A 72,089-nucleotide genomic window follows, 5' to 3' on the forward strand; every position below is an offset into this window, starting at 1 on the left:
CATCGAATGCCTCAACTATACATTCAAAGTGCTTATCATCAGGGGGGGGGTCCGGTCCCCAGTTCAAATGTGATTATTTTTGGGAGGTCACGGGGCTGAAAAGGTTGAGAACCACTGATATAGTATAGCCTCTACTTGCCTTGGACGCATGTGTGGGTTGGATGCTCAGGCTCAGGGCGCATGGAGGAGAGCGCTGGAGCTGCGGCTCGCTCTCCATATCATTGTTCTCTGTCATCATCACCGGCTCCCTCCGAAGTAGAAAGTCGATTGAAAGAAACACGAAGCAACTTCTTAATCCCTTAATTGCTGGCTTGTGGTTTGGGAAAATCCGGCTTTTGTCGGTTTGTCCGTATAATTTTGAAAGAGTGTGACAATTAACTACATTACAGGGATTTACGCGCTCAGTAAACGGTGGATGGCCATTTGTTCTCTCCGCGCCAGCTGTAGTAGTAGTGGCCTATTATCCGATTTATACACACCGTTGGTTTCAATGTTTCAGGGGTAATGTCAGGACAAGCATTCAGGGAAGCTTTAATCTGAGCGGGTATAGGCTACTTGCTCCAATTAAGTGCCAGTCCCATTGTTGCGCGGCGTATCACAAAGTTCCAGTAAATCCTAATCCCACCATCCTGCGGTCAGAGGGTTGAATCAGCAACGGAAACACCAACATAAAAAACACCATAACATGAATATAACCAAATCCAGAGAACGGGAGAGACTCGCCAGAGAGACCTAGGCTGACGCTCCACCACCACCACACTCCAGTTGGACGACAGCATGCACCGCCGATGTGAGATTCAATTTAACCGCAAACGGAGGCACGCCTTCCCGTGCGTCTGAGGCGCATGATTGGAGCACTTTTACAACCACGCTAAAATTGATTATTTTCGACATATTGCAGGATTCGTGGGCCGTGGGTGCGGCTTGCGATACGTCTAAATATAGGATAACTCCCCGATGGTTACTATAAATTACACACGCGGACTCGCGGAGCTGATGCAGCATAAGGTCAGCGTTATTAAATATGACGTCCCAGTTGCTGCTCGGTCTTGCTGCCATGAGCTCCTGTTTAATGGCTTTTATTTCCACTGTCTGTAGCCTATATATCGGTACAAAAATTTCACAGACTTGTCATATGAGGTCTGAGACTTTTTGATCAGAAACAGCACTGGTTTCCTTTCCAGTGAGTAGAGCCAGCGTTGATTGTCCTGAATAGAAATATGGCCCACATATGGGATGATGAGTTGGACTAGTTTAGAAGTGATAGAGAAACCACATTTCTAAGTATTCTACACATTTACCCAACTGTTATCTTCGTGTGTAGGCTATGTGTATTCATGTTATTATCTCTGGCTAGTAAAAAGGTTCTCCACCTAAATAAAACGCAGAAGCCTACAGCTCCCAGAGCCTTAGGCCTAATTGGTGGCCAAGGGGACAGCCCTGAATCAAGCTCAGCAACACTTCTGTCAATTTTCATGGACAATCTTCACACTGCAATTATAATTGCCATGTGCCTAAGGACTAAAGGTACCCAATAGAGGCACTGCTGACTGTATAACACTTATTCCCCGCCCGGCTTTATATGTGGTGTGTGGATTTGTATTGATTGTCCCTTGCTTTTCACATTCTTAGACTGCACTACAGACAGACTAGAAAAGAATAATACATACTGCAGGCCTATGTGGTCACAGAGTGCAGGTGAATGTGAAGTGACAGCTCTGTATGTGTTAATACTCAGGCTTCAGGAACAGCCATACTTTCTCCCCACTGAAAGCCATAATGCAGATGTATTTCACCAAAGCCCTATATCAAAGTTGGTTCCACGCTCTCAGAAGCCTTTTATAGTGGAATAAAGTTGGGGCATAGAGATACTGCAATGTGTGAGGGGGTCTCTGTCACACAGTAAAGAGTTCATTTTTCTCAGAGAGTGTAGAAATGGACCGACAATGGTTTGGAAAAGATGAGAGGAACATTCATGAATATCATATTCATAATTATTCCTCTCTGATTTTCCATTGTCTTAGCAGTGCCAAGGCATAGCAGATTATAACGGATGAATTTCTGGAACATTCTCCAGAATCTTGAATTTAAGTAGCTGCATTCTTGCGTGGATATGCAGTAAAAGAAAAAAAGAAAAAAAATGTATCCATTTGTAACTCTAAGAGTGCACAAACGTAACCAAATTGGTTACATTTGTACACTCTAATCATAGCGCATGTACACTCTGATGAGCGGGCCTTACTGCGTACAGGTACTACAGTACACAAAACAAAACATAGTTTACAGAACTACACAAGGAGAACTACACAGTTGCCCTTTCAACCTTTGGCAGATTTTAAAACCCCTGTTGCCACTCACTCTCTAGTCTAGACTATATGCTCAGGTGACTGCAAGCCTGTTAAAAACAAACAGCAAAACAACCTAGAGGAACAACATCTTCAAGTACAAAACAAAATCTGTAGCTGCAGGGGGATGAGGGAAAAACGATTCCCATGCGTGTCCAGAAAGACCAATCACATCCCAGCCTAGACGGCTAAGATGTGTTTGGGCTGGGGTGTGTTTGGGCTCTCTCCAAATAGCACCGAGATTTATTGTTCCAGTTTGTTTTGGTGTTTATTTTTAACCGACTTGAACCCTATAGCATCCTTAGTCTGAGGCAAAACTTTTGGCGAAAATAACCGATCTACAAGCTCACGACACATTGCAACGTGACAGGTTGTGAGCTTGTAGATCGGTTATTTTCTAATTTAGTTCAGAGTGAAAACAGGAGCGTCCCTATTATAGAGCCCTGGGGGACTCCGGTCAACTAAGTATAGGATTTAAAGTGGGTAATCAACTTGCAGTCACCATCAGCTGGAGGGTTTGCTGGAGAGTGAGTGGCATTTTGGAGGAGTTTTAAGATCTATCAAAGGTTGAAAAACAAGTGTGCTTCTCTCCTTGTGTATTTCTGTAAACTGTGCGTTGTTTCCAGGTCAATATATTCATGCATCACATCAAGGTGCTGTAACAGAACGAGCCCTGCTGCAATTACAGTATTCACACAGTGGACATAGTCCTATTCATTCATGTGTGCTTCCTTCCAGCCTTCCATTATACTCACACAAAATATAGCACAGCACTACAAAATCACATACAGTACTGAGTACTTAGATGCAAACAAGCTCAGACTTAACTTTTGTTTTTAATATATTACCCTCTTGCAGGGTTAAATTACTGAACGGGCCTACTCGGCCCAGTAGCTAAGCCAGAGAGTCTGCTTGAAGTTGCTGTTATTTAACAATTCTTGTTGCATAGTCAAAGGGCTTAGTCATTCATATCAATAACAGAGCCCCAAACATCCTAGGGAAAAACTGAGGGAATACAGTATAGCCTAAATATTCACTTTGAAGATGTCAAAGAAACCATCATGATATAGCCTATTTTTGAAGTGAGTTTATCCCTTCCGTTTATCTATGAGACTGTTGAGGGGCTGAGCACTCCATGCATTATGGGCCCTTCAACTGTGTGAGGAGAAATCCAGCAAAAAGTTCAAAATAACAGCTTTAGAAGATGTCTATGCCGACCCCCCCCCTTTCCTTTCATCTTATCCATCCCGATCTGTCTGAATGGGGCTCCTTGTCCTCAATAATATTACATAATATATAACACTTGACTGTATGCGCTTTTAAAAGTTTTAGTGTCAGGGACAAGTGCGATTCCTTTCAAGAACATAGCAAACTACAGATTATAGGGGGCCCACCTCTTGCAAAAATCAGGGGATGTTCTTTTTATTGCAGATAATATATCATTATCGTCATTTTTCAATAAATTCCCATTAGATTATCATGAGTATAGAAACTGGTCGATTGAGGGCACTTTTAAAGTTTATAAACTGGAGACATCACATCACTCATGGTCACAATAAGGTCAATCTGTGCGTGATCTTGACAACTATGTAAAATAGAGCACCATCAGACACAAGTAGCATTTTCACCATCACATTACTCCTATCACACCTATCACAGAGAGGTGTCATATGCTGTAAGCGCACCCCATTTGGACAAAATATTTTTTTTCCAGTAATGGGAAGTAAACCACTTGCAATAAGGGACATATCTAAGCACATAGCTCCCCTTACACACCTAACTCAATATTTACAAACTGGCACATGACACTTTGCATAAGTGGCACTATGTAACTTTCTTTAATGAATACAATTAAATTTATCCAATCTGTATAGTAGAGTATGTTATTATAATATAACTTATACAATTTGGGTGGTTGTATTTTGTCTCCCTGCTCTTTTATTGAGACATTTAGATCGTGTCAAAGGTCATGTCTCACCTGGACACAGGATCTGACACAGTTTTTGACCTGATGGTCAAGATTCAATTTATCCTCTGAGCAAGCAGGCAGGCTCTATTAGCTCAATGGTGAAAATGTCAGCACTTGTTCAGGAAAATAAATATATGTGTGTGTATCGGTCTATGGTTTGTATACATACACACAGTAGTAGATCTGCTATTTTTGCTACTTTTGTGTGACACTGCAGTAAAAGTAAGTGGCATAGGACATTACTTTACGAAAAGCATAACAAGTATGGAGATAAGAGGTTTATGTCCGACAGCAACGATATAAATAATAATAATAAAAATAGTAGATAAGAGTATAAGGCTTGGGACAGAGGGAGGATTTTCTATAGAAGGGGGTGGGCTGGCATGGGGTATCAACTGAGAGAGCCGCAATATGCTGTCGATATCAATTGTGTGCATGTGTGCTGTAAGTCCTGTTGAGGTATAGGTGCATTTAGCAATGTACCTGCCCAGATGGGGGTCTTTTATATGTCTCATAATCCATCTATGCCCATTGGCCTGTTCTGTGTTAATGAATCAATTAGGTACTGTATGTAGTTTGTTCTTTATGAATCCTAGATCCTGTGCTGTGAGGCTGTGACCACCTGAGGACCACACGTTCAAGAATGAACAGGCCACCTCAAGTGGCCTGTTGCTGCCCTCTAGTGTTTACAGTTAGGTAAGTAAAACATCACGCACAATTACACTAGACTACTGGAGGGACAGCAAGTACATTTTGGCCTCTTCAGGCAACAACCACACTCAGTATCACAGACAGTATCACAGATGAGTAACAGACCGATCTTAATAATATAGGTATATATTTATTCATACGTACATATTCATTTATATCGGTTAATTGTAAAAAAGAAAAAAAAAGAAAAAAAAAAAAAAAAAGGAAAAGATTTACAGTCATTGTCAAAGTTGTATTTGTAATTCCTCAGGCATCAAACTACCAAGAACACATTGTAGATTCACCTCTTGCCCTCTGCCCCCAATTCTAAACCTTACTCCAGTGTTTGGGACCACAAGTGTGCATGAAATGAACTGACCAGAGTATGTTGAGTAATCCTCCATGCAAACTAGTGGAAGGTCACAGAGGACGCAAAGGAGTTATTGTTTTATACCATATACTATGTACTGAGACCAAAAAGACAACCCAGTGTATAACTGTGTAGTGTATATATTATATGTCACTGAAGACACTGCTCAGAGGTGTCTCTTGTTTTTTTTGCAAAGCCAATAGAAGCTTTAGGAGCTATGTGTGTGATGCTGTAGGTCTGACAGATTTTTTTTAGATCCTCTCAGTGCCAAGAGCCAAAAAGTAGTTAAAATTGTGTATACCATCTGTGTGCGTTAGTGGCACCAATGGCTTAAACCAAAAATAACGGATTTGCGGCCAGAGATGCGGTTGTATGACAAAGTTTAAACAGGCTCTTTCACTGAGTCCAGTCTTTTCCCTTTCCCTTAACCACATTAATCTTGGCGTCGCTATTTTGGGCATGTTGTCATAGGTGAAAATCTTCCAAAACCTTTGCCATTTGTCGTATGACGCAGTAGGGCTTAAGTGGTCAAATTCACCTTCTAACCCCAGAGCAGTTTCTAAAGCATTATAGCAGTTATGTCTGCTCTTCTCGGCAGGCAAAACCATCATACAACCAAGTTCATAAATCAGGCTTTATACAGAAGGCGACACATCTTCACCACTTGGCTCCTGGATGTTCGCTAATCTGCCATATACTCCTGTTCAAACAAAACATGATCAGACTGGATTACACTGGATTCATCTACACTTGCCCTCCTGTCAAGATCATAAACTGAATAGAATCATGATTCAAAGTTTTACCTGTTGGCTTGCTTCCTGAAATAGGAAGAGGGAAAGAGGCATATTAGAGAAGGGTAAACTTTCCAAATTTGACATATTCTTTTTTTGTTTTGTTTTATGAAATGTGCAGGGCACCTTGACATACACAGAAAAATCTGGAGTGTTAATTTAACTATGTACCTAAGAGTGTAAAAATGTACCATTTACTGGTACATATTGACACTCAGAGTTAAATTAACACTTTTGGGATTTTTGCTACTGTATGTGCAGTTTAGGTTTATCTGAAAAGTGTAGTAAGTTAACCACATGAACCCTAGCACCCCCATTCTGCGCATGTCTTAATAGGCGAACATTCGGCAGAAAAAGCAGATCTACAAGCTCACAATGCGTTGCTTTGAGCTTGTAGATAGGCTATTTTCAGCTAAGAGATTTGGTGTAGAGGGGAAAAAGGAGGGGACCAAGCATAGAGCCCTGGGGGACACTGGTCAACGAAGTATAAAGGGTTGAAGTGGTTAAAGGACAGCACACAAGGGGAGGAATCTGGTTCTGCGATAGCGGCACACCAAAAAGCCCATCTGAGGACAAGTCCTTGATGGAAACACATTCAACAAGTATAACCTCCATTATACATACAAGCCATCACCACTCATCCTTAACTCACAGTCAATGTCAACCTATCATTTAACACTTATTACAATTGCACTGGCTCAAACCCTTCCCCTGCACAAAGGCTACACTCAAACATTTAGTAACAATAACTCATAATAAACAAACTGCATAAGACTGGAACAGGGCTTAAAATCAACCGGGAGACACTGAACTCATGACTTCAAACACAAAAAACAGGCCCACCCCAAACCACACCAAAAACACAAATGCAAAAGAGGGAGAGTGGAGCTCTAGATGACACCGTGATGAACAGAAAAGCGAAAGGAGACAGAATCATAAAAATGACAGACAAAACAGGAGACACGGAAGTAGCAGGTGCATGTGCAGGAGAAGATCATCCATAATAAAGGCTTCAATACTTCATCGTGAGGGGGGCTTAAGTCCATAGCCCTCCATTGCAACATATCATTCCAACACATCCGTCAGCAGGCCAGAATTGTGCGCTTGCTTCAGCTCAAGATTCAGTCGACTTCCTCTCGTAGCGACTCCTCTTGTCTGAATCTACTCCCAAGTCACTGGTCCGAGACGGACAGAGGAGGTCACAGGTGGCAGGGTCCAACCCGCCATCACTCTGTCCAGTGCTAGGCCTCATGGGAACCGAGGGGATGTCGATGCTACAGAGTGTGTTCCACTTAGACGTTGCACGTCAACTCTCAACTCTGCGCGTGGCTCACCAGTTCGCCATGATCAAAACGGTCACTGACGCAAAAAAAAACAAAGAGCAACTAAATGAAACTGAACTCAAAATAGAGATGCTTTTGATTGTTTTCAGTTGGCTTTTTCTTTCCAATGTCCTGGTCTGACAGCACAAACTCTTAATGTTATGTCCAACATTTTTGTTTTCTATTTTACCAAATAGAGTGTCTACTCTACTATATTTTTTATGTTGTTGACATTTATGATCAGATGCCAGCTTCAGTTTTCCAATGAAAATCCAGATGTTGTACTGGCACAATGTTCAAACTTGAGTCTAACTTAACTGCGCATCAGTGTTGCGAACCGAAAATAGCAGATCTACTGTACAAGCTCACAGCTTGTAGAGCTTGTAGATCATGTATTCTAGGTGTGCGACACCCACGCGCAGCCAAGTATAACTCATTGCTTTATTCTCCAACAGTGGTTCACCGTCGTCCCCAGTGTGAGGCTCGCTGACAACAGTCCCTCCTTCACACCATTATTTGCGGTGTATTTTAGCTGGCTTCGGTGCTTGGATTCCCACGGTCCTTACATATGTACAATTAGATTTTAAAAAACTAGAGTTGTTACATGCAACATTTGGCATCTTCTCGAATCCCCACTTGTAAGTCTCAATTGGTGTCCATTTTAGAAAAATATTAAAGTTTGTCTCTTTTTTCTTAAGTACAATGAAGCTTCTGATTGTAACAGAGAGAGAGAGAGGCAGGGGGTGTAGTGATGAGTGTGATGTGCAGTTATACATAGGTTTGCGTGTGCCTTTGTGTGTGTGTGTGTGTGTGCGTGTATGTATGCGTGTTTGTGTGTGGTGTCAGTAAAATACCATTCAAATGTCATTCTGAGGCAGTCGTTAAAATTCTCCTCATAAAAATCATCATTTCTTACTGTCAGTGCAAAGGACTGTGGGTTAACAATTTGTGATCGCACAGCAGTTCTTATTATCGACACTTATATGCACAAGTCTTTCTGAGTGTGTCTGTGTATCGTGTGCGTGTGTGTGTGTGTGTATGTGCTCGCACGTGCTAAGGGGCAGTTAGGCAGTTCATGGCTGTGAAAGACACTATGACTTTTCATAATGACATAAATCTACTTGGAGAGGGCAGTCAGCACAGAGCTAACAAAGCACTGCTCCAGATCATGTGCAGTTCTGTCTGGAGGTGGCTTGTAACCGACCTCTTGTTCACAAACACCCTCGGATAGTCTTTGATGTGGATATACTATATATATATATATTCATAAGAAAAATGAAATTCTACTGCAACTGCTAATTTAGCTTTAATCTGTTAACAGATTCTTGTATTCAGATTCTTCTGTATTTAATTAAGAGTAATGCCTTAGGAATGGTGATAACATTTGTTTGTTATGAAACCCTACGTGATACTGGTGTGTCTAGTATAGAACGTATGCCTAGGGACAGCAAGGAATGTACAGACATTCTTCTGTGGTGGTCTATGTATATATACTATATGTATTGTATGTGTATATGTATACTCTGTGTGTGTGTGTGTGTGTGTGTGTGTGTGTGTGTGTGTGTGTGTGTGTGTGTGTGTGTGTGTGTGTGTGTGTGTGTGTGTGTGTGTGTGTGTGTGTGTGTGTGTGTGTGTGTGTGTGTGTGTGTGTGTGTGTGTGTGTGTCTGCATGTCAGCTTGTGTAAAAGGCTGTTTTTGGGAACTTGGGAATGTTGTTGGGAAGGTTGTGTGAGACCCTATGGCGTCGTTTGGCTCTAGTCTCTCCCTCTCTCTGCAGCTCCGAAGGGGAACCACACACCAGCATGTACTCGGTAAATGGGGACGAGGGGGCTGAAGGGGGGGCAGCAGGTCAGGGTTGGCAGGGATCAGACGACGGGACCGTGGGGAGGGGAGGGGTGTTGTCTTTACATCATAGCAGGACGCAGCAGCGACAGAACCTCTGGCGACTTCCCCCGACAGAGGGAGGCGGAGTGACAGGGGCGAAGTACGCGTGCACTTTGATGTTAGGCAGATGGGTCTGAAGTAGGGAAATGAGAGAAACAAAACAGAGTTGTAAGAATATCAATATGTATCGGTCAATCCTTCCTTCGTTCTAGAAAGAAAGTGTAGAAAGTTGACCCACTGGATCAAAGCACACATTTATAGTATGCAGTACTCTGCGCTGTGTTTAAATCAGTGCTTAGCCACTGCATCTCCTGCGTAACTCACCCTTAGTCTCTTGATGCCGGCACGGGTGATCTGCTGGCAGTCGTAGAGCTCGATGCGGTCCAGGCTGTGGCAGTTCTTCAGGTGCTCCAGGGAGGCATCAGTGATCAGGGGGCAGTTGTCTAGCTCGATCACCTCCAGACGGTCGTGAGCACAGGGACCACTGCCCAGGTGCCTGATGCCATCGTCAGTGATCAGCTCACAGTGAGACAGACTCTAATGGGACAGAAAGGCAGCGAGACAGGAGCTCCATCACTCAGCTGTGACAACAGAGCCAGCCACTGAACTGCAGATACAATAAAGTAAGGGCCAAAAGGGGAGTACTTGGCCTACTCAGGGACCGTGAGACGGGAGCGATGCAAGTCGGGAATGCATGCCCCACCCAGTTATGTACCCGGTGTACCCATTGTCAGGGTACCTGTTGTACCCGTGAGTCTGTCTGTGTCCACGCCAGAATAGTCTCCATATATGGGCATGTTACGTTTGTGACACCCACAATTTTTGCCAGACCCAAGGGGTCGGGCTTACATGAGGCTTTGTATCTGTTTTCTCCATACATGGTATGTCACTTTGTCCCCCGGCCCCAGCCCAAAAGTCCCTCTTTCGTCATAGAAGGGACATAGAAGGGACACACGTCATGCGAAGCCCGGCCATTCAGATTTCAACCACTAGGGGTCTGGCAGTACCAGGTCTCCTGGTTCTTGTTATAATCGATGTTATGGGGGGGAAAAACACCAAATGGGAGAACATGTGGTCGCAGCTAGCACTCACCAGGACTTGCAGACGAGGGCAGTGGATAGACAACTGGATAAGCGTGCCATCTGTGATCTATAAGACAGAAAGGTCATAACAATAAACTGCCTCGATACAATAGGCAACAGTATGTTGTATGAATATGCAACTTAACCTACCTGCACACATTCCTCTAAGTCCATCTTCTCAAGTTCATGACAATTCTGTAGGAGAGCAAGAGTGACATTATTAGTTGAACTGCTTGGAGTGAGTAATGAGGCTGTTTGTGTATGTTACGTTATGTAGGAAAGCCAAGCACATTTACCAGCAGACACACGCTGACACGATTGGCGATTAGTGCTCGATTGGATGTGTCGGAGGCAGGTGGAGCGCTCTAACCTATTTCACTCTCAACTGAATTAAGAATGGTTTTAAGGAGCTTGCACACTGCTCCCTATTTTTCGCCCAAAATGCGTTACACAAAAAAAAAAAAAAAAAAAGTAAAAATGTCTGCGTTTTTTGCATCATCTTGTCTGTATATTTGAGGCTGTAGCCTACAGCCTGTGGATTGAGGAAAGGCTCATAGCATGCACTTTTCCGATGGGACGATAGCCTACTCTTCAAGTGTGTGTGTGGGTGTGTTTGTGTGTGTTTCTACTGTCAGCCGCTATTTAGGATTGCACGGTCTTCTTTTTAATGTGACTGCAGTATAGCAAAGCATCAAACTGGGCCAATGAAATAAACATGATCAGTGGGTAAAACTCTCCTTGCTCATAGCGATCTCAGAATGGACCCGATATTTCCTTTTTATTTTCAACAAGTGAGAGGACCACACAATCACCCTCGCTGCTTGATGACTATTTTGTTAAGTTCTAAATGTATAGAATATACGCATCGAAGTCAGTGTGAAAGGTGGGTGTGCATAAAGATTTACTGATTAAATAAACGCATACAAAAATACGTTCAGTGGGCAAGATCCTTTACATAACTTTTTTTTTTAAAGGCAGGCACGCCAGCAGCAAGGCCATGACGCCTGTGAAGCACACCGGAGGAGCTGCCAGGCGCCCAAGTGCCCAACCAGCCGACGTCCTCGCATGTAGACAAGTGTGCCGTCCAAGTTGGCAAGCCATGGTGGATGCAATACTGTAGGTTGTCACGTGTTTTGAAATTATGCGTTGCGTTAAGTGAAATAAAACAAGCCCCCCCCCCCCCCTCATCCCCGACGACCATTAAATATTTCAATCTTCTTGCCTGGGTCAGTTATGTGTGAAATGGTTCTACTATTGCATACAAGGACGTATGAGCTGCAACACTCACCCTGGCTAATGTAGTGAAGCCTACGTCGGTGAGCTGAGAGCAGCGAGCCACTTCTAATATTCTGAAAGGACAGAAAGAGGAACAGAGAGTTGCGCTGTGACAGGATCACTTATAATCATTCACCCACTGGCCCCACTGGTTCTTTACATGGAGATACTGGTACGGTATTTTAATACAACTGAAAGCAATGCAAATTTAAAAACATGTTAAGTACCAGATAACTGTATCATTGCTTTTGCATATGCCCTTTTCTCTGCCGGTATTTACACCATTCTGCTTGAACAAGGTTTTAATCATCTGTTTACTGTAAGTAGTTTTAGCACAGTGTTGGCCCCTCTCTGCAGAGGTGGACGAAGTACTCGACCCCAGTACTTGAGTAAGAGTACAGATACTCCTTGGTCAAATTCACTCCACTATAAGTAAAAGTAGCTCAGTCAAAATGTTACTCAAGTAAGAGTAAAATAGTAATTGTTTTTAAATATACTTAAGTATTCCAAAGTACATGCTTTGAAAAATACTTAAAGTACAAGTAAAAGTAAAAGTAGAAGTACATTTCTTAATTTTGATATCAATGAATTGCTGTAATGTTTTCACAATGAATTTATAGGACCTTGTAACTCTTGTTTCAGAGAAGTACTGTAACTCTCTGAAACCACCTGCACTGCATGCACTGATGTGCTTGCTTGTAGATGTTATACAAAGCCTTCAGAAACACTTATAAAAACATAGAAATGACTGAGGAACCAGAACTAAATACTTTTACTCCTATACACCCATACAAGATGTAACAAAGAGCAGGGGCGTCACTACCGTCACGCAGACAACACGGTTGCGTTGGGGCCCATGACGTTAGGGGCACCTCCCCATCCAAAAATAATAATAATGATAATTATATATTAAAAAATAATATATGAATTAAAAAATAAACCTGGGTGTGCCCCTTAACACATACAGTGCCAAGATCCCGTCTACACGTTCTTTCAAATCCATCGCTTGAGTGCCAGGATTCCTAAGAACGAGTTGACACGTTCTTTTGAATTTTCATTGTTTAATCTGTGATCGCACGGCTTTGTTTATTTCTCATCAACACTTTCGTTTTCCACTTACGTCACACTCACCCGGAGCCGGATGTAAAAAAAAAAAATCATTTCCGGGTCACGCTGTTTTTCTCCGGTGATTTTCGGCCAGAATAAGGAAAAACACTGTTTTTCACACGGTATAAAAGACAAACGGACAGCTCAACTTCTATTTTCTTTGGTCCGGGTGACTAACAGTGATCGTCGTAGTGTATCACGTCGTTTTCAGGCTGATCAGCGGAACGGGAATTGTCGAAAACGTCACATCCTTTGAATTACCGGATATGACGTGGGCCTGTTTGGGAGGGGGTGAGCGAGGTGATCAATGTTTGGATGTGCTGCTCTCTACTGGTGGAACAATCGTAGGTGCTTGACAACACAATCAGAGAATGTATTTGAATGAAAAATTACAAAACAAAAAAATTAAAAAACACGCAAATTGCTGGCACAGGGGTGAGTACATTATGAATAAACTCTGGCAGTCAATGTGTTAACATTGTTACAAAACCGTTGTTTATGTACTGGGGTAATGGTTGCAAGTAGTTGCAAGTAGTTGCATGTTGCAACTCCTTGCAACTGCCATTGGGGTTAATGGTTGCAAGTAGTTGCAAGTAGTTGCATGTTGCAACTCCTTGCAACTGCCATTGGGGTAATGGTTGCAAGTAGTTGCAAGTAGTTGCATGTTGCAACTCCTTGCAACTGCCATTGGGGTAATGGTTGCAAGTAGTTGCAAGTAGTTGCATGTTGCAACTCCTTGCAACTGCCATTGGGGTTAATGGTTGCAATAGTTGCAAGTAGTTGCATGTTGCAACTCCTTGCAACATGCATAGCGAAACATTGTTGTGGCTGTGGAGTGGGCTTAAAAGTACTCAGTACTTTATAGCCTTCCTAGAAATATACCCGAGTAAAAGTAGAATATTTGTCTTGGAAATGTACTCAAGTAAGAGTAATACGTATCAAAAAAATCTAATACTCAAGTAAAGTACAGATCCTCAGAATCTGTACTCAAGTACAGTACTCAAGTACATTTACTCCGTTACTGTCCACCACTGTCTCTAAGTCATCCTTGGACGAGACCTCCAGTCATTTCGATCCTCCGTACATCTGGCTAGCTCTCCAGTACTTTCTGCCCCTGCATCTTTCTTTTGTATGTCCACGTAGGTACAGAAGTTGTTGGATGCCCTTCCTCGTGATTAATGCCCATGTGCTGGTTCCCACAGCACAGTTTTGCTGGCTGGGAACTCCTGGTGTCTGTGGCAGTGACAAGCCAGTTTCATTCTCCTCCTGGCTGCTATCTTCTGACTCACACTTGATAAACAGGAAGTTGATGATGGCTGAAATCTGAGAATGGCACAGCTGAGGTGTGGGTGTGGTGGGGACGTACCTGAGGCGGGGACAGTTCTGCCCCAGGGCGTGGAGGATGGCGTCTGTGATGTTGGCACAGCCAGACACACATAGGGACTGGAGACGGTGGCAACCCCGGCAGATTGTGATGAGACCCTCATCTGTGATCTGCTGCTCAAAAAGAAGAGACCAGGAAGATTACTCAGATTGTATCCCAACACAAAAAAACATACGCAACAAAAAACAAATATTTCTTCTTTTTTTTTACGTTTCGGAAATATGTGTTGTGACCAGACTATAAAGGAGCCTTTAGGCGCGGCATCACCGGCATGCCTAATTACTTAGGGGGTTTGCTAGTATGACCACCACAGGGTTCTGGTCAGAGAGCAGGACTCGTTTGGCGTTTATATTTTTTATATAGAATCAGGATGGTTGCACAACATACTTTGTATGTACATGTGGTTTTGTCAAGAGCACATTTATGTATGTATAAGTGTCCATAGTAGCGCATTAAACATACACACATAGACAAGGGGTCCTTAGAAACTAGAGAGTGGCCAAATATAAGCCTATACTAAAGTGGGTCCTCAGGAAACTAGCCTGTACTAAATAAAGTAAAATAAACATGGGGAATTTAGTCCACTGACAGCGTGGCCAGAACAAGTAAGAGAGGAGAGAGTGGAAAGAAAAGGCAGTTGAAAGGGTAACAAATAAGTGGAGTGACTGTCACAAGATGAGATTCTGAGGCGCAAGATGATGAAAAAAACAAACAAACAAAGCAAATTGAGGAAGGAGAGGGTGAAGGTACAGTATGAGAGAAGTGGTTGGGCGATGATGAAGGAGGGTAATTTCTTTAGACAGATGCAGCCAGAGAAATAAATGTTGTCTGGGAGCAACTTTCACCCGATATTAGCTATGTGGGCTATATCAGTGGTTCTCAACCTTTTCAAGCCGCGACTCCCCAAAATAATCATATTTGAACTGGGGACCCCCCAAAATAATCATATTTGAAATGGGGACCCCCCAAAATAATCATATTTGAAATGGGGACCCCCCAAAATAATCATATTTGAAATGGGGACCCCCCAAAATAATCATATTTGAACCCCCCACCCTGACAAGCACATGGAATTGTAGGAGTTGTGGCATTTCATTTAGTTTGACTCGGTTCCACAGATAACGCCTCGCAACGCCTCGCAACCTTTTTCTTATATTATTTGACAATTTGGCCAATATTTGACCAGTATTTATAGTATAGTTTGTTGATTACTTTTGATGCAGTAATGGTATTTTAAAAAAAGGTTTTAACGGTCCTTAAATTCTCACTTTACTGTCATCTGGGGACCCCCTAAAAAAATCATGTGGGGAGGACCCCCCTGGCGGTCCCGACCCACAGGTTGAAAACCAATGGGCTAGATTGCTACACCCCAGCCCACAACAGGTTCCCTTCCTCAGGAGCAGGATGCACAACGAGCAGACTTCATGCCCACTGGCCTTTTTCCTAGCATTCCCCACACCAGCAGAGAACAGCAATGACAGAGGAGCATGACCCACTTTACGTTAACCCGTTCAATTCGGGAACGCATCTGTGTAACCACTTGAACCATTATGTTATACTTTGGGCTATTCAAAAATAGCAGATCTATTACTACTACTATTAGATTATGTTGCTACTGTATAATATCAGAGGTTCCCACATTTTTCATGTCAAGGACCACCCATAATGATATGTATTTGGCCCCCCAACCACTCGGTGCCACGCTATGAGCTTGTATATCTGTATATCAACATAATTGACATTTTTGTGACTTAACATACAGTATATTAAACAACTACATAGCAACCAAACCTAACCTAATCTATTCTCGTATGACAGTGTGCTGTGGAGAAAATAGCTGCTCTACAAGCTCACGTTGTGGTTGTGAGTTTGTAGATCGGCTATTTTTGGCGCATGACCTTGCTGTTGTACGAGTATAGTATATAAATCAGGCTTTACAATCATGGGTATTGTACTTACCGAGCATGTCTGCAAGTTGAGCGTCACCAGTTCCGGACAGTGCGCCCCGATGTGCTTCAGAGCTTCATCTTCTAGCTATAAGAGAGGTAGGCCGCACACAGGGAAAAGGGCGTTTAGAGTGTCGTTTGGAAATCCAATTATGCCAGGACACCTGCGGATCTGTGAATTCTTTATTCCTCACTCCAGCTCATCGGGTATGGACTGCCTCGCAGCAAACCTTTACGCTCTTTCCACCCAAAACATCATCCACAGTCTACATATTATGTATAGTAGCTCAGCCACGCAGCCCTCATTACAGAGTGCTATTCAAATTCCAATTACTCCAGTATGCCTGGGGGTCTGTGACCCCCCCCCCCCGCCCAATACTCCCTCTCATAGGGTACACACTGCTTAGCAGCAGACCATAAAAAGCAGCATCAGCCCTGATCTGCATATCGTAATCCTAACAGCAATGACAGAATAATATATGGTTTGTCACACAGCGTCTTCACACTGCAATGTTAGCTTTGCTCATTTCGGAGAGTGAAGCCGTCGTGTGACAAAGACTCATTTGGCTAGAGAGCCCTTCCCCGTACCTGTGTGCAGCCCTTGAGGAAAAGGCCTTTAAGTCCCGGACAACATCGCACCAGGGCCTGGACACCATCCTTGGTGACCTGATCACACCAGGAGATGTTGAGCTGTTCTAGCAGAGGGCATCCCTCACTGAGACAGGAGGAGAGCAGAGGGAAAAGGTGAGGAAAAAAGAGCAATATCTACCACTACCGTTCATCTGCAGTGAGATCATATCCTTAACCCTCATTTGACCTGCCCACTATACATTTGCACCAACAGTCAGATAATGATCAGTCAAATAAGACTGATAGGGAAAGAACAAAAGGACAGAGAGAAGAAGTAGGCATCATGTCTAAACAGTACAAACCTGAGAGCTTTGAGTGACAGGTTGGTGATCGAGGTACAGGAGGCAAGGTCCAGGTGTTTCAGCTTTGGGCAGAACTTACTGAGACTATTACACGTGCTGCAGGTAACAACAATAGGATAGGACACTATATTAATTCCAAAATAGATTTTAGGACACATGCCCGCCCCACATGTCTCTCTCAGTAACGTACTAACCTGTCAGAGATCTTGGTGCAGCCATTCAGACTAAGCAGTTCAATGTTCCGGCAGTTCTGGGAGAAAGTCCTATACATAGGAAAGAACAAGCACAGTTTGTGTTCGCTCACAGTGCATCTTGTGCTTTTAAAGGATAGAAGAGTGAAAGAAAGTCCCAAGAGACTTACCTTAGGGCACTGTCTCCAACCCCCAGGCACCCCCGTAGACTCAGCTTCCTCAAGAACCCCCCACATCGCTTTGAGATGTTCTCCACAACCCGGCCCTGCAACAAACACAAGACAGTCACGCTTGCTGCCTGCATTTTACGACTAGGGACAATGTAGTGACTGGTTGTGACAGGGTCAAATAGGGCTGGGTGATATGGGGGAAGAAAACCAAATATCACAATGTATTTGACCAAATACCTCTATATCGATATGGTGATGATAATATTGTATTGTGACGATGAGATACATTTTTATAATACAGTATCTAGTCTCATATCATGATATCGATATAATATTGATATATTGCCCAACCCTATGGTAAAAAGAGGAAATGTGGTGAGTATAGGGGGGGGGGACAGAAGTTACTGGTAGGAGGAAGGAAGATGTAAGGTTGAGCCAGACTTCCCCTCACCTCAATGTCCGTCTGAAAGTCGAACAAGTCAATTCGTTGCCAGTTGCTGCCATCCAAGGCCAGAACGTTCCAGGACTGGGAGGGGAGGGAGAAACGTAGTTGAAGACCAAGATATCACTCAGAAATGTCCATGCACTTGAAGTGAGCGTGTGCACTGCACACACAGTATTAAATACATCATGAAAAACAGACTCACCCGTGACACCTGGGCACAGCGACAAAGTGTCACCACATCCAAAAAGGAGAAGATTCTAGAAGACAGACAGGTACCATTAAGAATACTCAACACAAGGACGCGAGTGACTCTGCTGCTTTCATGTTTGACTGCTAGCAGGACAGATATGTTTACCCTGTTAGATGGATGTGTTTACTCAAATCAGTGTCATGATGGGGATATGCTCCAGTTGTAAAGAATCAATATCTGGTAAACCTAGCCTGTGTGAGAAACTGTCACATACTACGATGCAGTAAAACCTGCATCACACAGTTGATACAGAGATGCCTTGAGTAAACCCTTGTCTCTCTAAATCAGTTCTATGCACCTGGACAGACACTGCACAGTCAGCAGCAACAGCCCAGGCAGCATGGTTGGCAAGGCCAAGGCTTGAGTTATGGCCTCCATTTTCTGTTTGTTCAGGGGGCTCTATACTTTTTATTTTTTTCTTCTTAAATCGATTTGAATGTTTTATAACTGCGAGCATCTGTTTTTAATTACAGTTTTAGCATGGGGGAGGGGAGAGCGGGGTGTGGGGCAAGAGGGGAAAGCTGCAGATGGTGGTTGATTGGCTGGCTAGTTGGTTTGGTTGACTAAACTTGCTCAACAGAAGTGACTGCCTTCAAGTCGTTGAGTGTTTTGTTCACCTCTTAACACCGATCACAGCAATTAAGTATAAGTGATCAAGAAAAGCTTGTGGTTGGCTGCCTGGCTGGATGGAAGAGGGGGCAGGTGCAAGGACTTTTGTGCTTTTGTGAATGCTTGTGTGTGTTTCCATTGGATTTGTGTGTGGTGATCAAGAGGGGAGATAGGTTGGTTGTGACTGGTGAGTATGAAACTTGCCTCTTTCATGAGCAACACTCATGACTTTGGCTTAAGACTAATTTATACTTCCTCGTAAAATGGTGTCGTTCGCCAAAAATAATATTTTTCAAGTGAAAAGATATATGCATCATGTGTTTAGATATTTCACTCACCTTAGCAACAGCTCCTTAGGCAGCTTCTTATTGATAACTGCCTCGTCGCTGTTTGAGAACATCTGGAAGAAGCAGAGAACAACGTTAGGCCTGCCTGACAGGCTCAGCATGGATGGAGATGCCTCCACCCATGCCCTTCCTCCCCCCAGGACAGTTCCAATACATAACCAAGGATAAATGTTCACAATCTGATTAGCTGAGGCTCAATGTCGCACTTTGAAAAACACAGCAGAGTTTGGTGGTGGATGATACAGAAGAGGAAGTATTGTATGTCTTCTAAAACAAATGGTATAATGGAGTATTGCTGACTGACCCAAGTAGTTGTGATATATTCAGTTTGTCAGTATATGTGCCCGTTTCTTCCTTGTTCAGTGCTGTATTTACACTGTTGTAAATTCATTGTCTAGTGTTCACATTAATGTATGCCAACTTGTATAGTAGTTAAAAGAACATTTTGTATTTTATGATCCTTGAGACTATGTTTGTTTATGTGAAAGCTAATGGCATTACAAACAAATAATTGTATGGTTTTTGAACAGGAAAAAAAATAGCCTACGTTACACATAAGCTCCAGTCCATTCACAGACATTTATCAAACCCCAACCACTTTGCATAATAGAAGGTATACGTGACATGCATACACGATCATGGCCATGCCTGTGCACATTATAAAGATGAAGTCATGTAAAACTGTGTTCCCTCTTTCAGGGTTTCCACAGTTTGCATGCCATTTTATATTAGCAGATCCAAGAGGGTGGGATGATGACATTCTCCATGTTAATCTATGAGTATCACATTAGTCACAATATGGCAAATGATGCAACATCTGGTTCAATCCATTTTAGTCTATAGACATTATAATAGAAAATAACATCAGCAAATTGAGGGGAGATAATCTTTGTTGTGTGAATACAAAGTGCAGGATGGAACATGACATGCACTAGCCTGACAAGAAGCATTGGTGACAAGTTCAACAAAGAAATAACTATTGCTTCTTTGACCAATATTCAATATATAATAATAATAATAAATTATAAATATATAGATTTATTTGGCAACTATTATATACGCCCAGTTAGGTGTTGAGTGTATCATTTGAACACTGTTTACGTTAAGATATTAACACATATTTGGAGAAACATATACACTTTACTAAACCCACCAATCAGTAACACTGTCAACAAACTGGCAAGCCTACCATTTGAAATTCATTTCTGGACCTTTAAAATCCAGTGAGCCCTAGTCTAGGTCAAAGGCTCTCCTGCCTCTCACACACACACACACTTTCCATTTGGTTTTTGGGGTGGATTTAGTCATTATACTCTTGACAGCTTGACTTTCAGAACACCACTGAACTGGTCAAATAAACCCACTAACATTTCTAAAAGAAACAGATGAGCAAGGTCAACAACAACCCCCTGTAGAACCTTAAATATAGGCTACTAAACAGATATTAAGTAGGCCCACATAATATTTCCTCCACTGGGTAAAGGGTTGAAACATGGTATGATATATTAAATGATCACAGGACAATCTGTCAGCAATACATTTAGATTGTTTTGTTGCCTGTAGCTTAGTCTTAAGTTACAGGCTCAGAAAAAAAGCTACAGTAGCCTCCTGATCATAATAGACTAGGGTGGTGACGTGACTGACGTCAATCAGAAAATAGCAACAATCATTATTATTGACGACTTTCATTAAATGAACCAAGAACATGCTGTGACGTAACTGCGTTCCACTTCCCAGACTGTGTGTTGTAGCCCATTGTTATTGGCTAATAAACTACAGATCACGTATCATTCTACCGCAGCTGTCAGGCCAGAAGGTACGACGGCCTGGATCTCCTGAGTCTTCAGCTGTTGCACCGTTAAAAATAAATGAAACCACACAAATCCCACGCTAGCTAGGGATTAAACAACACCAAGAGCCCGTGCTATATGGACCTAATGTCATGCAGCGAATATATAGCATTTGCTTTCAATGTTTGTTTTTTTCGTCGTTTATTTTTCACAATACTTGGCTGCACGTTGGTTTACTGCTGCGACGTAAAGTTTATTTGTGAATGCCGTCAGCAACACTATCCAATTAAGGCATCTGTGTCATTTTAGATTTATTTGGCTATTCAAAAATAGCAGATATACAAGCTATGAGCTTGTAGATCTGCTATTTTTGAAAACTCGTTTAAATGTGTGCAAATCTTTGACTATATATATTTCTTTAAAGCGAACAATTTTACTTCTTGTGGGGGGGGTCCCTGGAACAAAATATTTTGAGATGGGGGGGGTCCGCGGCCAATTGCATATCATTTTGGGGGTCCTTGACATGAAAATGTTTTGGGAACCACTGATATAGCAACACAAGTTTTTTTCAAAAAACTGTTTGAAACGGATTTAGAAGACATTTTTTTTAGAATCGGCCACAGGTCTTAATGGGTTGATTCATATAAGTTTACTCTATATGAAACGTTATGGCTGGTTATTTGTAAATAAGCTATTCGAGCCATGGCGGTCCATGTAGAAGTCTCAGCCCGAGGCCCCCACAGCCGCAGCAGCCACACAGACAGACTATCTATCCGCTAAAGCCAAGGGGAAGCTCGAAAAATGATGAAAGAACCCAGATCCATTGATATACTCGGTTATCAAACGCCAACTGAACATCACTCAAGGAAAGCCAAGAAATATATCACAGCGATTTAAATGACACGGAGTATCAAAACTGTCTTTATGTGCTATGGTGCCTCATTGTCTTTGTTTTGACGGCACAAAGAGAAGCGAGGACACATTTTAGGCCCTTTAAAATCCCCAAATAGAACAATCAACAGCATGACAGGTGTCAATGGACATATCGGCCCGTGTCCTCCGTGGAAAAAAATGCGTTAAATGCTGTTGTTAGGACAAAACAACAGTATTTTACCTAATCCAAACATTGACTGCGGAAGCTGCCTGCCTGCCTCCCCATAAGCGCCGTTTTACAATAAATACAGCGACAGTCGCAGGCCTATATCCTAACGTTAACAACAGGATCACTGAATGGACGTCAACAACTAACAGTTATTACAGATAAGATAGAAAACTCACCTCAAACCGGCTCCGCGAAACGCCATTTACTTCCTTCCCCATGTCGGACGGTGGTTTACCGACTCAATCGGGGGGGATAATGCCGTCAGTGGAAGCGCAGTATAGCGTGGAGATGTCGGCCCTGTTCTTGTTTATTACTCTCCTCCTCTGTAACTCTCATGCTACCGTCCTTTCGGGTGCTCGAACAGCTAATTTCATTGTTTTTTCAGTCCTGTTAACACGAACGCAAGAGAGCTGTCTTCTGATCAAACGCACTGACCAGCAGCGAGCCCGTGTTGCTGTATCTATCTGCTCACTTCATCACTCACCTCCCCCCACTAACCCAACACAATAGTCCAATAGAATCTATAGCAGCCTAAAATGAAGTTGACACAAGGCCCTGCTGCATCACTTTAACATTATTATCAATGGTTCTGTGACCCGTTACCTAACCACAACTCGTTGTTAGTAACCCTTAATGTTTGTCTACATAGCCTATTGGTTCAGTATATTCACAAAAGCTCACACTGCAGGCATTTGTGGTGGATTAAAAGCAAAGATGATTATCAAGTGATGCCAAAAAGAGCTGCCTGTGTGCTGTATGTACATGAGGGCAAAAGGGAGAAGGGTAAATAAGTTTAATATTTCATGAAGTCTTGCAATAGACAATGATAAATCTCTGAGCACACCTTGGTTTGTAAGCCAAAATCTTCATAATTTAGCTCCAACAGACAGTGGGTGCTGCTGTTCATTATTTAACCATTTAATTCACTCTATGTAACATACTAGAAGTAGACTTCCTTTGATGTGGTCGTACACATGGCATGTTTCATTGTTACTGATCAGTCGAAATGGTGTGTTTATCCCGTAACATTGTTTCCTTAAACATACATTGTAACTTTGTAGGGACTGAACTGCTACTTTGTAAAACAGTAAGAAACGCCACTTCCTGTTTGTCAATGACCCCGCCTCCAGCATGGGAAAGTAACCAATCAACGTACACGTACATTTCTCATCAGAATGCGTCACCATAGCGGGAAACCATGGGAAACACAATCGTGCATGCTTGTCGACAAGATGACAATGAACACATCTTTGTGTCTTAGTGCTTTTTATTTATTTTTGTTGCACAAATAAAGGTATCTTTGATAAACTTGATAAACATAAGCCCCTAACTATCTCAATGTATCTATTACATTGTATATTCTAGGCTAGCTGAGAGGATGTGTGTGTGTCCTTCATTTTTCGTAATGTTAATTAGATTCAGCACTGGCAGCCTTTTTTTTTAACTAAAAAATAATCATATTATAGCCTGGCTGCGTTGCAGGTGCGTAAATGTAAACTTTACACATTGGTCTATTGATTGATTGAATACTTTATTAACAATTTCCCCCCAAAAAAGGCACGGTGGCACAGATTTTTTTTTACAAAAGAATACTAAAAGGATAACACAATAAGCCCAGGGTTTGTTTCCATTGAGGTTTGTATTAAATTCATTGAGACATTTAAAGACAAACAATAATAATATACAGTAATATGCTAAACATCATATATAAGAGTGGGGGGGGGGGTCATTTCCGATATGGAATCAATGTAATTAATTCCAAACGTGTTGCAAACACAGACAATCTGTTTAAATTACTTGAATAAATAGCACACATTACTAGATTTGTCAGCTGGTACAAGCATAGTGCGTGGACAGCGAATCGTTGATTAGAACAGAAGGCGGGTTAAAGCTCTTGATAGGATGTTGCTAGGATACACGGAGGATTGACAGCCCACTGAATTTCCGGTCCTTGCTGCTGTACTGAAAACCTGCTAGTCACACAGGGAGCCACAATGGCGTTTGTAGTCTCCTTCAGACAGGGCCGTGGATGTTCTTAAATCCACTAGCATCGCCCTAAATACAGGCCTGGTTGATTCCCAGAGCCATTGATAATAAACTGGAACATTTATTGCACACGAGTATACTATAATTTCTGATCAATATTGAGTTTATAGTAGATAAAATTGACATTAAAGGGAACATGTAAAATGTACCAACCGGGTCAAGTTTTCATTTTGTTCGAGAAACAAGAGCTGCTTTTAATGACGGCCTTTGCTTGTTTCTGAACTCTAAAAACCGTATTTCTATGGAATAAATACACCTTTACAAAACTTGACACCGGACAACGACAGCTTTTACTAAAGGGACCTTTTTCTTTTCACGAGTCAGCACGCTAGCTACTCTGCATTAGCTAGCAGGCTAGCTAGATAGAAACGGAGACGAGACCACAATGCTCCGGTGTTCTGTGTGGATCTATATCATTTATTAACTCAAAGCAGAGTTTTTAGTACGGGCCAGGGCAACAACCGTGGCGTGTTTTGTTTCTACGTTGGCAAACTATGTTGGCGACGTCAATGGAATGAATTGACAAGGACTGAACGTGAGCGGCCTGGTCTTGTTTGTTTCCCCCTCCCTTGTATGCTTGTTTGTACACTTGCATTTTGGAAATACTGTTCTCTCGTGAATGAATTGCCTGGGTTATCGAGCCCCGTTTGCAGGAGAGGTACCGTCGCCGACGTGAGGAATGCCTGGGTCGGACCGACATCATGGGACCAAGAGGAAGCTGGAATCTAGCGCTAGCCCTGCTGCACGAGCAGCCCTGCTGCAGGCGAGTGGCAACAGCGGTGGGCAACAACAACAGACCCAGGTCCCGCCTCATTCCTCTGCAGGGAGCTTGACGAGTAAAGACGGCAAGATTCAATCCAAACCGTCTACGTCTGCATCCTCTACTGCAAGACGCAAACGGCATAAATCAAGCAAACATGGTCGCGGTGAGCCTTCGGCCGCACAGGGCCCTGGAGTTTCTACCCTCGTCGAGACGGCGCCTCCTGCCGGCAACACGGTGAAGCCTCTCGTGGAGTATGATGATATAAGCTCAGACTCGGACACTTTTTCGGACCCACCTTCTTCAAAGCCATCGGAGAGTGGGGCCAAAGAACGATTAGAACCCCCCGCGGAGTTTGACAGGGCTGATGGTGGCGGCACTGCAGGAGACGGTGAGAGCAAAGTGCATAGACACTCTCGCAAAAAGTCCAAGGACCCCAGCAAAGTTAGGGACCCCAGCAAAGTTAGAGACCCCAGCAAAGTTAGAGACCCTAGCAAAGTTAGAGACCCTAGCAAAGTTAGAGACCCTGGGGATGTGGATCAGGGGAACAAGAAAAAAAGTACTAGGGACCGTGAGAAAGGCAAGACTGTAGGTCTGCAGCCTGGAGGTCTCGAGAAAGGGGACTCTGGAAAGATCAAGAACAGAGTTGCCCCTGTGGCACCGTCAGCCAGCTCCACATCTCGGCGCCAGGATCATCAGTCAGAGGACTCAGTGTCAAAGCGTGGGGAGGTAATGCCCACTCCCCAACAACCACCTGCTGCTAGTGTTGGTAGCACCACTTCTTCCACCTCGTCATCTCGCAGCAAGGAGAGCAGTCGCTCAGGGAAGTCTCGCAAGGACAGACAACAGCGGAGAGAGGGCCATGGGGAAGGCACCAGCCGCACATCTTCCCAGAGGGCACGTACAGACAGGAGTCACCGAAAGTCTTCAAAGAGCCACAAGGCGAGCCCCAAGGGCAAGCCATCAAGCAGGGGCAGCCCACGTCGTAAAGGTACAAGTTCTGCTCTGTCCCCCAGCCCGAGAAGGGGGGCTGGCAGTGACAGCCCGCTGAGCGGTGGGTATGCTCAACAGGGGGATGACAGCTACCACAGGCGCAGGCAGGCTCCGCAGAGCCCCAGCCCCTACCGGGAGATGTCTCGCCGCAGCAGGCAGAGGTCAGAAAGCCCCTATGGCAGCAGACACAGGTCATCCAGCTATGAGAGGGACAGTAGTCCTTACTCAAGGAGACGCTCCATTAGCCCCTACGCTAACCGCAGGTCCTCCAGCACAAGCCCCATGTCGCGGTGAGTATCACAGTTCACTTGACACCATATTTGTATCCCACTGCACTCACAAGTATTCTGTATCAAAGTGAGTTATGCGGCATGGAGACACAAACATGAGGAGGTAGATGATAATAAAGGGTTAATTTACATTAGAAAGGGGAATCCTATCCTATTAGTTATGAACCCATATTCATACTAGATTCGTGGAATATGTTTTTGATCCAAGACCTGAGTCATGTCACTTACCATCCTAGATCACATGTGACTTACCATCCTAGATCAGAGATCACTCTTAACATTATTTAATTTTACTATAAAACGGTGAACATAAATAACATTCAGTGTAAACTAATGTCATACCGATATATCTTACTGCAGCTCTTCTCTCCAGAAAATCATTTGCTGTAGCTGTTTGCCATGATTGTAGGAAGTTTATTAAATCAGAAAAGCAGATAGTTGTCCAAAATAACTGCACTGTTTGCATTCAGCCATTTTATTTTTCCTTTGATAGTGTAAACTTAGTCAAACTGAGCCACTCCACTTTCAATAGTATCCCACCAAGGCAAATCTCACGTCTACTCAAATCTGAGGATTTTCTATTTTAAGAAGTTGAAAAAGCTAGTAAAGGCCATATTAGGGTGACATCCCAAGTTAACTCACTGTATGGGATTAGAGCTATCTTTTGGATTCAAGAGTTTTTACGTGGGCCTGCTAAAATCTTGTTATGTTGTTCCTTGTGTACCGTTGGCTTTGCATTATTATTGTGATCTATGCAAATTTGTCTAATGCTAGAAGAGGTGACAACCACCAACCTCTAAATATTTATTATATTTGATTTTAAACTTAATGTAAAACTTATTTTCCATTGACTGTATTTTCAAGAAGTTGTATCAGGAAATTTAAAGTTTTTCTCTAAATTTTCTATTTATATATTTATATTTGTTCTACTAGACGTTCTGGGCGCTCCAGGAGTCGCACCCCTCTGCTGTATTCCTCTTCCCGTCGGTCCTCATCGCGCTCTCGCAACAAGAAGCACTCATCATCTGGAGGAACTGGATGTGGGAACCACAGCACCCGGCCAGCCAGCCGCTCTCCTACCACGTCACGTCTGCCACTGAATTCCAGCTTGGGAGCGGAGCTTAGCCGGCGGAAGAAGGAGCGTCAGGCTGCTGTGGCAGCTGCCCGTGGCAATGCCACTTCTACCCCTCTTCCTTCGGCACGGGGTAAGACCACAGGCCCCTCGTCGCGGGCCTCTAAAGCTGCGGCGATACACCCAGAGAAAGACTCTGCAGCAGTGGTTGAAGCGCAGCCTGTGGCCTCTGCGCCTCTGCCCCCGGACAATCCCCCTGATGAAGACCAGGGCACTGCACCTCCAACATCATCCGCATCTCCTGCACCTCATCTGCACCAGCCCTCTCCCCCCATGCCGCCTGGCCCAGTCACTCAGGCCCCGCCACCGCCACCACCACCGCCACCCCCGCCACCACCTCTGTCAGAAACCACTCTCCAACCCCCCACAGCCGTCTCCCAGCCCAAATCCCCGCCTCCAGTTCCCGCACGCAGCCCTGTCCGCCAGACCCCTCTCCTCAAGACCTCCACGCTGCCCCCACTCCCTTTGCCACCCATGCTGCTGGGAGACTCTCAGGACAGGTGAGAGACCAGATAACATGTATAACCCCACACACACACACACACACACACAAACTTGCCAGTCCTGGTCTTATTTCTTAAGATATTGTCTCTGTCTCAGTCCAAAGAGGTCCACCCCTCCCCAAAGGCCGCCCAGGAAGGAGAAGGAAGCGCGCAGTCGGCCGTCACTGATCGACCTGCCCCTACCCCCCACCCTGCCTGGAGGTGACCACTCACCTCCACAGTCCCCCCCTCTCCGCCAGGCTCCCCTGCTACCCCCGACTGCCCTTAAAAAGAGACCAAAGTGAGTTTCGAGTGCTTTTCTCGGCTCATTAAAAGATCTGCCCTTCCCCCAATTCCTTGGTAAGATTTTCTTATTGGTTATCTTTCTGTGTTTTCCCCAGGTTTTGCTGCCCCCGCTATGGCGAGCGCAAACAGACCCAGAGCGACTGGGGAAAACGCTGTGTAGATAAATTTGATATTATTGGTATCATAGGGGAAGGAACCTATGGGCAGGTGTACAAAGCAAAGGACAAAGACACTGGTAAGAATATGGGATGAACTCAGTCACTTTACTGCCAATTGGTGTTTTAGATACTCTTGAGCAGATTATCAAATTAAATTTGTACTGGTCTGGATTGCTTTGAGCTTTTCTGAATGCTCTGTTCACCCTTCCCAGGTGAGTTGGTGGCGCTGAAGAAGGTGCGCTTGGACAATGAGAAGGAGGGCTTCCCAATCACGGCGATCAGAGAGATTAAAATCCTGCGACAGCTCAACCACCGCAGTGTGGTCAACATGAAGGAGATTGTCACTGACAAACAGGATGCACTCGACTTCAAAAAAGACAAAGGTAATCAGTGTTTTCCCTAGGTTGAAGTTGTAACAGCGGTGCTGAATAATTGTCTTTGATGTCTTTGACATTGACAGCTGTCGCAGAGTCACGGTGGCCAGGCAAAACACTAACTATGGGCAATGCAGAGGCTTCTTTTTGTATGCAAGATCATTATTAAGATGAATCTTCAAATGTTTATTTATATCTTCAATATGTTTACTTTCACTGATGTTCCGCACATTACAACCAAATAGTTGTAATGTTAAGCTTAAGTTATACCCCATGCGCAACGGTGTTGCTTCTTGACAAAACGAACAAATCTACAAGGTATCCACACACCTTGCATTTCGACGCGATGATGATTTGCAAATCTATTCTTTTTGGGAGGCGATATAGTCAGCAGTCTATGTAATGGAGTGAAGTTGCAGGACTTTTTGTTGTCTAAAGCAAATGATAATCCTACTGATCAACGTTGGTTTGCTTCAATGTTGACAACTTGTTGTAACTTGATTTAATATGGCGAGATGATCCAGTAATCGCAAAGTTAATTGACCTGAATGTGAAGCAGTACCATTTTCTGGAAATGGACGGACCCCAAGCCGTCCCATAGACTTCCGTTGTATACAGAGAATATTCACTTAATATTCAAACATTTATTGCCAAAACCAACTTGTAGTTGATTTGGAATTCATTTGTGTGTGCTCAGAGGTAGCAACAGGAACAAGAAAAATGCTGAAGTAACGTTAAAACGTGTTGGAAGCTAAGCTGTAGCAAGATTAAAGAGTGTCTTGTAACTTTAATGGGTCTAGACTCTGAAGTCAGGTCCTCTCCTCCCCTCCCTCGCTCTCTCGCTCATTCTCCTCCCCTTAAGTATGCAACAAGACATGAATTGTCTGTAGGCCTACTGATAGCTCAAAATAATAAAACTTTACTCTATAAAGGTTTAAGACGGAGCCGTCTTCCATCGTTAAAAATAATAAGTAATAATAATAATAAAAAATTAAGGAGCAGCGGCATCAAATCAAGCGTATATATGCACGCTGTTACGTGCATATAGGGGAAACACTAATATTGGGCATATATGTGCATCGGCAGACATGTGTTAAATGGTATAGCACCTTTATCTAGTACTTTACAGTCTGCATTACATTCTCCCATTTTCACACACATTTACACACCGATGGCGGAGGAAACTGTTAGTGCTCCGATCAGGTTTTTTGGTGCCGATCATCTGAAGTCTGATCGGCCGATACGATCACAGATGTGATCATGTGGGAGGGCAATATTTCTATTAAAAAAAATCCTTTACTGTGTAGAAGCATGCGTACAGGTGTGTTTCAGGCATTAAGTGTTTCAGGCATTGTGCGACCATAAAAAAAATAAAAAAATACCGGCCAATACCGATCACCGGAGCACCAGTAGAAACCATACAAGAGACCAACCTGCTCATCGGGAGCAGTTACGAGTTCACATCAGCGTTTTTCCTCAAAGACACTTCAACACTAACCCAGAGAGTGTCGGGATCTAACCAGGAACCTTCTTATTCCCTCGCTCCCGATCCACTGCCGCCCTGTGCTCTTAAATCATTGTAATATGGCAGAAATACTATGAATGTGTTGGAAATGTTTGTGTCCACTGGGTGTAATTAAGTATACTTTGTGTGTGGGAATAATGTTGTACTTTAGCTTCCAAAACTAACACCTTCCTCTCATTTCAGGTGCATTCTATCTTGTGTTTGAGTATATGGACCATGATCTGATGGGCCTGCTTGAGTCTGGTCTGGTCCAGTTCTCTCAAGAACACATCCGTAGCTTCATGCGCCAGCTGATGGAAGGCCTGGACTACTGCCACAAGAAAAACTTCTTGCACAGAGACATCAAATGTTCCAATATACTACTCAACAACAGGTAATGGCTTAAACATGATGTCGGCGAACACAGCACACACATCCGTAATGACCCCCCCCCCCCAATACAAAAAAGAAGATAAAACAATATAAATGAGTGTGTGGGTATAGCATGTGTCTCTCGCCAACCTCACGTGGCACGTCATGGGTGATTGGTTGACTGATGTCTGTTGACTGTGTCTGTCATAGCCATATGCATACAATCTACAAGCTCGTCTACCACGCATCGTGGATACAGCGAGTCTTGAGCTTATAGATCGACTATCTTCGGTCAATTTGTAACCGTCGTATTACAGAGTGTGAATTGCGCAGAAGAACCCATTGATTGCATCATGACACGTTATTTTATAGATCTGTCAGCTGTTGTTAGCTGGTTGGCTGTTAACGTGAGAAAGAATGCACGGGAGCAACTCGGACTATTCAAATGCCTTTTTATTAACAAGGTGGGAAGCACCTACAGATCTGTTCTTTTCAGAAAGCAACACCGTCGTGTGACGGAGCTGAGTGCCGTCTTACTCTTTATTGTAGAAGTCATGAACCCACACTTAAGCCCTGAACGCTGCCAGCTTAAGTGCTTGTGCGCAACCTGCACAAATGTCTTGATTTGATGCAGTAAATAATCACTTTACAAGTCTGCAATTGATTGAGCATTGTTCTGCCTTAAGAGGTCATTGGACACTGACAAGTATGAATAAAATGGAGTATATTTGTGTTATGCAAGAAGAGGATTTCTACTCTGGTTATAGTGGAAATTCCAAGAGTCTAATCATTAATGCCTTGAATTAAATTTAGTTTGAAGGATAGATGAGATGTCTGCATAGTTCATTTTATTACTATTATCTTATTAGTGTTGACTCGGCATGGCTTCCCATGCTCCATACCATAAGACTGACTCCTTATCTCTCAGGTGTTCTCACTACTTTGTTTTCTTTGTGCAGTGGTCAGATCAAACTGGCTGACTTCGGTTTGGCCCGGCTCTACAATTCAGAAGAGAGGTAAGATAGATTTGTTTGTTGTAAACACATTTAAATGACTTATGCGTTTATCCTGTATGGGGAGGGGCAATACCACTGAATACCATAAATGGAATATCAGATCCAGTGCAGCTAAATATGGTATTTAGGCTACAACTTCTTACCACGCGTCCGAGAAAAAGACACACCTCGTCAATTAGCCTGCCAGTGGCCATCAACGTTGGCCCTGCAGTTCGTCCTCTTACGTTGAATAAACTCCAATGATTTATCAGTGTGATTTGGATGTTTGGTGAGTGGAAATACATCTTTATTTTCAATGGTTATAAGCTTTTGTGTGTCGGAACCGCCGAGCACAGTCCACAATTGGCTCTGATCATTTTCATAACATAGCAGGTGATATAGAAACTCCTGCTGGTTTGCGTCGCTTTGTAAGCAGCTGTGCTTTACCGATTTTCTCACTTGCGTGAATCTGCGTGGGTGTGTAGTAGCTACTTTTAGATGGATGTTACTGTAATATTATAGTGAGATCCATCCACCGTTCCGCAGCCCATACGTTTCCTAACGAGAACAGGCTCTCCATCCACTGTCCCAAGTGCTGACAGCCACAGGTCCACGTTGTAGCGACAGTGTAAACAATGTTATATAAAAACCTTCGCTGTCATAATTAAACATACGTTTCTTAAACTTAAACTTTCAAGTGCATTTTATGGGGGGAAAGGGAAGAGTCTTGCCTGCTGTGCTGAACCAACGTGTTCTGTCATAGTCTCAGCGTGACCTGACACACACACAGGCGCACGGCCGAGCGTGCACAACACAGACTCATTGGGTGGCAGTGACAGCGTTCATATAAACATGCTGTGCAGTGCATGCACTCAAACTTTATTGTTGATCATGTGCGACGTGATGAAAGCATTTGTTTTCACATCGGTAGGTCAGGAAATTAGTCTTCATTAGATTCGTTTCTCAGTACATTTATGGAGGAAAAAACATTCGAAGATCTTTTCATATTGTAATTCTATTCGGCTCCCGCCCGAATTTCGTTCTGACAGCACTAATTCAATCATATCATTCATTACTGCAAGTGTTCTTATCTTCCCTTTTTCAAAGTCTGTCCACTAGATGGGGCTGAACAGTGTTTAACCCTCCGATCTCAATGGCACAGAATGATAACTGAAGTGTTTATGTTTAGGCACTGGGTGGCATTAATGTTCCACCATTACAACCTGCAGAATCTCATTTTATTCCATCTCTTCTTGCCTCTAGTCGGCCATACACTAATAAAGTAATCACGCTATGGTATCGCCCCCCTGAGCTCCTCCTGGGAGAGGAGAGGTACTCTCCAGCCATTGATGTATGGAGCTGTGGGTAAGCGTGACCACCGCACACAATCATGTAACCGTATCTGTGGATTGACTCAATTTATTTGTTTTATAATCACTAGCTGTATTTATTCTTTCATAATTCATTTTTACATCTTTAATACATAATTGGTAATTGATTGGTTTGTAACTGTCAAGCTGTGTGGTTGCTAATATATCTAAATGTCTCCATTGTTGGATGTGCCCAGCTGTATTCTGGGAGAGCTTTTTACCAAGAAGCCCATCTTCCAGGCCAACCAGGAACTACTGCAGCTTGAACTCATCAGGTATGCTTCCAATTGCGGCCAGGACAAAAGAAAAACAATCTTTATTTGTCCATCAGCCACACTGGCTGATACATTCCCAAGATTCACCACCAGCCACTAGGCCAAATAGCAGGGATGTGTTGATACAATACTCAGTATCTGTATTACCCAAAAACATTAAATTGCAAGGATTAAATTATCAGTCACCACCACAACCGATTTCAGTCATTTGGATTCCATTGAGGCTAGCATGTCTTTCTCTTGGCCTGTAACTTTAACACTGCTGCTCTGTACCATGTGACTGGTAAAGTCAAGCCCTGGCCTACACTAATAATATCTATATTTGTTTTATTAAGATTAAAAGAGTATTTGAATTGAGCAAACTAGCTATAGAATACCTGCTTCTGTACATTCAGAAGCATCTTCCATAAAAACCTAATGGTCATAGAATCTTAAAGCTTTTAGGTTAACGCCCCAATCTGTGATTTCTTCAACTGGTTGGCTGTATGTAGGACAGCAAGAACATACATTTAGAACAATAATGCAGAAACATAATTTTACAAATTATGCTAATTGTTTAAGAAACGGAATGCAAGTGTTGGGGGGCAATCGCAGAGGAATAGGACAGTGGCGCTTCGTCCATGTGGGTGTTCTCACTTATATTTCGTAATGTCGGTCCATTGTGCCATAATCAATAATTCCAATATGCATATACATGCATATTGCATGTATATGCATATGGGACTTGGACGGGTGGATATCTTATTGTACCATGCAGAGGTGTAGCACACATTTCTAGGCCCGCTTTCCATCTCTTGAAAATCTTCGAAAAAATTTAAGTAAACTATACATGACAAGGACGGAGGTAATAGCATACACTCTGTCACATTTCGCTAAAACAAGCAATTGCCAGACAACCAATTATTAGCTAATCACAGCGCGGCCAACTATCCCTCCAGGCTCTAGATTTGGTACTCGGTAGTCTGTTCCACTATTCCCCCAACTATGATTTCCCAGGCACAATGGACATAAATTACGAAATGTAAGGGAGAACACTAACATCAGAATAGCATTTTAATGCAGTGTGGAAAGTTTCATGTTATTTTGAGGGGGAATGAATAGGCCAATATATAGTGTGTATATTTCAATGTACAGATTATTGATTGAGTACAGATAATATTTTTTTGTATATTCTACGGTTAGACTGATGATAGGTTCTTGGTTTACTTATGTATTAGTTTATTAGTAGATTACTATTTTCTATGCATTTGATATATTACCTTGTGCTGTCCTTGCTTACTGTAAATCACTCTAAATGCCTAAATTGTAACTTGTATATATATCTCAAGACAAACTCATAAATATATATCAAATAAAATTAAACCTTATAAGAGTTACAAAGAACCCACATGTCAAAAACGCTGGTGTGGTCCTTTGAGAGGAGAAAGATGGCAAAAGAGTAGAATGCAATGTATAGCCTATTAACAGTTTCATATTTTTTTAAGAACGCAATTATCTGATTGTTATCAGCATGGCTGGTTAACTGCATGAGAGGTTGGTTGATGAGACCAACCACAGTCAGTCAACCAGCATTTGGCAGCTCAAATAATAACAATGAATAGGTTCATTCCTTGAGCCAGGTCTAGGCCTGGCTCAGGGAAGAGGACGCCCCTGCCATTTATAGTCCACCATGGGCACCGTTGGAGGTGCGAACGGCCCAAGGCCTAACAGGAAGACCATCTGTATGAAATACTGCTATTCTTCTAGTAAAAGTAACCATCCCATTAATAAATGTCCACAAGTTTGATTTGATTTCTGCTGGAGTCAGCCAACATGTTGATCCTAGAGTTCCAAATCACTGTGTGCCATACCTACTAACTCATAACTCACTCTGGACAGGAGCGTCCACTAAATACCCAAAATGTAAATTTGGCTGCACTCAGGTCAGGTCAGCTTTTACCAACGTATTGGCAACTTTTATGAAAATCTCCCAAAGCTCCATCTATCTCTGTGTGGCTCAGGATGTTTTGCATTTCCTTAAAGTGAGGAAAAAATAAGTGCAACTCTGCAAATTGTTTCCATAAATGGAACCCTTTCATAAACTACTTTTACTCCTTATAAACCCTGCCACCTGACTGAGCCCCCCACTTCACCCCCTTTCTCTGTCCTCTTTTCTATTTTTTTTTTTTTTTTTTTTTTGCTCATTTACTTTTTTATTAATAACAATAATGGTGTCAACTTAATTTGTCATTTTATACATACTATTTATCTGCAATTACCTTTGTTTTGCTTGTTTGAAATTCTATATGCATTCACATGACTACCGGTATTATCAGCGAGTTTTCTGAGCAGGGGTACAATTGTAAATGTGCTTAAGTACCTCTACTTTTGTATTTATTACCTATTGTATTTATTACCTAAGTTGAAAATTGTATTGGTCTTTCGTCTCACTCTTCCGTGCTCTGCTCTTATGTCCTTCCCAGTCGCCTGTGTGGGAGTCCCTGTCCTGCAGCCTGGCCGGATGTCATTAAACTACCCTACTTCAACACCATGAAACCCAAGAAGCAGTACAGGCGACGACTACGGGAGGAGTTTGCCTTGTATGTGGCTTAAACACCTAAACCCCATACGTTGTTGAGCAGAGTCCCTCGGGGGCTCCATATTAGCAGCCTTTCTGTTTTCGCTCCACATAAAAAATCTTAACCCATTTAGACCGGGAACGCATCTGTGTAAGTTTTAGATTCCTTTGGGCTATTCAAAAATAGCAGATATACAAGCTCATAGCACGGCACTGAGTGCCACGCTATGAGCTTGTATATCTGCTATTTTTGAATAGATCTGCTATATTTATATAGAATATAGATCTGCTATATTTTTTTTAATTATTTTTTTTATTGCAAATCTTTGAATATATATATATATATCTTTTTTCTAAGCAGACATTTTTAACTCAAATCTTTGCTTCTGGGGGATTCTACAAATGTCTTCGCAATCCTAACAGTTTTCTGAAAAAGGTATGTTGCTATATATATATATATATATGTATATGTATATATTATATATATATATATATATATGTGGTGGTCAAACTTTTTCATGTCGAGGACCCCCCAAAATGATATGCATTTGGCCGCGTACCCCCATCTCAAAATATTTAGTTCCAGGGACCCCCATGAAGCAAAGATATGAGATACAAATGTTCCCTTTAAAAAAATATATATATTCGCACAAACAACGGTAAAAAAAAGAGATTTACCAAAAATAGCAGATCTACAAGCTCATAGCGCGGCACTCAGTGCCGCGCTATGAGCTTGTAGATCTGCTATTTTTGAATAGCCAAAGAAATCTTAAAAATTACACGACCGATGCGTTCCCGGTCTTAATGGGTAAAGTTTTTCCCCAGAATACGGATGCTGGGGTTTAAGTCAGTCCTACACTGTACCTGTTATCAAACTTCTGTCTGGCTCTGTTGTTAAACCCCTATCTCTCTCCCCCTCAATCACAGTCTGCCTAGTCACGCTTTGGACTTGCTGGACCGTATGCTGACCCTTGACCCTGCACGGCGCTGCACATCAGAACAGGCTCTGAACAGTGACTTCCTGTTTGACATTGAGCCCAGTCAGATGCCCCCACCAGAGTGAGTTTCCTGACAAACCTTGAAAATTCTCTCCTTTTATCACAATGTTATCTACTAGAACAGTGGTTTTCAACCCTTTTCATGCCAAGGACCCCTAAACTGATATACATTTGGCCGCGGACCCCCATCTGAAAATGTTTTGTGCCAGCGACCCCCAGAAGCAAAGATTTGAGTAAAAAAAAAACAACAGTATATTCAAAGATATGCACACATTTTCAAGATAAAAAAACAGCAGATCTACAAGCTCATAGTGCGGTATGAGCTTGTAGATCTGCTTCTTTTGAATAGTGAAAGCTAAGCGGTTAAAACGATTGTGACTCCATGTTAACTAATTTAGCTGGGGACCCCCTGGTACCTCCCCAAGGACCACTGGTGGTCCCCGGACCACTGGTTGAGAACCACTGTACTAGAACACACTGCAATAGATAACTATTCCATCCTGACTTACGATTTGGTTTATTTCCATCTCCTCTCCCTCTGTTCATCATTTCTGTTTCCATCAACCGTGCCCTTCATGCATCGTGTTCTGTCTCTGTGCCATTTGTTGCTCTCAGTCTCCCGCACCACCAGGACTGTCACGAGCTGTGGAGTAAGAAGAGAAGGCGCGCGCGTCAGAGCGGTCTGCCTGAGGATGTGCCTGTGCCCAAAGTGCCCCGTAAGACCCCAACAGGGCCCTCTAGTGGAGAGAACAGTCGGCCCCAGGCCAGCCCTGCTGGTGCCCCACCCCCGCCACCTGGAAGACCACCCACCGCCGCAATCTCAGCCAATGAGCTGTCAGGTAACTGCTGCAACACACCATTTAACCACCGGCAACCTGGGAGATTAGATCTCCTTCGTCTATGAGACGCTAAGGCAGTGTTTCAGGAAAAACATACAAACGTGCAAATGGAGTCAGGAGTCGCTCCTCTGACCGAGTAGCACTCCCCAGTGTTTTAGTGTGTCAACGTTCCATCCTATGGTCATTGAAAAACTGGACAAGATATTGAATATACATGTATAGGTTGATCTGATGCCTTTTGTAAGAAGGATTACAAATTCCGTTCTGTGAAATGATTTCCTGAGTGAGATCCATTCATGTAGCCAAAATAAAACCAAAGCATTTCAAAATGGCTGCCACAAAGATTGATTATGGAAATTGCAATAGATGTCATGGAATGTGATCAGCAAAAAGGATTCATTTTTTTTCTCCTATTAGTCAAATACGTGTCAAATGCTGTTCATGACTCTGGTTCCATGTGTGTTAATGTGTTCAGGCCTGGGAGCTGTAGCAGAGCAGTTGAATCGGACGGAGATGGCTGTGCTTCTGAACCTGCTCCAGGGGCATTCAGACCTCAGCCAAGTGGCTCAGCTCCTTAACATCTCCAACCCAGAGAGCCTCAGCCAGACCCTGTCCGCGCTCAATGAGGCTTCCCACCACCAGGGGGCGCCAGACGACCAACAGGCCCAGCCTACCAGGTCTCAGCCCCCTGAACCACCGCCTGAACCACAGGAGCCATCCCCAGTGCCTGCAGAACCGGTCCTCACCCAGGAAGAGCAGGCCAACCTGCTGGCCATCATTTTGAGCAATATGATCCAGCCACAGGCCGAGGGTGCAGAGCAAACCGATGAGAGCAATGGTGTCCAGTCAGAGGAGGCGGTAACGCGCGGTTCATCCGCCTCCGCTGCCGACCGCAAGGGCAAGTCTGGGTTTAAGCTCTAGGGGTAAAATAAAAGGCACCAGGGTCAGGTGGAAATCACTGGGGACTGTATCCATGTGCAGATCAGGGCAGAGGACAAGTCAAATTCTCTCAATTGTTTTGTAAACGAAGGTTCCTTTAGGCCATACAGATTTAATAAAATGTTTGACAGGTATTGGAATATATCTGCTATAAACAAATATAGGCTTAACTATAAATGTCCAGAGATGCTGATAATTCTTAAGGCCTTTTAAAAGAAAAGAAGGAAAAGCAATTCTTCCGTTAATAATGTGACAAAAAGATGTCGTAAACTACCTTGTGAATTTAAAGGATCAACCGACCACATGAAATGTTTAAGATTGCTAGGTTCCTTTGGTGGATAATCTGTCCACTCATCACACACTACTCCCTCTCGTTACCCCCCCACCCACACACGCAATGGACGGCAGTGGAGCGTCCGTCATGGAATCGGTAGGTTCCCTGTTTGAGACGGCTCCCCCTGGCGGTGTGTCAAAGTGTCCTTGAGCAAGGCACTGAACCTCTAACTGCTTTCGATGAGCAGGTGCACCATTTACACACACAACGGTCTCCTCTTTTTTTTTTACCCTTGCATATACTACAAACGTAAATCTGGTAAGTCGAGATGTCTGACTGGTGTTTACGTGACCCTGGTCACCTAGAAAGGGCTCTGTGCACATGGACATGTCCCACTAGTGTGACAAATAAACCGAGGTTTTAGGACGATCATGGTTCACACTGTACTCTTCCCTCCACCTCTGCCTTCTTCCTGTTTCTTTCTCACAGTCTTTGTTGCTTGTATCTTTCCCATTCCCACACGTGTGTTTTATTCCTCACTTCATTTCATTAAAACCGGTGTCATGGATTCTTTTGCAGGAAACGATGTTGCTTTAAAACAGTCTGTAATGTCAGCAATTTTTTTTGAAGAAAGTCTAATAAATTATAAAGTGCAAAATAAATGTTTTGAATCTTTAGACTTTACCTGCATGTGTTTCTTTTAGCTTTGGTTTGTCACACCTTTTTCTTTTCTTTAATTTTGACTGTTCACATTGAATTGGATATTGTATGAAAACACACCAGTGTTAACAGTAGGCAGAATGAATTTCTTTTACACTAACAATCCTGTTTCCTTGGAAACGGTCTCCAGGGGTTTATAGCTGAGTAGTCTAGATAAATGACTGAAAGTGTCTCATAGCTTTGCTGCATTACCGTAAAACGGGGAGATGTCAGATAAACCTATAAAATCTACAAAATGTCCCATACACAAGTCACCCTTTCTGTCAATCTCGTTAACTTGCCCCTCCTAAGACTTCCTCACCCAGTGTGGACGTGATGTTCCTCTAAACTACGTCTGCATTTATTTTTGGCACTCTTGAATGGCAGTCATTGACTTCTTACATTGCGTACAAGATTACAAAATCCTATTGCACCCATGAAGTAAGTCGCTGTTAAATGTGTGTTAATGGTACTTAGTTTAAAAAAAAAAAAAAGTAGAAACAGATTGTATACATACATTGTTACTGTACTTCTCTAGGTCCATGAATGGGGGTGATTTTGTTGCACAACAAAGCAAAAATCAGATTTTAAACGTTTACAGCATTGACTTCAATGTGACATGAAAAAAAGCAGAATAATGATTTAGAGTTAACATTAAACCATAGAAACTAATGGCACATCCAATGATTTGCATCTAGGATTAATTAATTCGGTCGAATGTTACCTTGTAGAATGTTAGTTAACTGTGCCATATTGAGTGTCCATTATTTCACTATTTTAAATGGCATTTCATGTGAGATGAGCGATAAAATACAAGGCAGGTAATATAAAGGGATTTGTTTTGGAGGATATCTACAATATATGTCCTGTGTGTAGGTGCCATAATGAATTTGTCATCGCAGCTCAATCACAGTTTTGTTCCCCCTCTGTCCCCATTCAGGTGGCGTAATATTAAAAAGGAAACCAGTTGGGACCGATCCGGCCTCTTCAGCTACAGATCATCGTCCCCCGTCTCCGCCCGGACCTCCACCATCAGCTCTCTTACGTGGACAGAAACGGCAAGTCGACTCAGAGACCCAGCCTGGCCAGGACATCAGCCCCACTGTGGCAGCCGCCTTGCTTCAGCTCATCTCCCAAAAGGACTCTGAAGCTGGGGCGCCCCGACGTGGCAAGAACCCCTCTCCAGCTGTGGACACTCCTGCTCGGGCACAGCCCCCACGACCGTGGGTGGCAGACTCTTCCCCTAAACCCTCCACTGCAGCTGAGGCCCCAGCAGGACTGGTGACTTCTACCGCTGCTACTGCAGTACAATTCCCCAAGGACCAGGACCTCCGCTTCTCCCATGGAGCTGCCCGCTGATTCTTGGTTCCTTGAGAAAGAGATCTGGGCAGCACAAGGCACAACACTAACACCACTCGCCTAAAGGAAAGGTTGAAGAAGTGGGGGAAAAAGAGGGACACCTGTGACCTGACCAATTATGACTCAAAGGGCCATCTCCAGGTGAAAACCCTTATGTAGGTTTTGAATGTTGAATAAAAGTATTTTGCAATGGACAATGAGGATCAGTGACTGAAGAACATGGGTCTTCAGAAGAGTGTTGATTGGCTCCCTGTCCCTCTTAATGACCTGGCTGGATGATTTTCTCTCCAAAATGAGTGGCGCACATGAATTGGGATCAGCTCTGATTTAGTTTAATTCATTTCCATTCCAAATCAAATGATTGTGTCCTGCAGGGCCCACTGATGATTAGGCAATCATGTGTTACTGATAATTGGTTCGGTTAGAGCAGTGTATGTAAAAACAGTGCAATTGAAATGTGAAAGCACTGGCAGGGTATGTGCAGATAAGAGGTTTTGAACGCCCTGATATAAAACACTGGATCACAGAAATAGTTTTCTGTTGAACTTTAGATATGCTGGCTAGATCCCTGATATTCAACCTTGTGCCTCCTTTTGTGGCTTTAGCGACCCCTGAATGATCTTGGCCTTGGTGGAAACTATTGAACAACTTCGCTCCTGTGGGTGGCACAAACGTAAGTGAAATGTGTACATGGGGCCTGTTATTTTCCTCGTCTTGACCTAGTGGCTCTTATGAATTTTAAGCTGTCCTCATCGCAACCATTTTTGTTTAGCTAAAAATGTGTTGTATGTCTTGAGAGCGACATACAACGAAGGCCTCGGTGTCTTGCTCACGGACATTTGACGTATATCTGTTGTGGGAATTGAACTGGGGAGCCTTTATGCTGCATTTACTCTAGCCACTCTGTCTCTTGAAACACAATATGCTGGGACCAACAGTTCATTCTTCTTCCTTTCACTGCTAGCTAACCCTCTGTGTTGTGCTAAGTCTGAACTTGTTCCCAGCTGTCTCAAACAAGGATATACAGTAAACCACTCTTGCTCACACTACTCTGCTAGCCACAGCTTTAAGCTACATACACACAACCTCTAAAGTTTTTCCTGGTGGACTCTGATGGTCTCTTCTGATACATCTGCCTTTTGCCTCCCTGCCAGTCTGTGCTTCAAAAAGCTTTTTGTGTTATTTTCTACTTAAACGACAAAGAAAGACACATGCCTAAAATGAATATGTCCCACGGTTACCTTTTTCATTTATTTTTTTGGGTTGTTTTGCTTGGAAAAGGATAAGGAAGCGAAACGTGCTAAAGTTTCGTTTGTCGACAACAGATATTTTGTAATATGTGTTTTCTTGTTTCCGTTTATTAAAGGAAGTCATGCGACCAGTTATCTGTGGTGCAGGTTCATTAGTTAAAACGTCTCTAAATAGCCACCAGGTGGTGGACATGCCCTCAGATACCATGGCATGGGCCGATAGGTCCCTCATTAATAAAAGCACACATTCATCCCTTAACATGCCAGGCAAAAATGTGTTAATATAATGTCACTTCTAATTTGACCTGGGCCAAAACCATCTACCATAGGAGTTTTTCAGCCCTGACCTAGCCGGGCAGCGTCATTGCCCACTGTATGAGTTGTACAGATAACTTCCAGACCTAATCTTCCGATAATGAAAAGCCCAATAGGCCTATAACTATACCTCTTAGCAATCATGTTAGTGATATATGTGTGTTTATTTTATAAACAGTTTAGTCCTTTGACCAATCCCTTATGAACGTTGATGAGAACCATACTGTAGATTGGACCGTTTCGGTTCCATTTGCTTACATTTGAACACTCAGAGTTAAATTAACACAGGATCTTACTGTGTGAGGTTCATATTCGTGAGCGTGTGTGTGTGTGTGTGTGCCCACGCTGGGTTTGGCCCCATGCACCCCAGACCCATCCCTCTCTTGGCAGGCTTACAGAGCCGCTTACCCCCCTGGCCCACCAGGCAGACTGTAGCCCAGCTGAGCCCACTGTGAGAGATCCCTTTTGAGTGGAGGCAGTGTGAGGCTCACCTGCCCTCTAGCACAGACCCAGTGTGAGTCGGGACGAGAATGTGCAAATGTGTGTGATGTCTGTAGATGTGGCCAATGAGAGCGTGTGTACGTGTATGTATGTCTCTGTCTGATGCGGTTGCCCATCGGGACTCCAAATAATAGTAAATGTGCCCGCAGGGAGTTACCATAGGAGAAGTAGTGGGCAATGCCAGTGCCAAGTCACAGAGACCAGACGAATAAATCAGGATTGAGCAGAGACGAGAAGGAGGCACAGGAGGCTTTGCCATCAATCAGAAAGGCACCTCATGGGCAGTGCCCATAAAAGTGCTGTCCTGCCAGTCTGAAGCTCATCCTCGCCATGACAGAGACTGGCACGACTGCGGTAGGCAGTATCCATTTTGAATGCTGTTCTGTCACTTTCAACAATCTCCGGTCGTTTTGAAAAATTATGGCAAATAGCTTGACAAAAAAACAGTCACTGGCACATAACCGTACATGAAATTGCGTTATTTTTATTCCCTCTTCTTTATAGTGAATAGAGAATTTGAGTGGTTTGCCATGTTTTCACTGTCCCATTTGCTTTTGTTTTTGCTACTGATTTTAAGGGCTGGGTATTGGCTGGTATTGTGTCCAACAATTATACTGTAGAGAGCTAGAGTGGACAAGTGTAATGTTTTACATCCGGTGTTAAAAATGGTATTCTAGGCCTGGTAGCCTATAGCAAAAACGTAGATGTACACTAAATAGAGATGTGAGGCACACATCGTCAAAAGATAATTCCCTGCTGTATGCAGATTCAGCATGTTCATAGAGTTTGTACTTGTGTCTGCCAACTAGATCTATCAGCCACTATAGCCATTGAAATTATGGTACATTTTGATGTAGCTTTTAAATGTTTCTATTTTACCAGACACACAAATCTGATGTCCTGTAAAGCAGCTAAAAGTTGCTGATCAGTTTTGAAATATACAAGCCACCACGGTCAGAGGTCATAATTCGTAAAAAAAAAAAGTATACATTTTTATACAGTCAAGACCTAATCCTAAACTGAAATGTAATTGAGCCGAACAATCCACTCCACTGCAAGGATACAATACACCGTGTTGATTTATCCATTTGTAACTTATGGGACCCTTATGGGTCAATTTAGTTCCATTTGAAGTCTCTGAGTTAAATTAACACGAACACTGAGGATGTATTGTGTATCTGTGCCATGTTTAACCTGGTTTTGACCTGTGAAACAACCTAGGAATTAATGTCCAACGTCTGCTAACCTGCTAGCCTGTCAATCTGCGCTGGTTTGTGTTAAAATGTAATTTGTTGCTGACAGCAGATTCAGATGGTTGTGTGAGAAGATGGCTGAAGCAGGAGGCATGGAAAGGGAAGCAGATGCAAGAATGTGGTGAGGAGGACATTGATGGACAAGAGAAGGAAGACATACTGAACATGGAGAGGCAAAATAAAAGTAAGCAAGCCTATGTTATACAACACATTGAACTCCAGAATCCATATTCTGGGGGGAGCGTTAGCCCAAAATAGCAGATATAGCAGAATAGTTGTGAGCTCGTAGATTGGCTATTTTTGGCGAAGAGATTTGTTATAGACAGAAAAAGTGGCCCAAGTACAGTTGCAACATAGGTCTGTTAAATTATAAAGGGGTTGATTTTAAGGTGTAATGTGATAACCTAATGTCAATTCTCCTGTGGGTGTCAATGTCTATAGACAACTATAGACAGTCGACAGTCGCCTGTATGCATGGAAAGTGTGCATAGTGTGTTTATTGGGCCCCCTATGTGCAGTGACAGTCTCCCTAAGCCATGCTACCGCTTGATGAGACGTTGAGACTCTGATCAGTGGCTATGTAATGTATGTAATCTCTGGGTGGGGAGACGGGGTCTCCCAGAACCCGGCTCTGGGAGACCGGCACTCATTTGGTTGCCGGCCTGCGCGCGCATACTGGTTCTTATCAGTGTGACGTTGTCTGTTAAGGGGTCTATTAATAGTTAACACAACACTATAATATAGTTTTTTTTCCCCCCAACTTGGATCCATTAGTTCTTGGATTTTGGCACCCAACGACACAGCAAGTTGTTCAGGGTCGATGTACTGTAAAATTCTCGCTACTAATCTCTAGTGATTTGTATTGCCTCCAACACTCTTTTCCTTTGTTTTGCCTCCAGTTAGCGCGGTGACGTAATCCATGACATTGACGGAAAATGGGCATATGGTTGCCTGTAAGTGGCTCATAGCTAAGGCCTACTTTGTACAGGTTTGATATGAATGTGAGGAGAGAAGATGACCATTGCAACGCGTCGCCCCCTGTAGAATCTACAGGGTGAAAGTGATATATTGTATTTATAGCAGTGGCTGAGACAACAGGCTGAAAAACAAAGCCTGTTTCAAAACTGTTGGTGAACATGCGCATGCTCGTCCTCACAATTGGTTGCGGCCCTCACCAAGTCACCTTTCACACAATGCAGCCCTCCCCCCTGTTTTTTTTCTCCAACGTTTACCCGCTTCTGCCAATTCTTCACCTAATATGACATGCCAGAATAGGGACGATAGGGTTCATGTGGTTAACTTCTCCGATTTTATATAGAGAAGAGATTTATGCACACACACACACACACACACACGCGCACACACACACACCCAACTGTAGGCGATGAACAGCTAGTGAAACGAGAGCTGTATATTTCTAGCCCAATAAAAGTAGTATTCTTCTAATGGCAAGATATTTACACCCTGTCACCCTCCTAGCCAAGCTGATTATACTAGAAAACATTTAAATTAAGAATGCAACTTAGGTAGGGAAAGAGTTATGCTGTCTTCAGTGCAGTCTGAGCTACTCTTTGTCTCCTCTCAAACGAAATTTAATGTCAGCCATTCTGTTTATGGCTACATTTTTTATTTATGTGATATTTCAAAAACTGATTGACTTTATTCCAGTGGTGATATATGGTTTACTGCTGTATGGGAGTGCTTTATTGTTGCCATAACGCTATCTCCATTTCTTCTCAGTTTATAGTTTAGTGCATAACTGCTGGCACACTCTGCCCTCTTCATTGTTATTCCTCTACAGCTGAACAAGCAAGCAGGGATTCTTAACAAAAGCACTTTTCTTTTTTTGCTTTACCAGAAAACGTCTGTAGATTTAGAAGACATTAATTTCCTTTTTCAGTAGGTCAGGGGTGTAGTCAGTAAAGTAATAGGTCACCTCTAGAACCATAAGCGCCCCCGCTAGGCCTTCTCTCCTGTGTCTCAACCAATACTGTTGCTATGTCAAGATGAATGTTGGGGGGGGAGAGAAAATTTGTTTTGTTTCCCTTGAATCTTTTTGTTTTTGAATCTCACAACTATCTTCCCTTAAATCTAAGACACACCATTTATGTTCCTCACATTTTCCAGCACATCTGACTGACTGACTGGGTGGATGTTTACCGCGTCTCCATCAATAATTATCTCTCCCTGCCGATGCTACCTCTTTAAGAGCAGAGGGGCTGCTGGGAAGGCAGGCAGTGAGGGGGAGGAGGTGGGGAGTGATGGTGGTGTGGGTGGATGGGGGGGCGGGGGGTGGTGGTGTTGGGGGGGCGGCCCTGCAGGACCATTTGTGCTCAAGCTCATTTGCACAGCGACACTTAATTGGCTACAACAATTAATTAATGTGTTGGAAAGTTGGCACAAAAAGTTCATTTAAGAGGGTTTTAATAAGCAATTAGAGGAAAAGCAGCGAAGAGGGGGAATTACTGGAGAGGAAAGAGAAAAGGGTAGAAGGAGTGAAAGTCTGGCCACTGTGAGGGCAGCGTAGATGGCTGCAGAGCCCTGTCGCTTTTCACTGACCCTTCAGTTTTGAAGAGGTGATTAATGATCAGGTGTCATTATAGTACCATTATATCCCTCCCTGAGTCTGTTATTGCGATTGTTAAGTGGACTTAAAGCCCATGATGCCCTCATATTGTGCACATACCCCCCCCCCCCACACACACACACACACACACACACACACACACACACACACACACACACACACACCACCTCCCCTCCCTTTCTACCTCTTGTCTCAGCGCCCAGTGTAAAATATCGCATGACTAATGAGTGGAGCAGGTTGGAATCCTGGGGAAGATGTCCTTGGAAGACGAATGCATTTTCAGCAGAATAATTAACTTAATTAACAAATTCACATGCATATTCATCAGCCTATTAATGTCTGCTCCGCGCTGCTTGATGAGCAATGCAATAATAACCGTTTCATTTGCATACCACGTTCATGGCTGTACCCCCCCCCCCCTCCCAAACAAAATAAATAAATTAATAATGTTTTCTTCTGCAAGAGCAGGAGAGCCACAACAAAAAGGCATGATGCGCTCATTCAGCCTCACGCTGTGTCACCGTTCTGGCAAGCAATTTTCACCTGCTACATGCCCGTGTGCAAGTGCATGGCAGGTATTCTTTCCTCGTGCTAGTGGTGTGTTTTCTACTTGAGCGGTTGAGTTGCGGCACACGCTGTGAATGATGCCGCCGCTCTCTCAACCTTCAACCAGGAGACCCTCATGTCAGTTTGACTCTATAGAAAAATGAGACTGGAAGTGCTTTGACACACGCTCTTTCTGTTTCTCTGTCATCTCTCTCCTCTTTCGCTGCCCCCCCCCTCCCACTAACAAACACAAACACACACACACACACACACACACACACACCCACACTCGCTTTCTGTCTCTCTTCCCTTGTGCTTCCTCCCTCACTCCGGCACACTCCATCTCTCCCGCACTCCTGTTTCCTGTTTGTATTTCACTCCCCCTGTTATTTATTCATCCCCGTCAGACTTGTCTTTAATTTATTTATTTGTAGCTTTTTGAAGTTTTGCTCGTGTGCCTGTCATCGCGTGTTTGCACGAGAAATGTGCGATTGCCGACAGTTAGGCTGCAATGTGGGGTTCGGGGATTCAAAGAAGCAGCTAGCAGAGATTCAGATAAACAAACCAAATGTGGAATGCTCACATCCTTTTGCTTCCTTGAATGCTGTATGTTCTAAGGGTGTGTGTGTGTGTGTGTGTGTGTGTGTGTGTGTGTGTGTGTGTGTGTGTGTGTGTGTGTGTGTGTGTGTGTGTGTGTGTGTGTGTGTGTGTGTGTGTGTGTGTGTGTGTGTGTGTGTGTGTTCGCGTGTGTGTGTGTGTGTTCGCGTGTGTGTGCACGTGCACGGCTGTTTCCTGGGAGACTGTAAGCATCACAGCCTTTCATAGATGCCTGTGTATTTGTGTTTAGCTCTTTGAACTAACTTGTAGCCCGTGTTTGATGTCCCTTGTATTTGGCTGTACTTGTTGTGAAGAGTTTCTTGCCAATATTTAACTACATCGTTGATGTGAAAGAGACAGGCTGACTACTTAGACAGAGCTCAGCAAGAATGTCTTCCTTTCACGGCATATTTTGGGGGTCCATTGGTGCAAAGCTGGTTCATTTGTGCGACCAGGAGAGTGTGTGTGTGTGTGTGTGTGTGTGTGTGTGTGTGTGTGTGTGTGTGTGTGTGTGTGTGTGTGTGTGTGTGTGTGTGTGTGTGTGTGTGTGTGTGTGTGTGTGTGTGTGTGTGTGTGTGTGTGTGTGTGTGTGTGTGTGTGTGTGTGTGTGTGTGTGTGTGTGTGTGTGTGTGAGACACACATACACACACATGCTGCCAGCTTGCGCTCAGGCAGCAGCGGTTCGCGGAGCAAGAATAAAAACTAGGGAGAGATGCCAAGTGAGTCCCTGGAGACGAATACAGGGGACAGAGGAAGGAAAGAGAAATAAACCTTCACATAATGCACACACACACACACACACACACACACACACACACACACACACACACACACACACACACACACACACACACACACAAAGCCTATTATTGACATGCAGCAGAAATACAGCACACGGTACTTGCAAGTCACTCACTTCGCTTGAATATAATGGCAGTAGGCCTGGTTTACAAATTATATTATTTAATAACCACAGCCAAATGTGTGTGCTCAAAAGCACGTGCGCACACAAAACCCGCACGCGGTTCCCCGCTTCCTGCCACCTCTATCTCTAACGATCTCTCTCTCTCTCATGCATGCTCTCTCTTGCATGCTCTCTCCCACTCTCTCTCAGAGGCTGATGAGGTGACACCTTGTGTTCAGTGTGACACTGTGCCGTCACCTCCCACTCCCAGCATCACACCTCTGCCCCCTGCTGGGCCAACTCCATCACAGCACCCAGGTACCCAGCCAGCCTCTCACCAGCGCCCAACTGGCAGTCACATTCTCTCACCCATTCACCCCTGTTACTTCTATTTCTATGTAGACTATGTGTTCTCTTCTTGTTGAAATGCCTCCTGAAATGCTTCTCTTGTGATATAGGGTTACAGTTATTTCACTGCAGGCTGGGGCCACTTGTATGCATATAATTTTTAGGCATGTCTCAATCAAGTCCCCCCTGTTTTTGCCTCCAATCCTGATATGAGTATTATTAATTAGTAATGAGTATCTGCAGATATACTCCCAATCCGACAATTATCTTTTCATAGATAATATAGCAGCACAGTGGATAAATAGTCTTAAGTAAAAACAAACCAATTTAAAAGACTAGCATTGCAGACGGGCTGTTGGGGCGATCACTAAATCGCCACAAAAGTGTTGTTTTAAAAGCTGACATGCTATTCTGCAAAGCTAAATGTCTGCAATTAGAATATTTCAAGATATCGCTATCTTGTTTTAGTTTTGATGTTAGATTTGCCGATGCAAATAGACTCACTCTAAACCGAGATAAAAAACTGAAACCAAGAGGATCGCTCTTGCTGGAAAACATTTGAAAATTAGTTTCTATTTGAATTGAATGACAATATATCTATATTTCTCGATAATTATGTCCCGATGTATCCATTCTTAAACATTGTTCATTGTTCCAGCCTGAGTTCAGTGTTAGACCAGAGAGGCCCAATGGACCCACTGATAGGAGACATGTTGAAGCCTGTAAGAAATGAAAAAGGGCACCTACACAAGAAGTTCATTCTTAATCATTTTTCAGAACATTTATGAGTCAAATGTAAAGAAAAACTAAACTAATTATCTATTTCCATCAGAAAACAAACCAATTGTTATCTGACAGCTTGGTTTGTGCTGTATTTTCTGTGGATGCCAATGGGCAAAGGGTATAATCCATGTTTCTAATCATTAGCGTGACAACTTGGGGTTAATCATGGCTCTGTGACACATTTTGGGTCATGGCCCCGTTTTTATGGGTTTTATGGGACTAAATGTCGCTGTTTCGTAAATTATTTTCCTACAAGGAATGCTGTTTTTTGTTTCGTTTCTCTTTTCTATTTTCCACATTTATTTGAGACATTTTTCAAAAGATTTTCTGAAAGTTTTTTTTTTTAATTGGGGAAAATGGCAGATCTGCTAATTTCATTATTTTTGAAATATGACTTAATTAGATAATGTCTTTTTTGCACATTTTGATCTATATAGCATAGTCTGCCGTCAGATATTTTAGTATGTGACCATGATACGAGCAGGTGTTGATATTGAGACTGACTGTGCTGTATGACTCTCTTGTCATGCTCCATTATAATACAACCATTTAAACCCTATGTACTTAGTTTTTAGCCGATTTACAAGCTCACATTGCGATGTCACAATGTATCTCAAGCTTTTTTGGCCGAATGTTTGAAAATGGCCGCTAGGGTTCACGTTGTCACGACCTGACTCAAAGGCGGACAAAGTGGAGACCACACATGACTCCCCATCACGCTGGACAAGACCTAGCCGGTTGAGTGTTTAAACGGAAGTACCGGATTTTGGCGGAAGTAGCCTACTGTGACGTTAACGCTTTACAAATCTGTTTACATTCTTCGTGAATGAAACGAGCGTTGTGATTGGTCGAAAAAGATAATTTCCGGGGGAAATACGTACGACGGAAGTCCCGCCCCTATAGACACTCTCTGCATTAGGTCGTGACCGGGCTTTTCCCTTCGCAGATGAGTAAGACTGGGAACGAGGCTGCTCCCCATAGGAGCCCAAGGAACCCATGGAACAGGCCATTGGTCTGAAGGACCATGGGGCCGTCACAATGTGGCTACCAAGTTTTTTTTGTTGCATACACATTGCTTAGACATCTTAAGTCACTGTAGGTGTGTGCTGCTTGTGTGTGTGTCCAGCCTAGCAGGGCAGTGGCGAGTGGGGACAGAGCGATTGAGATATAGAGCATTAGCTGGTGTCAGGAGTAAATTAGAGGCCAGATCTGTTTTCTAATCAGAGCACAAGCACCGTGTTAGAGGAATTAGGGCGACAGCTGCTGGGAGCTTTTTACTCCTCTCTCTCTCAGCCAGAGACAGGCAGACCCCAGCTCAGGGACCACCTCTTTACCACAGCCACCTGTCAACACGTGTGTGTGTGTGTGTGTGTGTGTGTGTGTGTGTGTGTGTGTGTGTGTGTGTGTGTGTGTGTGTGTGTGTGTGTGTGTGTGTGTGTGTGTGTGTGTGTGTGTGTGTGTGTGTGTGTGTGTGTGTGCGTGCGCGCGCGCGTGCGTGCGTGTACTTGTGTCCACCCCCCTCCATCTCCTCTTTATGCACGTACTCACATACTGTACATGTGTGCATCCAACTACAACTTTGCACAAACACGTGCAAGCACTCACACACACACACATTTGCCCATCCTCACATACGCATGCACACACGCGCAGCCTTCCCCCAACACACACACACACACACACACACACACACACACACACACCTTCTGGTACACTGACCTCCCCCTATCTCTGAAATTAATGACAGTGCAGGTTCCATGTGCATGGAGTCATTCATGTTGCATGTTTATCTTTTCCAATACGTGTAAGATGCCCTCATGAGATGTCAAATTTAGATATGGTGTAGTACGATGGGCGACTATGCATATGTCTGTTTACTATGTATATCAGGAAAGGCCATAATACCATATCCGCCCATTCACATGTCCTACATGTTTACAAGCAGGCAGGCAGGCGGTGAGAGAGAGAGATGACAAGGATCAAGTTGTCCTGGGTTGTCAGTCAGTCTAACTGTTTGTATTTGGTATGACCTTTAACAACTTAATCACAAAGCATTTCTAGATTTGATTGAAAACATTTTGACCCCGCTCCCACCATAATGACATGGACACCAGGGTTAAAGTGGTTACAAGAAAATGAACCAAGAAAATAGTGCTACAATTTGTATCATGAAATTTATTCTGAAATAATTCTGATGCAAAAAAAAGGATGATTGATGATTAAGGACGTATAGGGATGATTGATGATCCTATGGATGAATAAATGCGTGGTGTGGGCTGGTTGGAGTGAGTTAGTAGGAATTTGGTGTGGGCAGGAATGCAGGAGGGTGAGAAGGTAGGAGGGAGGTGGCAACTAGAGTCACGTCATGTCAACACGCTCGGCGAGGAGTCCTCATCGCCCACGTTGCAGGAGCGAACGTAACGCCTTATCTGGCCGGCAATCGGTCAAACCAATAGAATTGATCTTTGTTTTGACAAAAATAGTTCCCTCTCTATCTTAGATCCAGGCGATAGGCCCGTGGCATGTGAGGCCAATTTGCTATTGGCTGAAATGTAGAAGAGAGACGTACATATGTGCACGCACACTGACACACAAAGAGTCATTCACGTGTGTGCAAACACACACACACACACACACACACACACACTTTGTGCACATTTGTGTGTCTCTTGCGCATCCCACACATGTGCACATGCCACACACTGTCATAAATAGATAGACAGTGCCAATCTGAGGCTTGGAGAGGAGCCAGCTCTGCAGTAGCTCACTAGTTAAATTATTAACACCGACTGAGAGAGAGACAAAGAGAGGCGCGGGGTAGACATCTTAGCTTACTGTAGCTTAGCGTAGCGGAGAGGAGATCAGGCAGACAGGAGCAAAGAGGTGAACGAGGAGGTACTCTCTCTCTCTCTCTCTCTCAAATGTTTTGTCACTCCCTTTCAAACTTGACCTGCAACTAGGATTTTACTGTGGCAGGAAAATGAGAGAACAAGCATTGATCGTTCGGCAGATTATCAGGGTTTCGGATCAATACATAAAACAAAGGGTGTGGGTGTGTGTGTGCGCAATGTTGATGTGTGTGAGATGAAGGTAGCAAGGTGGATGTGGAGGTTTTCATGGATGGTAGTAGAATACTAAGTGTGTGTGTGTGTGTGTGTGTGTGTGTGTGTGTGTGTGTGTGTGTGTGTGTGTGTGTGTGTGTGTGTGTGTGTGTGTGTGTGTGTGTGTGTGTGTGTGTGTGTGTGTGTGTGTGTGTGTGTGTGTGTGTGTGTGTGTGTGCGCGCGCAAGGGGAGGGGAAGAGAGATGGGGAGAGATCTGTGGAAGTTGGTTCTGATCCAGAGAGTTAATGTTGCGCTCATTGATGGATAGAGTGCCAGCCATGAGGCTCCATACCCACACAAGATGGATGGAGCAGCACTCTCTCTATCCCTCTCTCTCTCTCTCACCCCTCTCTCCCTCTCGCTACCTCTCTCTCTCTCTCTCACTCAAATGTTTTGTCACTCTCTTTCATATTCCTGCTCTAGTTTGATGTCTCTCACCTCCTCTTTCAAAGCTTAAATGGTGATCAGATCAGAGAGCTCCCACAGAAACCACCATCAGATCCCTCCCTCACGCAGGCAGCCCGAACACAGCGTGCGTGTGTGTGTGTGTGTGTGTGTGTGTGAAAGCCTAGTGGGGGTCTAAAAATGTGCAATTATGACTGTTCCCTGTTTGGGTGCTCTTTTGCATATATGTCAACCCAAAACAAAAATACTACAGATTATGGGTAAGGTGTGCGTGCGTGCGTGTGTATGTGCTTGTGTTGTATTTACATGCAGGAGTAGAAGCTGGAGTATTTTGCCCATGTGCCCCCCCACTTCCCCAGCATCCTCCTATCTGGCGGGGGCATCAGGGGTGAAGTGATCTGTGCGAAAGCCTCCTGTTCTATGTGCCGCGCGGCTCAGGCAGAGGGGGATTGTGGGTAGCTGTCTGCAGGGGGGTGGGGGGAGGCGGGGGGGGATGAGGAGGAGGAGGAGGAGGAGGATGGTGGGCGGGTGGGTTGCCGGGGCGGGCGGGCGGGCGGCAGCAGATGGCGTGCCACACTGTGAGGGCCGTCGGCTGGCATCCAGAGGAGGGGGAGGGGGCACAGGGATTGGAGGGGCACTGCTCCCAAAGTGCCAGCAGGCATCAGGAGAAAGAGAGAGACAGAGAGAGAGAGAGAGAGAGAGAGAGCAGAGGAAGAGAGACAGAGGTGATGGGCTTTGGTGAGAGACAGACAGACAAACAGACTAGTAGAAGGGGAGCGTGGCAGGAACCCATAGACCCTGACATTAGAACTGCAGCAGGCCATTACAGCGGGATTTCAACCGCTAATTGCATCCGCGAGAAAGAGAGAACCAAGAAAAGCTGGCCTCACTTTCCCTGATACTAGTTCACTGTTCAACTTGGTGACTTTTGACCTTTGGTGTTCCCCCACATAAAAGTAGCTGGGTGTCTGCATTGAGGGATTTACACACTCGGCCAGGCAGGGGTCCTTTCGTCGACATATTGTCGTCTGAGGATTGCCACCGAGGTGGCATGAGGTTGGCATGTGGAGGGCATAGGGTTGGCATATGTACGGTGTGGAGTTGACACAGGGCCTGCTCTGAAGTGACATAAGTTTGGCAGGCTTGGCATTTAGGTGGCATAAGATTTGCCTGGGATTGGCACCGGGTTAGTGACGGGGCGCTGAATGTATTGTGTGTTTTTGGAGGTGGGGGGGGTGCACACATGGGCACATTTGTGCGTATGGATCTATCTTTGTGTATGAAGAGACAAAGAAAGACCCCGAGCTGTGTGTTTTGCGTGTCGTATCAGCTTTGAACCGCCACTCTCAGTCAGGAGATGACATGGGGGGGGGGGGGGGGGGGTCTGAATATGTCATTTCAAAACCTTTTGTCAGTCCACAATCACTCATATACATGAAGCTCTGACGCTCGCTCACATCTTTCACCATTTCAGATCCTTTGGTGCCAAATTGTGCATTCTCGCTCATACTGTACTGTGTTCCCAGTTGATTTACATGTCGGCCTGTTAAAGCCGATTCATACTTAGTTGCACGACAGTGTAGTGCCAACCTATTCGCTTACAAGCAGGGTCGTAGTACAGAGGATGCAGTTGTCACACTGGTTCACTTCATCCCAAACATCTTGACAAACCAAAATCCTATGCTAGAGGACTTTTCCTAGATTTTTCTTTCAACACAATACAGCCGGACTTGCTCCTCACTAAAATGGTTCAGTTACACATTAATCCTTTTGTTATTCAGTTTTATCTTAAGTTCCTCACTGACAGAATTCAGTATGTAAAGGTAAACAAGACACTCTCCTCTCCCATCAGGACCAGAGTTGGTGCACCCCAAGGTTGCATTAGCTCACCTGTACTGTTTACTCTTTACACGGCAGACTGTAACACCTGCGAGTCAAATCAGTTTCTTCTGAAATATTCAGATGATTCTACGCTAATAGCTCTGATGACTGACAGTGATGACCCGAAACAGTACCAGTGTAGCGTTGACCGGCTTGTGGAATGGTGTGACAGAAATAATCTGATTATCAACACTAAGAAAACTGAGGAAATTATATTTGGTCCTGCTCCCGGTGATAAGACACCACCGGTGACAATCCATGGTTCAGCTATTGAACAAGTCCCATCTTACAAATATCTGGGGGTGATGATAGATGCCACCTTATCATGGTCATCTCATATTGATTATATTTGTAAGAGGATACAGCAGCGTATGTACTCCCTACGCCGACTTAGATCGTTTGGTGCTAGCAGTCAGATCTTGTCTCTTTTCTATACGTCTGTTGTTCAAACTGTGATGTTGTACTGTAGCACGGCCTGGTTTAACAGCCTATCAATGGTATATAAGAACAAACTGTATAGCCAAATTAAGATCTGCGCTAAAATTGTTGGTAGGCCAGTTGAGGTTGTGTTACGTTCCTTTAAAGAAGCCCAGATCAATAGCATGCTTAGACTGGCGAAGAGCATCTCCTCTGACCCCTTACATGTTTTAAATGATGAATATCAACTGTTGCCCTCCATGAGGCGGTTTAGAGTCCCAAAACATAAGAAAAACAGGCTAAAGAACTCTTTTGTACACCAGTCTGTTCTGCTTTTAAACCAAAATCGGTAAACCAAGAGGATATGTTCTATTGTTCTTGTTTCTGTCTGCTTCTGTGATGTGTGTCCTGTAATGTACCTTGTGTAATGTATTGTGTATGTCCTGTCTGTATCTTGAACGGTGACGTCATGGACACAAAGCAAATTTCAGTGAGAGCTGACAATAAAGTTGTATCGTATCGTATCGTACAAGCTCACAACATGTTGCAGATGCGACGTGTTGTGAGCTTGTAGGTCTGCAGTTTTCGTCATGCGACGGAACATAAATTAGACATTAAAGTCCTAATGGCCTGTTGGAATGTTCCCGTCAGTGAGGGTGATCTTCCAGGCCTTGCTAGATATTTTGATTGAAGGTGATGAACTTGAGATGCCTAGCTAATGTGGGTCGTGGTCCGGGAATGGAGGAGATTGTGCCGTAAATCCCGTAATGGAGGTGAATGGGGCTCTTTGTATTCTCGGGAGCTCTTCACATTACCTGTATGTATTGTGGAAAACGAGTCTCTGTTTCCTTCTAATTAAGGTGCGAGTAACAAACCAGCGCCTTCAGCAAAACGTGCACATATGCAGCCAGACACAAACTATTCCTCGCACATGGATCCGCACGCATATACACACACACACACACACACACACACACACACACACACACACACACACACACACACACACACACACACACACACACACACACACACACACACACACACACACACACACACACACACACACACACGTCACACACATGTATATAAGAATACAAGCATTCGGCCCTCTCTCACGTGCACACACGTGCGCACACGCATGCAAACACACAGCCGGTGTCTACTACAGAGAAGAGTTGAACAGATGTTGAGGAATTTAAGATGCAAACGGGAACTGGGACTCTCCCCCCGTCGAACACACACACACACACACACACACACACACACACACACACACACACACACACACACACACACACACACACACACACACGAATATACATACATTACACAAAACACAGTTATTGCTCGCACTGCCTCCTTTCTAAGTCCACAACAATCACTCACTCATATATAGTACACGTAAATGCTCAATATTAATTTATCAATTTGTAACTCTAAGGGCATAGGCTACAAATGTATACAAATATGCACTATATACTGTATACACTATACATAAATACCTTTTTGCACTCTCAGAGTTAAATGAAAACTGCAGCGCACGCGTACACGACATTGTACGCGAAAAAGAGCACACACACACACGCACTCACTCAACGTACATGCATTGTTGCCCACATCCCCCTCTAGGCTGGCCCAGCTCACGAGGGTACCATGTGGCAATCCATTCCCCCTGGCACCGAGACACAGTCTCTGCCAGCTCTGCATTGTCCTCTGCCCACTGGAGAGCACGTGCCCAAATCATACCCCCTCTTTTTCCTCTGCCTCTCCTCTTTTCACACTCTCCTTCTTTCTCTCTCTCTCGCTCTCTCTCCTGTCTCCTACTCCCTCTCCTCTTGTTTACTATAGATGTACAGGAGATGGATGGCATTTGCTTGCTTTTGGTCTCCAAAGTGCAAGAAACTTATGCCTGAATTATACTCTGTCGTATGACGTGTCCCGCGCCGAAAATAGCTGACTTACAAGCTCACTAACGTGTCGCGATGCGTCGCATTGTGAGTTTGTAGGTCTGCTATTTTCGGCACGGGGACACCGTCGTCCAACAAAGTATAAACGGGGCTTGAAGATGAATGGGCGTGTGTTTGTGATAGTGAGCCTGATAGAACACTGTGGGGAAATCTGCTTCCTGTGGCAAATGCCCGTGTGTTGTCATTGTCCCCCTTTGTTTCTGCCAGTTTTCAAGCCGCATATCTAATTCACGTGGTAAATGTTGTTGTTAAATTCTGGCTCGGTGACATTTTGGCCCTCCTTCAAGAAAAAAAAAAGACCTAATGAACTGTTGCGTTCTTAAACGAGTAATTGCTCATCATTACTGGGTGTGGCACAGTGGATGATCGATAGAACCAAAGTATTTTTTTTCCACGTACAAGTGCATGGTAAAATTATTTGTGTTTCTCTGTGTATACAAAATTAACCAAATTGTCCATACAGTACATTTGTACACTTTCAGAGATGCAAATGGATAAATTAGCACTAAGGATTTTACTGTGTGTTTGTTTGCATATCTGTCCTTGTGTTTGCTGGCAGGCCTGTCGATCTAGCTTTCTTTTACTTATTTTACGCAGTTTCATGCGTTATTTAGATTGTAGAGAGATTGTATTTAGAGCATAGAGAGAAGAGAAGCTTAGAAGCTGATGGTAGAGAGGAGGAACGAACTGTTTCCGACCAGAATCGAACTGGGATTTGGTATCATGTTGTCAATGCACTATGCAGTCTGCTACTGGCATTAAAACGTTGTCCTCAATAAAGTTTTTCTTGGGAGCTGTTACACAGTGTGCGGACATCTTTTTCTTCTCTCAAGTGTACGTATTGTTGTCCTTTTACTTTTTGGATGTGCGTGCTTCCCTTTGGACTCCATTAAAAAAGACACATCAATGTCAAAATATCACTAAAGCTCTGAATGATGAGAAAGTAAAAGGAATATGAAATATAATGTACAGGAAGACATCAGTAGCAGGGAGGTCACATGAAGGGAAGTTTGGTTCCTCATTCATCATCTTTGAATCCTTTGAGGACCCCCAACACACACACACACACACACACACACACACACACACACACACACACACACACACACACACACACACACACACACACACACACACACACACACACACACACACACACACACACACACACACACACACACACACACACACACACACACACACACACACACACATCCATCCATCCACACATCCCCACAGCTGTTGTGAGGAGAGAGGCAGGCTCAATGGGGCACTGGTTAGCTTCAGCTCTCTGTGCCTGGGTGAGAATTAGACAGCTTTAGCGCTTGCCTTGCCTGGTAATCTCATAATCTGGCCAGGCTGAGGAGAAGGGCTTTGGGGAGAGATGGTGTGTCAATCCATGTCTTTCTATGTCCCCTGGCACCGAGCGGCACGCGGCACACAGACAGGAAAGTTTGTCCATGAGAGTTCTGGCTTGCCATGACGAATTAGGCTCTGCTTAATTATGTTTGTCGAGAGCAAATGAGAGAGAGCGAGAGAGAGAAAGAGAGAGAGAGAGAGAGAGGGAGAGGGAGAGAGAGAATGTGAGGACTAAGGTAACTTGTCTTATTTGAGTGATGCACATATTGTTAGTCCCTCACAGGTACCCATTCTTCTGTACTTGTTATTTGTTGCTGTAATTGATGGCTAACATAATCTCCCATTATTAAAAGAATATATTTTTATCACCCAAACCAAGCAAATGTGTTTAATGCTACTCAGACACTAATAGGAAAACCTTCCCTTTTCCGTAAAAATTAGACACATGGCTGTGGATGAAATGCTCTCCTTGCCTGGTAATCTCATAATCTGACCAGGCTGAGGCGAAGGGCTTTGGGGAGAGATGGTGTGTCAATCCATGTCTTTCTATGTCCACTGGCACCGAGCGACACGCGGCACACAACAGAAAAGTTTGTGAATTAGGCCCGCTTAATTATGTTTGTCAAGAGCAAATAAAAGAGAGAGAAAGAAAGAGAGAGAGAATTTGAAGACCAAGTTGACATGCCTTAATTAACTGAGTGATGCCCAAATTTGACCTCTTCTGTCCTCTTCTCGCTTCTCTTTTTGTTTGTGTTTTTTCTTCACTGTGATTACCATTATAACCATTATAAAGTACATATTTTATCACCCGAACCAAGCACGTATGCTAATTAAATATTATACCTTGTACAATGCAGGCACCAATAGGAAAATCTCAATCCAGTTTCTGAAATATGGAGACACATGGCTAAGGATGAAATGGGAAACCAATACTAATCTTTATCCCCTCTAAGTAACCTTACATTATAATGACATTATCATGAATGTCATTCATTGTAATTGTAAGCTGGAACTTGGAAGTAGTAGTGAATGAATATTGACATTGTAATAATGGCTCAATTACTGATAAAGTGGAGATGCTGATGTCACTCTAATTCCCTTAAGCTGGGAGCAAGACGCTGAATTCTAAACCTGTTAATCTGAACTCTTTAAGCCTTTAATCTGGTTAGCTGTCTAGAGAGGCTCAGCCACCAAGTACATGTTTGCACACACACACACACACACACACACACACACACACACACACACACACACACACACACACACACACACACACACACACACACACACACACACACACACACACACACACACACACAAAACCTGTCACAACCTTGTAGAGTACTGGGCCATACCTGCCATATACCTCTCATCTCTCTCTCTCTCTCTCTCTCTCTCTCTTTCTATCTCTTTCTATATCTCTCTCTCCCTCTCTCTCTGAGACACATGTGACATATTGAGAGCCTGCAGCGAGATTCTTCCCCATGAGTGGCATTCCAGAGCAGGCCGTCCCATGGGAGCATGGGAGTGGGGCAGGACAGTTGTTGGGGGGTGGTTTGAGGGGCAGAGCAGGGGCCTTGTTGATGAGGGGGTCCTGTTAGAGTGGAAGCAGGGCGGGAGGGAGGGAGGGAGGGGTGATCGTGGGGTAAGGATCCTGAAATTCACCTACTAGACTTCTAGTTGCACATTATAACTTGCCCAAACTTGAACATACGTTACATACATTGAACTCATACAGCACCAATCGTTTCAATCAATTTAATGTGATATCTGTTGCGTTTTCATTCCCTGTGAATGGAAAGGATTTTTCCCATTGCTTATGACTTGAGCGGTGCCTAAGCAGTACCTGTTTGGTGCTGAGAGATAGTTGAGATTGTGGGAGCACATGTTGACGTGCATTCTCAAGCACAAACATACTCATGTATGCTGACCTGACCTGCATTTGATGTTGTTCCAGGAAAACCCGTCGCCTACTTCGAGGTCAAACCATTTCCCTGTTAATTACCTATTCATTCTCCATCACGACACATACAGGGCTGTTATCCAGGCCTTCTGCGGAGAGAGAGAGAGAGTTTATTGTGTTTCTCTTCTAATTAGACCCGAATAGGGACACGTGTGTAGGCTCTGTGCATGTGCATTTTTGTCACATATTATCTTATCGTTTCTCTCTTTCATTCCCTTCATCCTCGCCCCTCTCTCCGCTCTTTGTGTCTGCTGTTAATATTTCATTCGCTCTGCAGTCAAAGCAGGCTGGTACATTAACCAGCGGTGCCAGTCGAGCTCTCTGCTTGTGGCAGGCTGTATAAAAATAAACACACTCTAGTTGTAATGAACAGATGTCACCGAATTTAAACGTGCACCCCCCCCACCCTCTATCTCTCTCTCACCCTCCTCTCCCAGCAGTCCCCCGCCCCTAACCCCCCTTCATGCTCATGCACAGAGGCAGACATGCATGCACAGACAGCATACAGATCGACGCCGGCAATCGTGTGTGTTCTCACAGACACACATACACACACGCACGCACACACGCACGAACACACACACACACACACACAGACACAGGCACGCACTCCACCACACATACTGTATACTGTATAGCAAAGCACCTGCGCAGATACTGGAAAACTTCTATGTTTCAGAGAAGCTCTCTGAATAGATTGACATCATGTCAATGACATGCCCATGGATACGCACATACAGGTACATTCTCTCACACATATTCCTGCGAGTGCTTCTAATACATTTGGCTGGTTCCTTGGACATATTTTGCACATAAATTATGTGGCCATTTTCTTTCAGATGTTGTATGATATACATAGTATACCATACCTCAAACTATCCATTTCATATACACAGGTATACAGTATGACATGCTGTATGGTATACCTTTATGTTAATTTAGAGTTTGAACCCAAGCTTGTAATGTAGGATTTCATAATTTCATATAATTGATTGAATAATTGTACTTAGTTTCTTATAAAACATTTCACTGTGGACAGGCATTGTGTTGCACAGTGGCAAATCTTGTTTTACCCCCTGTCTTCTTGCATCTCCCTTTTTCCCTTTCTAGCTCTGTTGTTCTCCTCCTCCTCCTCCCTGTCTTTCTGTCAGTACATCAGCAGGGTGATGCTACGGTCATTTCATGGACTATTTTCATGAGGTCCTCCCATCTCCTTTCCAGAGCCAGCTTGCCATCCCCACAATCCCTGGCGGCATCGTCGCAACCCATTTCGGAACTGAGGCGAAGGGTTGGGTGTGAGCGCGTGTATGTGTTTGTGTGTGGGTGAGTGCTTGTGTGTCTTGTCCTGTCTATGTCTATGTTTGTCTGTGTGTATTTGTGTGTATGAGTCCATCCCCCTCGTTACTCCCGCGCTTTTCCCACTGAGTGCGTGCCAGCTCTCTGTGTTTTCTGGCTGACAGGGCTGAAGGAGAGACGATTGTTCTCCGTGTACCCAGAGACTCTCCCCCTGCCAACTCCGGGATGAAATCCTTACTATAGCGGCGCTAACTCCTCACTGTCAGGCTCCTCACCGCAAAACACACACCATTACTGCCCCGGGTGGGAGGATGATAACATGATATAAGTCCATCGGATACACACACCACATGGTTAAAATCCTTACTGTTAATTTAACTCTGCAAGAGTGGAAAAATGGACCCAAAAGGACCCGTAAGGGTCATCCCACCCTGAGGGTCAATTTTCCACTATCTATCAGTGAGGATTTTACAGTGTGTAGGAGAAGGGTGTTCCACCGTGCATCAAACAATTAACGGCAGGTCCGGTGCATCTCCGGAGCAGGACACGTCAGTACAGTGGTGTGTTCTACCGTGTTACGCTGTATACGCCGTATACAGTGCAGAATTATTTGGAATAAAGCGTATACAGTCTACTAACCATTTCATCCATTGAAAACGCACAAGCGTATACCCACGACCACACACATGTCGTGCAGGGAATAATTATCGTATACCCTCCGAAAAAGCCTTGAACACACCACTGCATCAGTAGACAGGAATGAAGCACTGGAGCATCACGGACTGTTAAATGCCTTTTTTATAAGGTGCAATATCAGGACTAATGTTTCGACGCCAGAAGCATCTTCATCTGAGCCATTTTATAGTGTACAACATCACAAAATGATTCCCATTTGTGTCCATTTTTACACTCTCTGAGTTAAATTAGCTCAGAGTTAATTTTACCGCACATCACACAATTCTTATGTCGTACGCAGAGTGTGCGAATCGTGGCAAGGTGGTGAGTGATGGTGCAGGTTTCCCAGGTGACTGCAGAAGAGGCAGCTTAGAGGACATTAGAGATGTCGGTGCGAGAAAGTGCAAGGAGAGCGAGATGAAGGCGAGAGAGAGAGATGAAAGGAGAAGAGGAGAGGTGCGGAGGTCGTCAGGGGGGTGATCAGTGAGGTGGATGCGATGCCATCTGACAGGTCCAGCTGGGAGACTGCCCGCCCCCCAGCACTGCAAACTGGTCAATATGGAGGCCAATTACTGCTGCCCATGTGACCAGGGCATCATCCAACCCTATCATAACCTGCACACACACACACACACACACACACACACACACACACACACACACACACACACACACACACACGTATGCCATCTGTGCAGACCAGCAACAACGCGCACCACCCCCTCTGATCCAGTTGCGTCCCCATGCACACTCCTACTTAACCTCTCTAAACACGGGCCAACCACACCCCATTCCATGGTGGAGCACGGTGCCATATTCTCCAGAACATACCTCAACTGGACCCCCTCGAAAGGGACTGTCAGGCGGATGAATGGTTTCCGCAGAGCGAGAAAGTGACGGTCCTCTATAGGTAAATGCTAGGTAAATGTCTCCTTTGCTTTCGCTACAGTCTGTAGTGCTGTAATGTAGATCGGCCACTTTCAGTGCGACACCGGCGTGCAACTAAATACTGCATGAATCAGGCTATCCCAATTTTGTTCATGCATGTCATAAAATAAAATAAATGTAATAGATCTATAATCTCACAACGCGTCACAATGTAATTTTTGGTTGAAGTGGTTAAGTAGTTAAATCTCCCTTTTATTGTACCTCATCTATGCCAACATCTGGCAAAATCCAAAACCTGCAAAAAAAAAAAAAAAAAACCCTGGCAACCCACCAAACGCCCGAGACCCTACCTGGCACTCGCCCTAATCTCCACCTCTGTCTTTCACCCCACCGACCCTCCCAGCCCCTCTCGGTCCCTCCCCAACCCCTGAAGCCTGTGCCCCCCCCCCCCCCTGTGGCCTCGTGTTTCTCCCTTGGCAGTACCTCCAGCAGCGGCGCGCACATTTTAGCTTCTGCCTCGTCTTCTGCCCCACTGCCCGAGCTCCACCATGCCCCATTGTGTGATAACAAACAGATGTTGTGGAATTTCTACTGAATCGGCTGCCAGTGACGGGCCCTGCTCCCTTGTCTGGCATCGGGGGCACTGGCATGCAGTCTGGAGTCGAGGCTGCAGCATGGAGGGTGGCTGTGTGGGTTTGTCTGCACAATTGTTTCAGTGTATGCATATACATTTGTGTTTTTGGTGTGTGTGTGTGGGGGGAGGGGCATATGCATCTTTATATGTTATGGATTTTTGTGAATTTGTGTGGACATAAATAAACAATTGTGTGTGTGTGTGTGTGTGTGTGTGTGTGTGTGTGTGTGTGTGTGTGTGTGTGTGTGTGTGTGTGTGTGTGTGTGTGTGTTTTTTCTTCTTTCTAAGCTATGTTTTTATTTCATTTCAAAATTATTTATTTCATAGTTTGGTTGTAATCAGTGACAGACTGCAAATTGTTATAATCTTTTGCAGATTATCCTAGGCCTACTCTGCACTGAATAGGCTTATATCAAATACTCCTCTTATTTAGGCTAGTAGTAGTTTAATGGCCTACGACGTGTATGGTGCAACACTGTAATTATTTTAGATAGATGGTAATTGGAGTTCACACCAGTACTTGTGACATTTTGGTAATCGCACTTTTGACTGTTATCATGTCTGGACAAACACTTCGCTTTTATCCTATCAAGTTGAGTGAGAAAGAGTGGGCAAGGACATGCTAATTTAAACAGCGAGATTCGTTCACTCACTTTCTTTTACAGCACATAGTGAAGCAAGTTTAAGTGTGGCTATAGTTCAAATTACAGCTAAATCAGGTTACAGCGTAATGTCACAAGTAACACAAGTATAACAAACTAGGCCTATAGCTTTATTTGAATAAACCACTGCTAAATTATTCAAAGATTGTAAAGAAATAATACATAATAAAGCAGTGAATTTGTATTCTAATTTAAAGCAATATCCAAGCTGTATGTGTATAGCCTGCTGAACCATTAAGGCTAAACACCCGCACATTCCTTCGGTCTACAATCATATAGCCTGCCCTTTACTTACAAAATATGGCGGCATTTAGCATATTTTTTACCTATTTATTTTAGGCTATAAAATTCAAGATAGGAAAATATAGACAGATCCTCACTCTTTGTGTATTGTATTTCGTTTGGTTACAAAAAATATTGGTAGCCTATTTGTGTTGCCAATTAGCTTTTCTTTTTTTTTTTGCATTTCTGTGGATGTACATTTCATCGTTAGCATAACTTGTGGGCTATTTGGTTATTTTGAACAGGAAGAATTTCAGTCACAAGTTGTGACTGAAGTCGTTGTGACCCACAACGACTTTCAGTTGTATCACCACGCGCACGCAACTCTATTCTCTCTACCAATAGTTAATGCATATAATATAGGTCCACGTAGGCTTAATATGGCCTGTAGAGTGGCTGACTTCTGAGGCCTAGTCCTACTAAGTTCGTATGGGTCTGATGTGAATTAATCATTAATGTGAGGAGAGAGGACGATGACTTTCGCACCACTACCGTGATGGTGAAAGGTTCTCAACCTGTGGGTCGGTACTCCCAGGGGAGGTCCCCACATGATTTTTTTAGGAGCCCCCAGATGACAGTGACAATTTAAGGACTTTTAAGACCCTTTATAAAAATAAAAAAAACTTTACTGCATCAAAAGCATTCAACAAACTACTATAAAAACTGGTCAAACATTGGCCAAATTGTAAAAAAAAACAACAACTATAAGACAGAGGCTTTTTTTTTTTTTAATAGCTGATACAAGCTCACAACGCCTTGCAGCTACCAATATTTATGTTTGGAACCGAGTCAAACTAAATGTAATATACCTATTACCTAAACTCCTACAATTCCAAGTCCTTGTCAGGTTGAGGGGGTCCCCAGTTAAAATATGATTATTTTGGGGGGTCACGGCCTGAAATGGTTGAGAACCACTGGTGTAAGAGATACCATAGCCTACTGCAATTTATCAATAGGCTTGTTGTGTTTACGAAATATTGAAGGCCTTTCGTTGTTGAACCAAAGTTTTGCCATGTTAAAGTCAAGTTTCCCCACTGCAACAGATTTTTACTGAGGCCTACATACGTTGACACGTTATTGGCATCTTGGCTTTTAAAAACCCCCGACACTATTCACACAAAAAAGGTCTGCGTGCAGGGCACGTGTGTGCGCGCGTGCGTGGCAAAGGGTTATAGCTACTCAGAATGAGCGTTCTCATTTTTAAACGTGCTGGATAATGAACAGATGCCGCAAAATTAGGAAAGAAACATAGACTCCTCCCAGCAGTGCCACTTTGGCCTGGTGAACTGGCACCGTGCGGCGGCATGGAGGCACACGGGTGTCCTCTCCAGAGCGGTGCTGGTGCAGGGGAACATTAAGGAACTTGGCAGCGCAGCCTCATGCCAGCCTGCCAACCGCCAGCCTCTGGAAAGCCTCTCTCAGGACCGGGAGATATTTTGATAGATGCCCTCTCTCTCTCTCCCTCTGGCTCGCCTGTACTGACTCGTCCAGAATTGCATGTGTAAACTTTTTTTTCTTTGCTGATTAGGCCAAAATTTATTCGAAACGAAAACAAAAAAAGATTGAACCTCGTAAAAAAAGGGTCTATAACACGGAACTCGAGGCCTGTACAGAAAAGACAAAATATGCTATTGAAAACACAACTTTTCAGGAAAAGGTGTCATAGGATTTTATGGGAAAGTACCCATTAAAATAATAGCTACAGTTTGTTATAAAACCAAGAAGTTTCTTATCATTTTAGTATATCAAATATTTGTTTTTATCTGCAACATATTTGTTATGCGCAAAAATGCAGGCCTATAAGCCAGATTTTGAAACATTGATATTTTCGTTCAAGTTTAACTCACAACATTGTTTAACATTTCAATTGCTAAATTGGGGAGTTCCTGAATTTCGGCAAAAGTGAATTAACAATTATTGCCTGCAGCCTATTGCTTGCATATTGGTCATCGACACTCCCCACCCAAACCCTCTCTGCGGAGTGTCCTGAGCTAATAGCACCCTGGACATTTTGCAGAACATATGGGTCCCGAGGCAGCGCTCCAAACACAGCCAGGGTGGCAACGATTCATCCGGGCGAGAGGGAGGCGTGAGGGCCAGTGTGCCACTGATGGCCCTTGCAGAGAGTGTGTGTGTGTGTGTGTGTGTGTGTGTGTGTGTGTGTGTGTGTGTGTGTGTGTGTGTGTGTGTGTGTGTGTGTGTGTGTGTGTGTGTGTGTGTGTGTGTGTGTGTGTGTGTGTGTGTGTGTGCGCGCGCGTGCGTGAGAGTGTGAGAGAGAGTTGTGTGTGGTTTACATCTATGCGTTTTAGTTGCCCGATTTTTGGGGGGGCCTATGACTAGGCCTATGACTAAAATCCATTGACTTTTTCTTTCTTAAATGCATTGTTTTTAACAACATTTTGATCTAAAACGCATGAAGAAAATGCCATAGAATTAATTCGTTTTGTATTATAACGCATTGAAAGGGCAGTAAAATATTGAAGTCATAGAAGCAAATAATTTGCATTTCACCTATGTTAGTCGAGGTGTAGATTAACTTTTAATTTTACATTCATTAACGTAAAGTGTAGGCCTACCACTACCACTGATCATTCATTCAGAATACGCATTGCGTATCAGTAACAGGCTTCGCTATACCCAATACATGAGGAATTTAAGATACCATATAAATAAATAAATAACATGATGATGGCAACAGTGAACAGCCTGTTGTTGTTGTTCACCATTTTCGTGATTTTTGAGAATTAACCATGTTATTATGAGACTTCATCTGGGACCTGATGGCTGCATCAAGAGAGGCGCAGTGTCAGATTAGAGGAGGCAAGCTTATATGTGAGTGAGTGAGTCTGTCTGTCTGTCTGTCTGTCTGTCTGTCTGTCTGTCTGTTTATAGGGTAGGCCTACACACACTTGTATCAAAAACTATCGGTGTGGGGTGTCTGCCTGGAAGCTCAACCAGACCAGTTGCTCCTTGTGAGTCCCTATAACCGAGTACAAATAGCCTCCTATATCCTGTCATATCTCACACGTCTGCCCTCAGATTTCTGCCTCTTTAAATAAACGATAAAACTTCAAAGATAATAATAATAATACACTGACTGTGTGTGCATGCATGCGTGTGTGCGTGTGCGTGCGTGCACGTGCGTGCGTGCGTGCGTGCGTGCGTGTGTGTGTGTGTGTGTGTGTGTGCGCGTGCGTGCGTGTGTGTGGCTGTGGCTGTGCGTGCGTGTGTGTGTGCGTGTGCCTGCCTGCTTTATTGCATGGACATGGACTAACGTGGATTAGGTTCAACTCGATTTTGCCAGCTCATATTAACAAGTAAGACGCGCGAACGCAGGAAGCGAACGCACCTTGAAAATAACAATAAGAAGAATAGAAAGGAATGAGCAATTGTAGAGAAGTGGGTGGTAGTGGTACAGTTAAATTAGTGTTCAGACTGGCGTAGCCACTGAGGTGAGCAGAGAGCTGAGGAGAGGTATCAGCACCATGGATAGAGCCACTGAGGTGAGGAGAGGTTTCAGCACCATGGATAGAGCCACTGAGGTGAGGCAGTGCACATGCACACAGACACACAGACACACAGACACACACAGACACACAAGCCGAGCACAGTTTCATAGTAAGCTCCACTTGCGCGGAGGCCTTCTGCTGCGTTCGCAAACATTTCCGTAAACGATTCAGGACAACTTGCAGCATAAACTGAGCGGGATTGTTACCGAAATCTTAATTTCATGTTTACATTTATGTATTTATGTAGGGCCTATACTTAGTAATTTAGGCTACTACTGCTCAAAGCCAGTAACATCTACAAAGACCATTGTATAACCTTTAGGAGCTATATGTGTACTGAAGGACTTTCCAATGTCAAAACGTGGTGTTGCCTGCATGTCAAAAGCACCGGTCAGTTATTGGACTGTTCTATTGTTTTATTGGCCTACATATTCCTCCATATAAGCTATTGTCTGTGCCAGGGTATAGGCCTATACTACAGTGGTTCTCAACCTGTGGGTCGGGATCCCCAGGGGGGTTCCCACATGATTTTGGGGGGGTCCCCAGATCCAGATGACAGTGAAGTGACAATTTAAGGACTTTTAAGAGCTTTTTAATGCCTCAAAATAATTACCATCACAGCATCAAAAGTAATCAACAAACTATTCTATAAAAACTGGTCCAACATTGGCCACATTGACAAATAATATAAGAAAGAGGCAAAAATGGTGAAAATAGCCAATATAATACAAGCTCACAATGCCTCGCATTGTGAGGCGCTGTGAGCTTATAGATTGTCTATTTTCACAATATTTATCTGCGGAATCAGTCTGGGGGGTCCCCAGATTTGATTACAAATATGATTATTTTGGGGGGTCACGGCCTGAAAAGGTTGAGAACCACTGGTCTACGGCTATTGGTTCTCAACTTTTTATTGTTTTATTGGTCTACGGCTACAAAATCCCATAAGCTATATGTCTGTGCCAGCCGGTAGGCCTACTAGACAGTTTTTGGCTAAAGCTAAATTTGCACTGCATGGCGCAATCTTCGGAATCATTTACAGAGCACATTTCAAGAGCAAGACAGTGATATGACTGGCAAAGTGGCGCGCTAGTGGCGCTATCGATCATATAACCTGAATCCTGATATTTGTTTTTAAAAAAGCTTGCCCATTTAGACCTCTAAAGCATCTGTGTCATTTTAGATTTTTATTTTAATTGTATTATTTTATCTTAATCAATTTTATTATATATGTTTTCATTTTAGATTTATTTGGCTCTTCAAAAATAGCAGATATACAAACTCATATGAGTGAACATTTTTATCTCAAATATTTGCTTCTGGTGGGGGGGGGCTGGAACAAAATATTTTGCGATGGGGTCCGCGGCCAAATGCATATACCGGTAATTAAAAGTTTGGCCTTTGGCCTTTGGGGACTTCCTGTGGGCATGGTCAGATAAAACTACCCATGTTTAGGCTGGACATGATGGATCACCCCTCCCCCCTCTCTAAAAAGAATAGACATAACATCCCTATGAGTATATGGTACAAATAAATATTCACCTCTAATTTAATTTAATTTATTGTATTATAAGAATGTATAATAAAGAAACAAAAAATAAATGTTTAACCTGCCAGTACACTTCTAGCTAATGTCTGGCCGAAATAAGAAATTACATCATCATCAGATGCATGTATTATCATTTTATTTTACGTCACAGTTGTTGGAATACAAAGTTCAACTTGATTTTTTTATGGAAAAAAATGCACACAGGTTCCCTTCATTTCCATTGAATATTAACATTAATTACAAAAACGACACAATAAATATACGTGCAATAATAATAATAACTAAATAAACTTAGTATGGCACAAATCAACTGGAAAACCTTAAACCAAGACTACATTTGAAAGAAAAATACAGTGCAATGGCTCAGTCAGAAGAATATGGGAAAAGTCAAATAATAAAACATAAAACATGAAATGTGTTATTTGATCTTAGATCTTTTTCATTATTTTATTTTTTAAATACAACGGATTTTGGCTACAACACAAACATTCCCTGTTTTGAATTTGTGTGTGTGTGTGTGTGTGTGTGTGTGTGTGTGTGTGTGTGTGTGTGTGTGTGTGTGTGTGTGTGTGTGTGTGTGTGTGTGTGTGTGTGTGTGTGTGTGTGTGTGTGTGTGTGTGTGTGTGTGTGTGTGTGTGTGGCCCTGTTGTTGCTTTGTGCACTTGCTGGGTTTTGCATAGTTGTGAAACGATTGAGAGAATTATTCTAACACAACCCAACTAGCACCTGCGACATTTTCCACTCACAGTCCATCAGTTCCACAATTTAAAACGTGATTGTTGATTTTTTATATATATATATAATTCAGAACCCCACACAATGACATTATGTTTTAAGCAAAAAATGTGAACATGAATAAATTCCAACGAAATGACAGCAAAATTAGTCATGTCTCCAACTTCAAGTTGTGTGTGTGTGTGGAGCTACAAGTGCCTCAGTTGGTTAGCTTGTCCAAAGTGAGCAGTGGTTCTCAACCTGTGGGTCGGGATCCCTAGGGGGGTCCCCACATGATCTTTTTTTTTGGGGGGGGGGTCCCCAGTTGACAGTAAAGTGACAATTTAAGGACTTTTAAGACATTTTTAATACCTAAGAAAAAAATAGAATGGAATAAATAAATAAAATTGCATTACTCATCAACAAACTATTCTATAAAAACTGGTGAAACATTGGCCAAATTGTCAAATAATATGAGAAAGAGTCAAACATTGTGAAAATAGCCGATCTACAAGCTCACAACGCCTGGCATTGCAAGGCGTTCATTTTCACAATATTTATATGTGGAATCAGGGTGGGGGGTCTCGAGTTCAAATATGATTATTTTAGGGGGTCGCGGCCTGAAAAGGTTGAGAACCACTGTTCTATAGTATGGGTTTGAGGCCCGGGGGACAGTTTTTGGAGAAGTGAGTCATGCCATGACACGGATCGTTGATTGTAAGAGGACGCACGATAGTCGCAGCGCTTAGTTGTGAAAAAACGCATTCAGTTCATCATACACGGGGGCTCGTTCGTGGTGCAAGTGCATGTCATGATAAGGCGGAACGTTCTCGCTCCGCGCGCCCGAAGAGCCGAACACCAGGTTGTGGGCCGCGGCGGGTCGAGAGCCAGGCAGGCCGGAGGAGTAATGCATAGAATAGTGATATCCTTTCTCGTGATCGGGCGACGTGGAGCCGCCTTGGTGCTTCAGGGAAGA

General features: G+C 43.6%; 4 protein-coding genes across 7 annotated transcripts in view; 1 reads left to right on the forward strand and 3 right to left on the reverse strand.

Annotated features, from left to right (window-relative positions):
- LOC308098098 (SH3 and cysteine-rich domain-containing protein 2-like) overlaps positions 1 to 238 on the reverse strand; it is a gene marked incomplete at its 5' end in the record, with an annotated part of 28,035 nt that extends 27,797 nt beyond the window's left edge. The window contains one exon of the mRNA XM_080446336.1: positions 140 to 238. Coding sequence (XP_080302462.1) covers positions 140 to 238 — 99 coding nt within the window. The remainder of the gene's footprint in view (positions 1 to 139) is intronic.
- Positions 239 to 5,133: 4,895 nt separating this feature from the next.
- fbxl20 (F-box and leucine-rich repeat protein 20) lies at positions 5,134 to 22,558 on the reverse strand. The gene is made up of 15 exons (XM_080446335.1): positions 22,178 to 22,558; positions 19,101 to 19,162; positions 18,106 to 18,160; positions 17,910 to 17,984; positions 17,459 to 17,553; positions 17,292 to 17,360; positions 17,098 to 17,193; positions 16,754 to 16,880; positions 16,179 to 16,253; positions 14,202 to 14,332; positions 11,742 to 11,802; positions 10,604 to 10,648; positions 10,464 to 10,520; positions 9,696 to 9,908; positions 5,134 to 9,504 (listed from the first exon to the last, which is right to left on the reverse strand). The coding sequence occupies exons 1-15, from the start codon at positions 22,217 to 22,219 to the stop codon at positions 9,397 to 9,399; spliced, it is 1,311 nt and encodes a 436-aa protein (XP_080302461.1). The 5' UTR covers positions 22,220 to 22,558; the 3' UTR covers positions 5,134 to 9,396.
- Positions 22,559 to 23,971: 1,413 nt separating this feature from the next.
- Positions 23,972 to 42,106, forward strand: cdk12 (cyclin dependent kinase 12). Of its 4 annotated transcripts, XM_080446021.1 has the most exons (16): positions 23,972 to 25,245; positions 25,318 to 25,387; positions 25,427 to 26,090; positions 27,024 to 27,722; positions 27,823 to 28,005; positions 28,106 to 28,245; positions 28,381 to 28,551; positions 30,251 to 30,440; positions 31,378 to 31,434; positions 32,677 to 32,778; positions 32,981 to 33,058; positions 35,521 to 35,637; positions 36,543 to 36,674; positions 37,229 to 37,452; positions 37,928 to 38,350; positions 40,305 to 42,106. In XM_080446021.1, the coding sequence occupies exons 1-16, from the start codon at positions 24,727 to 24,729 to the stop codon at positions 40,721 to 40,723; spliced, it is 4,188 nt and encodes a 1,395-aa protein (XP_080302147.1). In that variant the 5' UTR covers positions 23,972 to 24,726; the 3' UTR covers positions 40,724 to 42,106. The 4 variants fall into 4 exon arrangements, with proteins under 4 accessions (XP_080302147.1, XP_080302145.1, XP_080302146.1 ...); XM_080446019.1 differs by having other exon boundaries at positions 23,972 to 25,387; XM_080446020.1 differs by having other exon boundaries at positions 25,318 to 26,090.
- Positions 42,107 to 71,858: 29,752 nt separating this feature from the next.
- neurod2 (neuronal differentiation 2) overlaps positions 71,859 to 72,089 on the reverse strand; it is a gene marked incomplete at both ends in the record, with an annotated part of 1,065 nt that continues 834 nt past the window's right edge. Inside the window, one exon of the mRNA XM_080447402.1 lies at positions 71,859 to 72,089. This exon is cut by the window's right edge and continues 834 nt beyond it. Within this exon, the coding sequence (XP_080303528.1) occupies positions 71,859 to 72,089 (231 nt within the window).

Source organism: Gymnoscopelus braueri (genome assembly GCF_963280865.1).
Source record: "Gymnoscopelus braueri genome assembly, chromosome: 13".
NCBI classification, from domain to species: domain Eukaryota; kingdom Metazoa; phylum Chordata; class Actinopteri; order Myctophiformes; family Myctophidae; genus Gymnoscopelus; species Gymnoscopelus braueri.

Bases quoted from the DNA above. Each gene is read 5' to 3' on its own strand.
- fbxl20 (XM_080446335.1), bottom strand. From the start codon at position 22,219: ATGGGGAAGGAAGTAAATGGCGTTTCGCGGAGCCGGTTTGAG. The intron at 18,161-19,100 runs GTGAGTGAAATA...TCTGTCTTCTAG, and splicing joins CCTAAGGAGCTGTTGCTAAG to AATCTTCTCCTTTTTGGATG. The intron at 14,333-16,178 runs GTAAGTACAATA...CTTTTTGAGCAG, and splicing joins TCAACTTGCAGACATGCTCG to CAGATCACAGATGAGGGTCT.
- cdk12 (XM_080446018.1), top strand. From the start codon at position 24,727: ATGCCTGGGTCGGACCGACATCATGGGACCAAGAGGAAGCTGGAATCT. The intron at 28,552-30,250 runs GTAATCAGTGTT...CTCTCATTTCAG, and splicing joins CGACTTCAAAAAAGACAAAG to GTGCATTCTATCTTGTGTTT. The intron at 33,059-35,520 runs GTATGCTTCCAA...TGTCCTTCCCAG, and splicing joins CTGCAGCTTGAACTCATCAG to TCGCCTGTGTGGGAGTCCCT.